Source organism: Akebia trifoliata, chromosome 16 (genome assembly GCF_017979445.1).
Source record: "Akebia trifoliata isolate Shusen 1 chromosome 16, ASM1797944v1, whole genome shotgun sequence".
Lineage (NCBI taxonomy): Eukaryota > Viridiplantae > Streptophyta > Magnoliopsida > Ranunculales > Lardizabalaceae > Akebia > Akebia trifoliata.
The window spans coordinates 116,360-188,448 of record NC_141390.1 but is presented as its reverse complement, the minus strand read 5'-3'; the positions used below and the strand labels follow the sequence as shown (position 1 = coordinate 188,448).

The 72,089-nt window shown below is 34.8% G+C and overlaps 3 protein-coding genes across 5 annotated transcripts in view; 1 reads left to right on the top strand and 2 right to left on the bottom strand.

Annotated features, from left to right (window-relative positions):
• Positions 1 to 14,225, top strand: part of LOC147382112 (Vps51/Vps67 family (components of vesicular transport) protein) — a 17,058-nt gene extending 2,833 nt beyond the window's left edge. The window contains exons 2-6 of the mRNA XM_086427345.1: positions 3,028 to 3,222; positions 5,997 to 6,277; positions 10,367 to 10,546; positions 11,478 to 11,655; positions 13,593 to 14,225. Coding sequence (XP_086283471.1) covers positions 3,028 to 3,222; positions 5,997 to 6,277; positions 10,367 to 10,546; positions 11,478 to 11,655; positions 13,593 to 13,766 — 1,008 coding nt within the window. The 3' untranslated portion in view covers positions 13,767 to 14,225. The remainder of the gene's footprint in view (positions 1 to 3,027; positions 3,223 to 5,996; positions 6,278 to 10,366; positions 10,547 to 11,477; positions 11,656 to 13,592) is intronic.
• Positions 14,226 to 21,537: 7,312 nt separating this feature from the next.
• On the bottom strand, positions 21,538 to 25,099 carry AS2 (Lateral organ boundaries (LOB) domain family protein). Of its 2 annotated transcripts, none has more exons than XM_086429138.1 (4): positions 24,735 to 25,099; positions 24,137 to 24,197; positions 22,772 to 23,521; positions 21,538 to 21,752 (listed from the first exon to the last, which is right to left on the bottom strand). In XM_086429138.1, the coding sequence occupies exon 3, from the start codon at positions 23,478 to 23,480 to the stop codon at positions 22,818 to 22,820; it is 663 nt and encodes a 220-aa protein (XP_086285264.1). In that variant the 5' UTR covers positions 23,481 to 23,521; positions 24,137 to 24,197; positions 24,735 to 25,099; the 3' UTR covers positions 21,538 to 21,752; positions 22,772 to 22,817. The 2 variants fall into 2 exon arrangements, with proteins under 2 accessions (XP_086285264.1, XP_086285265.1); XM_086429139.1 differs by lacking the exon at positions 24,735 to 25,099 and adding an exon at positions 24,418 to 24,503.
• A 16,024-nt stretch (positions 25,100 to 41,123) lies between these two features.
• On the bottom strand, positions 41,124 to 68,947 carry ITPK4 (inositol 1,3,4-trisphosphate 5/6-kinase 4). Of its 2 annotated transcripts, none has more exons than XM_086427565.1 (12): positions 68,586 to 68,947; positions 66,949 to 66,984; positions 62,626 to 62,824; positions 62,125 to 62,210; positions 59,789 to 59,857; positions 58,672 to 58,874; positions 49,957 to 50,110; positions 48,855 to 48,968; positions 48,407 to 48,469; positions 42,860 to 43,005; positions 42,608 to 42,761; positions 41,124 to 41,534 (listed from the first exon to the last, which is right to left on the bottom strand). In XM_086427565.1, the coding sequence occupies exons 1-12, from the start codon at positions 68,712 to 68,714 to the stop codon at positions 41,379 to 41,381; spliced, it is 1,509 nt and encodes a 502-aa protein (XP_086283691.1). In that variant the 5' UTR covers positions 68,715 to 68,947; the 3' UTR covers positions 41,124 to 41,378. The 2 variants fall into 2 exon arrangements, with proteins under 2 accessions (XP_086283691.1, XP_086283690.1); XM_086427564.1 differs by having other exon boundaries at positions 62,125 to 62,219; positions 68,586 to 68,946.
• Positions 68,948 to 72,089: the final 3,142 nt, after the last annotated feature.

Below are 72,089 nucleotides of genomic sequence, written 5' to 3'. Positions count from 1 at the left end.
TGTCAAGAAGCCAAAAACTTGGACAAATCTATATATATATTATAATATAAAATTTTAGGTATAATTTACTCAAAAGTTTCAAAAAATAAATAAAAGCAAGGAAAGAAATAGATCAAAGTAAAAGAAAACCTCTCCATACACCATAGATCTATCCAATGATGTAACATCAGTAGATATATAATATCAAGCAGCTTAATAAATTAATGTATGCAAGATGGAACACTCCAGGCTTCTTTTAAAATTTGTTTCTTTTTAATAAAGAAAATTATCTAATTTTTTCTTAAAAAAATATACCTGAATAAATTGCCTTGCGTGTGATGTTGTGTGCCACTATGTGTTGACACAGCTACACATGTCGATATCTGTCCAACACAACAACAAAACCTAAAAGTGCCATGTTTTTGTTACACATATTAAAGGGGAGGTCCATAGTTTATGTTATTTGCAGTTGATGCAATGTTGATTGACGAAATTAAAGTGGGTGTATATTCTAAACTGGATATATTGATAGATAGCTTAGAAAGTAAGGGTTTTATGATAAGTAGGACCAAATAGAATATATGTGGTGTAACTCTAGTAAGGATGATCCTAGCTCGGACATACCAGATATGATTCACAGACTAGAAATACCCCAAATAAACCATTTCAATTATTTAGATTAAAAAATCATTCATAGTGATAGAGAGCTGCTGTCATCCGTATAATTAATGCTGGGTGGATGAAGTGGCAACAATTTTGGAGTTTAGGTGATTAGTATATACCATTTTTTTTGGTCAATTCAATATGTACCATAATTTAACTTAAAGAATTTTTTTACTGGACAATGGTTAGTCCATTCATGCTTTAAGGAGCTGATTGTCAAGAATTATGTCCATAAAATGAGCTTTAGCAGATATGAGGACGTTGAGATGGATGAGTGATACTTTGGTTTTATAAGAAACTTAAACAATTAAGAGATTGATCAAGTGTAATTTTTGGTTAGTAATTTATCTCAGATGGTTCTAAATTTGGGGGTGGAAGACCAATGGAAGCGGAATGTGTCAAAGGATGGTTTTTTTTGGGTGAAAAGCTTTTTTACAAATTTTTGGTGCTTTTTCGGAGTAAGGCTGCCTTCTTTCCTTTTATCCTAGTTTGGGGCACCAAAGTGCCTTCCAAAATATCCTTATTTGTTTCATTGTTGGCATTGAGCAAACCCTTAATGATTGACAATGTCGTTAGGTTAGGGATTCCAATGCTTAACCATTGTGTAATGTGCAAATCTGATGCGGAATCGGTTAACCACCTCCTCATTCATTGGAAGGTGGCTTTAGAGGTTTGGTATCACCACCTTTCCCTCTTTGGTGTCGTGGGTGCTTGCCTAGGTCTATCGGGTCTCTTAGACAATTGACTGTTTTTGGGTAGGTCTTTTGTGGATGCTAAGAGAATCCTTTGGAACCTTATCCCCTTTGCTATCAAGACGGGGTATTTGGAAGGAAAGAAACTCATGTATCTTGGAGAATCGAGAGCAGTGTATCAGTAATATTGTTATTTTTATTCTTGGTTTGATCTTTTTTGGTGTAAATTCTTCAAATAATTTAAGGGCTTTTTCTTTGAAGATTGTCTGGGTAGTTGGGATTGGGTTGTAAAATTTCCATGGATTAGTCCTTATTTTGTAGAGGCTTTATGGTTTGTATAATTTGCGCTTGGTTGGTTTCCTCAACTGCCTTTTAATAAATTTTTTACTTATAAAAAAAAGTGGTAAGACTAGGAAAGATAAAATAAATAAAAGATGGAGACATTTGAGAAAATTTAGGAATGACACCAACTAGAGATAAAATGAAAAAAAGTCATTTGAGATAGTTCGATTATGTGTAAAGAAGACTGATAACAGCAACCATGAAAAGGATTGCTTGAGTACAATTCGAGAGATCTAAAGGGGTTAGAGGGAGATTAAAAAAATGACATGGATGGAGGAAGTAATATATGAAGATACTTGCTCTGATTGAAGATATGGTCCGAGATGGGTCATTATCGTCAAGGCCATAGCCAAAAAATTGTGACTGGCTGAATGAATCCTGTTCCTCCATTCAATTATGTCAAAAATGAGTGTAATGGAAAATAAGATTCGTGCCGCTGACAATTTTTGGGATAAGGCTTAGATGCTGATGTTTATGATATAGAGTGATAGGGTTAGGCACAATGGTTATTTTGGTGGTTGGTTATGGCCCAACGTGGAGTCATCGTCATCATCAAATGGAAGCAATATCCCTTCACCATTACTCTTACCTGAAAAGAGGTACCACATGAAGCATAAAAGAGGATCATACTCAAAGAAGGTAACATCAGTAACTGCTAGTCTCTTCTTGGATTGTGGGTGGTAACGTGACAACCCTTCGGAGAAGATGGCTATCTAAGGAAGTTACACTTAGTGCATTGGGATCAAGTTTTGGAACGAAGAGAGTTTTGTACATGCACATAACATACATAGTCGAAAATTTTAAGTGGGATAGAGAAAGGAGAACGATTTGAAGTTCAACACTCATGACTATAGTAAGATTTGATGCTGTAAGAAACAAACTCTGTTAAAAGTCTTGGGAACATTCATACCAAATGAGAGGGAACATTTGATATATGATTGCCAAAGATTTAGTTTTGAACCGATTAGCTCATCATTGTGTTTGGAACGTCTCACACCTAGAAGTCATTTCTCTTCCATTTCTAATAATGCGAAAATCAATAAAAAATATAACTGGCTAACATTGAATTCCAAATGATAGCATTACGTGAAAGTATTCTTGTGAATTTGTCATTCTTGATATGTTTCTTAATGTTCACTTTCTGTTGTTCTAGTTTCCATTTTGGTTTCCTTGAAAAAGGATCAGTATGTATCATAATTTGAGCTCACTGTTTCTAACCAATATATTTCACTTGTGAATTGAAATAAGAATGAATGGTTTAATGATTTATCATCCTCTTTTGCTTTCTGTATTAAATTTGTTTTTGTTTTCTAAGTGCATTCTACTGTAATATCTAGTGAATATTGTGCAGGGCTGGGAAGAAACTGTGATTAAACAAGAGCAGGCTGATGAAAAACCTCTGGAGATGAAAATTGCACTTCCTTCCATGCCTTCTCTTTACATCACGTCTTTTCTATTCCAAGCATGTGAAGAAATTCATAGAGTTGGAGGTCATATCCTTGACAAATTAATACTGCAAAAATTTGCATTGAGACTCTTAGAAAAGGTAATGGATTTGTGCAAGTTGGTTGATTTTATCTCATTCTTCTCTAAGGCCTTAAATTGCTATTATTCTTAAAGAGGACTGCTGTTGCATTTTAATCTTGCTTGGTATTGGTTTCTTTTGTTCTCTTTTAGCCCCAACCATAACTTGTATTTGTTCTTATGTAGTGTAAGGTCTTATATAAGTTCTCTGCTTTATATGTTGATGCTGTGTAATCATGGAATCAGTTGAAGAGATAGGACCTATAATCCATCAGAGTAGCTAGAGAAAACATGATTTTCTTGTTTGTTATTTATTGTGCAATTAAGGGATTTGACATTATTTTTAGTTTTTTACCCCAGCTGTCAACCTGATGCACCCCTCCCTTTTTACGGCTTGGAATCTTTAATGCAAGCCTACTGCTCACAAAGGTGTGTCGAGGATGTTATTTATTTTATAGGAGTTCCTTGTTTTCAGTTTTCTACGTAGTAATGAATGATAAGCATTGATGAACCGCCCTAATAGCATCATGGAATGAAGTAGCTGAGCAAAAAGTCAGGTAGTGGGAGCACCTAGAAGAGTATATCCACAATATCATATAAACAATTAAGTTATCCTTTATTTTCTTACCATTATTTATAATAATTAAGAAAGATTAGGTTACAAATACTTCCAACTTGGAATGTTTAGTAATGTAGTACATTATGTTACCCCAGGGAATGATCCATAAGTAGGGAATGCCCGAAGCAGATGTAGTTGATAAACTGTGGTGAAGTTTTGGGTTTGGTAGCGTGAGGAGATAGTGAATCCCCGGGTTCTTATAGGTCAATGGATTTTAAAAAGATGAAGGCAATGAAGCCTGGAATTCCTTTGGTACCAGGTTACAGCACTTGGTATGGGAATATGTTTTCATGTTGTTATTTATTCTTTATTGGTAATCGGCCTGGTGTGCTGGTGTTGATCGAGTTATCTTGCTTTCAGCTTTGTTATGCAGGGGGCAATTGTTTGCTTTTGGTTGTGATTTGTTTTGGGTCTTGCTAAGTCATTTTGACCTCAAAGAAAGTTGATTGTTGTTTTGCTTGTATCCATTCTTTTATCTATAAATAAAGCAATATACTTGCAAAAGAATTGCTTTCAGATTCTTTGTTCAACCAAGGCTGTAATTGTCGTTCAATAAACTTTTTTTTTTTTGATAACCAAACTTTTATTAAAGGAGAACAAGAAGTCCTCGAAGAACACAATGAAAGGAGTAAAAAAGACAAGAAGAAAGGAAAAAGCAACCACACCACAAACACCCCACAACCCACAACAATCACCCTCTAGCAATACACTCCCATCTAAACATGATATCCTCAAAACGGAAGCCCTTAAACTCGTGAAACTGCTTACACTAATAAAACAAAAAACCCACAATACTACAAATGATCTCTTGCGTCGAATGCTCCTTCCCTTCGAAGATGCGCCCATTTCTTTCCTTCCACAGATCCCAACAGATAGCCGGGGGTAAAAGATTCTGAAGAATCCTCTCCTTGCTTATAAACTCATTTTTATGCAAACTAGTTTGTGATTTCATGATTTGGAATAAGCCTGATGTGCTGGTGTAGTGTCAACTCACTTGCTTTTAGATCTTTTAATTGGTTTACTCTTGTAGATGTTGTAAAATATACCACCGTGTGGATGAGGTTACTGCCTGCCATGCTGCGCCGACCAGGCACCACCTTCCTGGCACATGGTTCCTACCGAGAGGCCCTTGTAGGTGCCATCTGCTCACTATGTGGCATTATTCCTTGCCACATAGCATAATAGGAGTGGAGATCGCTCAGTTGTAGGGGTCAAAATAAATAAGGCTTGGTGGCCATGAGAAGTGGATGCCGTCCCTTGGCACCTCCTCGATTAGCATTGAGACTATATTGCCAGAAGGTGTTCCATAGAGGTCGAGCCATCAGGCTTGTCAGGCCAGCCTGACTGCCAGAGTGTCAGTGCTAGACTGTTATGTAAACAACCTACAACGTGGCTGGTCTGATGGCATCGGGAGGTCTGAGCAAATTGGGACACCTTTGACCATTTGCAGTGCCAATGTCTATAAAGAAGCTGTCCTAGAAGGAGATAGCTCCCCTTCTCTCTCTCTCTCTCTCTTCAATACCCTCATCCTTTTGCTCCTTGATGCAGCGGTAACCAAATGACCATTACATTGGTTTAGGCAGAAGCCGGTGCTACCTCACTCCTCTTTAAAGCTGAATCACCCATAACATGCTTGGACAAACAAACAATATCTGATCTACACCCTTACAACTCTTTCGTAATTTGGTATGTTGCATCTAACTATGCAGTTTCGTTTGATGTGATGATGTGGTTCATGTTTGATTTCCTTTTTCTTGTCTTAAGCTGCTAATGGTCTATTTGGGTGATTAATCTGGTTTTGTAAATTTGCTCGTTCAACATTGTTAAAAATTCAAGAAGACTTACGAGTTGGGGTAAGATGAACATTTTAGTTTTCAGATTTCTCCCACAAATGACTAAAATATATTTTACTTTGGAAAACCCATTTGAGTTTAGTTTGTCTAGAAACAACAACATACACGCAATTAACTCCATAAATTAGGTTTCCTTTACATAGTGCAAACAGCTTGCTTTTTTTTTTTGGTCTAGACGTTTTTATTTTATTCAATTTATTTTCTCATTTAATCCTTCATCTCAATGCATTTGGTTCCTGGTATTGGAGAAAATCCATGCATAGTTATGATGGTGACTTTTTGGAGCAATTTTTAATGATGCTATCTTGTCTCTATGCATTGTAGGTGGTGAGTATTTATGGGGACTTCCTTTCTACCTTAGCAGCACGTAAACCTGAGGTAACTGAAAGAGGAGTTCTGCAAATTTTGTTAGACTTGAAATTCACTGTCGACGTTCTATCTGGGGGTGATTTGAACATTAATGAGGAGTTACCAAAGTATCCAAAGTCCAAGCTTGCTTTCAAACAAAACCGGGATCAAATCCAGCTCAACTCCGCCCATGGAAAGGTTGTCATGGGGTTGATAAACAGTCTTTCACAAAGGCTGGATCCCATAGATTGGGCTACGTAAGCTTTTTGAACCTGTAACTCTTTAGTACATGGAGTTCTTCTGAATTAGATTTTTGTTCTCATTAGGAATACTTGAGTCAGGATGAGAATAACATTCATTCTTCTGCCACATACAGTCCAAGCACCCGATTGGGTGATCAACCATTGTGACATAACTACCATGGAAGTTTGGGCCGGAAGTTCACTTGATCAAATAATCCTAACAATCTAATCTATTGTATTTCTAAGAAAAAATATGCTTATGTTCCAAAAAGTTTTCTCTGGTTTATCTGGTTGAGGTCATTTAGCTGTACTTGATTTTCGACAAAGATGATGTCCTTAATCGGATCAACCAACTAGTTGTCTCAACCATAGTACTAAAGTTGATATTTTCCACGAAATATACCAAAATATTTGCATTTCCGTAAATGCTCGAGAGAAAATTTAACCTGCAATTTCTATTATTGAAAAAATAGTACTTTAGGTAAAAAAATGCAAAATTTATGTGGAAATGTTTTGATAAATAGTAAATTCAAAATTTTTTTTCTAATGTATTGATCATTTTTTATTTATAAAAATAGCATTAAATATAAATTGCTCGTGGAAATTATTTTTACATTACGTGATAATCTTTTGATAAGTAAAAGGATTTTATTTTTTTGATAAATGAAAGCAATTTTATTAAGGGAATGCCGAGATGGACTCCCAAAAGAAAATAGAACCTACTTAGCCATTGTCTTTACAAACCAAATCCCATCCGAAGAGGTGAACCTCAAACACAATTCTTCTAAACTCCTTAAACAACTTATAACAACAAAACACAAAAAAATCAAGATGTAATTATAACCTCCTGCATAGATTGTTTATTCCCTTGAAAGATCCTCCCATTCCTCTCTTCCATATGCACTAACAAGCTGCACTGGGAATAAGATTCCATAAAATCTTCACCCTTTCCGCAATAACCATGAACCTCCAACTTTGGAAAAATTGAAAAACCAAGTTAGGAAAACACCAAGTAATTTGGAATAAGGAAAGAAAATGCATCCAAGCCTTATGGACAAAAGAGGAAAACAAACTAGGGGAAGCGAGGTGAGGAGACTTAAAAAAGTATCAACCTCTATAAAAGAAAGGAACAAAAAAATGTGACACAAGTATAACATTCCCTAGATACTCTCACGTAACATCCCCAAGGCATCCTGTCTAAAGATAAAATCCTATAATAAGATCCCTTTGAACTCCTATTGCATCTTGGATCAAGAAACAAAATTGCTTTAATGTTCATAATCAAAATACTCACTTTTGCATCCGTTTATAAATCCAAAAGCTGACCAACTGACAAATAGGCCCCAACAGAACAAGGAATAAGCCAATGCATGTGGAACAACATAAAGAAATGAGACTAGATAGAACTAATTCTATGACAATGATGAAGAAGGTGAACATTTTTCTCACTTACTATGTACATAACTTAGAAATCCACATTCTTTTGCGGGCAAGAAGATGATCAATAGGTAAGATTTAGCCATAGGAACTAACCAAATAAAATTACCACTTTGATAGATCTTTCATACGCCAAATGACAGTTCCTAAGGATGATTTAGTGAAAGAACGGGTGAGATATATGTAAAATAATTGACCAAAACTCTAGTAAAAGCATCCAACCTTGGAGCTTTATTTTCATTCATATCTCTAATGGCCTCCCACATATCTTCTTCCTCAAAAGGCTTCTCAAGCCACCTGAGCTATTTCAAACTAATGCAGTTGAAGTGAACTCCATTGAGACCTGGCCTATCAACATTACAATCAAAATATAGTTTAGTGTAGAAATCCATGATCTTGCTTCTAATACCTTAAAACATTCCTAGTTTGCTCTTTTATGAACATTGACAACCTTGTGGATGAATCTAGTGTTATTATCAACTCCTTTTGACAGCGGTCCTTAGCTTTCTTCTGATTTCCTCCAACGTAGAGATCCTTAAAAATTTCACCTTCGCATTCACCGTCCCCAACTTTTTCACATCTAATGTCAATTCCTCTTTACCTTCTAACTCCTTGATCTCATCTAGGACCTCTTTTTTCCTATGCCTAAAACATTCTCTGATTATACCCCTAGCTGAGGTTGCGAGTCAACACTCCCAACCTTCTCCACGAAGTTAGGGTCTTCAACCAGATATTCTGGAACCAAAGCAAAATAGGCTTGTAGATAGTTTCTTTGACCTCAAAGAGAAATCGAGACATGACTTGAGATAGGTCTTGGGATAGTTTTTTGCCTTAATAAATGAGAAATAATGTTCCTAGGTTCCCAAAATAAGAAACCTATACAATTATTATTATTATTATTTTTTTGGTTGGACAAGCAAGGGGTTAAGAGTTAGTGTGCAAGTGGATTCAAAGGTAAGAAATGTCACTTAGCTAAGTGGTAAGACTTGTGGAGGTTGTTCCCAGGTCCTAGGTTCAAACCCCTTGTATCCATACTTCTTATGGTAACTATTAACAATTAACAATATTCATGTACTTATGGTTTTAAAACTCGTTTTGATGTTTCGTCCGTGAGTGAGACCGAGTCGCCTCGGATGAATTTTCCGATACATTTGAGATGTCTCGTTCAACAATGAGAAAAATGAACGTGGGTTTTAAATCTTGTCCGATACATTGACTTGCCCATCCGTCTCGTAATTGGGCGATACTGAGACGACTCGGGTGATATGTCTCAGTCTCGGACGAGTTTTGAAACTATGCTGTACTAACCAAGCATTTACCTATCAAAAAGAAAAAAATTGGGCTCAAAGGTGTTTGAAACTAGGTCATGGGATCAACAATCCACACACTTTACCAACTTAGCTAACTTGGCACGTTCAGAAACCTATCAAACTCTCTAAGCATTAGATCATCTTGTTTATTTAACTGTGTACAATCCTCCCTTAGTAGGAACATCCATCAACACATACCTTCTAACAAATTCTCTGAACTCTTTCATACTCTTCTTGGTGCAGTTGTGACATTAAATCTCATCCTAAACACCAAGGAGCATCCCATAGACCTGCCATTGAACTCATCATAAAATTTTCTTTATAAACCCGATCACCGTGCACCCCTCTGAAGACCCACAGAACGTCTTTGCCAGTGCAGCAACATCGAGTTGAACTAGAAAATACCCCTAATGAATCTGCAACCGATGTTCTTCTTTTATTCCACATCATCACCATTCCTTCCATTGTTCTGAGCACCGGAAGAGCAAACCACCCCCCCTCTATGTTCCCTTAAAGGTCTCAAATTATATTTTTATCCACATGCCAACTTAGTCTCCAGAAGTACAATCATGTATGAACATCTTAACAAAATAATAGATCTCAACACATATTTCCTCCGTATGCTATCTACTAACCTCTTAAATTCCAATACGTAAGCTTCAATTTAACTTGATAATTTGATGTCTACACTCTATATCTTTCTCCACTCGATGCCTATGGGCTCCTACTAAGGCTTCTTTTAGAGCTCCCCACTTCCTTGTTTAATTTACAGATAGTATTCATTCATTTGTAGAATTAAATTTTGATTGGTTAGATATTTTATATCATCTAAGCATATGAGCATGCACATATTAGCACATCCATGAATTTTTGCAATATTAGAAGCATAGTAGCACATTCATATAAGCACACACGGACAATCAACCATGTTCTAATTAGTTGGGTTTATTAGCAATTTATTCATAGATATGATACTTAAAAGTTATTGATCTTCATTTTCAAACTCGATATGGTTGTTTATTGTAGTTTGATGGCTTGTGGATCTATTTTTTATGCTTGTTTTATTATTTCCTTTTCAATATTCAATCATTTTACTCCATGTCCATCATTTCCTTGAAACTTTTATTGGTTTTCACACTTGGATCAAAATATTTATATTCTAGACTGACTGAAATTAGCATTGAAACTGAAATTTAATTGCTCTGCCCCAACTTTCACCGTGGTTAGGAGTATTCCTCTTTTGTAAATAGTTGTTGCAGCATTTTGGGAATAGAAATATATAACTTTTCTTCTCTTTTAATCCATTTCTTGTTTCTGAATGTGACATGTTGATTTCATTTTATTTTGAACTGTGAAGGTATGAGTCTTACCTTTGGGAGAATGGAAAGCAAGCATACCTGCGACATGCCGTTCTCTTTGGATTCTTTGTACAACTTAATCGTATGCACACTGATACCTCTCAAAAGTTACCCTCTAATACCGAGTCAAATATAATGAGATGCTCTACGATTCCGCGTTTCAAATACCTCCCAATCAGGTTCGTGTTTGGATATATATATTTTTTAAAATAAATCTTAAATATGATAATTACACTATATATCATCTAATGCTTACAAAGATTTAGGCTTCACTCTGTTCTCCCCTGGCTGAACTCCAATATTCGAAAATGAGCAATTTCTTGTGTAATGGTGCAAAAGTTTGCCACAGATTTTAAGGAACGCATCAGGATGATAACTGCAGCATCTGAAATGATATTTGATTTCCATCTCTTATGTTTTATTATCCTTTATACTGCCATCAATTCACATGAGGCCGAGCAAGCTTGGATCAGCTAAGAATGAGAACCCTTCGCAGAGCCAAATCCACTTGTCAAGTCAAGCCCCAATTTTTGAAGCCAAGCCAAAGTACCAGTTAGCTATGAGCCAGTCCTGAAAAAAAATGTCGTACTCTGTCTGGTCCCTTCGTCCTTTCTAGAACAACAGGCCAAATTCCTCTACTTGGCCTGCCCTCTGAAAGATGGTTGCGGCTAGGATGTTTAATCGTGCTTGGCTCTTAGCTTCCATTCAAGAGAGATAAATAATCTTTATTTATTTACTTATTCTTAGTACACCCCCAATTCTGTTTTTTAGTACAATGTGATTAGAATCTTTAATCTCCAGACTTTCTCTTCCTCTTCTTCATTTTCTAATCCTAGATTCTTTTGATCTTTTCATTTCCTTCATCCTTTATCTCCTTTGCTCATGTTCTTCAAAGGGTCCTGACCTGCTCCTTACACATTTTGATAATCTTTCATCATTTTCTCTGACCATATTAGTCTTTCATATTGGATGTTTGGTGTTCAATATTCATAGTAGTTTTAGTATGCTGGCTTTAGAATTTTGAACAACAATTTGAATAGTGTTTTTTATTCGAAAAATATCAATGCTACTGCAAGGTTCTTACCATTTTACGTCATTGTTCTTATGCAGTGCTCCAGTATTGTCTTCAAAAGCGACTAACAAATCGGCTCTTTCAACTTCGTCAGAAGATATATCTTCTAGAACTTCTTGGAAAGCCTATTCAAATGGAGAACTCTCTCAAAAGCTTGATTTTGATGACACCTCTAGTTTTGGTGTTGCAACACCATTGTTAAAGTCTTTCATGCAGGTACGCCTTTTTCTGGTTCAATCTCTGTGTATTTTGTTCTCATTAGTAAGATTTACATCTTAAGATATTAAAATAAAAAAAATAAAAAATGTGAAGCATGGTTTTAAGCTCTCATTTTGATGAAACAGATCAGCAGTGATAAATGACATAAATTCAGACTTTTCAGTGGAAACTATTGAGATGCTCATTCTTGTATTTTTGAAATAAAAAGAAAAAAAACCTAAAATGTCCGACATTTATATCATGGTTGATATGCACGAAAACAAATATTAGACAAGATAAAGCACAGAAGATAAGCCCAAGTTTTGAGAATCTGTGTGCGCGTGCGCGTGCATGTGTGAACTCTCTCCCTTTAGGGTCCTGTGACTTTTAGGATACTTTGGTCACTGCTGTTACAGTCAACAAATACACCATTACTTCAAACATGCTTTGTAGTTATTGATATTTATATATGCATATGATATACATGTTTTAGTGTTCCTATCATTTTGAATTTTGAACCATCAAAAAATAAAAACTGTGTTTATTATGGCTCATGGTTTTCAAAAGGTTTGGGCAAGTCCCCCAGGCATATAGGCATTCTACTGGTGACCATTTCAACTTGTATAATGGGGATTCTGAATATTATTTCTTGTTATATTTATTATTTTCATAATTTATTAAATCAAGTGCAGTTTAGTTTTGTATAATACTAAACTAAAAACAAGTAAAAATTTCAGCTAGTAAATACTATCAATATAAAATATATTATAAGTAGTTCTTTTAGTTTTAACAATACAACCACCCGATTATTATGACACTTAGGTCATATAGTACATTCAATGAAGTTTGGAACGGTCTAAAGATACGTGAATAGTGAAGTGCTTGTACATTAGTGCTCCTCCAATGTGTAGGCCACACATCGAGCCAATTCCCGAGTCTGAAAGGAAAAAAACCCAAACTGGATACACCATTGATTGCTTGACTACATTAGTTTGATCTATGGATAGGCAAGGCTAGAGGGAATAGATAATGTACATACACCACTTTAGCTATGAATCAGCATCCTTTGCACTCCTAAGGGTCCGAGTGTATTTAAAAAAAAAAAAACTCCTTGTCATCCACATATCTCATCTGATGAGCTGTATTTTGTGATTCTCCAAGGACTCAGATAAGACAATAGGACCCCTTCCTTCTGAATCATCTCTAAGAAATGTGTGAAAAATCTTCAAAAGAAACAGCAATTTATGTTAGTGGAGTCTCTTCCCTCTGTGGGACCTGAAAAAATAAAACTTCAATTTTCTCTCTCCTTAATGATGGTCCCTATACTGTCCTGACTGGGTTGCAGTATGAGCAACAATCCAAGTAATTCTGTTTAAGAAATGGGAAGTATTATTGCTAGAGTTTTGATTGCATAATAACAAAGACGTTTAAAACTCGTAATTTAGGAGCAAAAGTTATTCTTGGCTAAAGATGGAAAATTGGAAAAAAGACAACTTTCTTTGAGAAGTTTGATTGCAGCAAAGCAAATTTTCCAAGTCATGCTAGAGAATCCGAATACTGGTTTTAATTAATAATGAAAATAGGAGTCAAACTTATAATTGTTATCGTTAATGGAATCAAGATCTTGGGCATGTCAACCCTGAAAAACCTGATAGGCTGACAGAATTGTTGAGTAATATGATATTTTATTGAAACAAAATTTTAATATACTGATACTTTTTCATTATGAAATAAATCACATAATCACGACATAGAAATAAACCAAAAGCCAATAATGAAATAATGTGTTGAAACAAAATTCTAATAAACTGTTACTTGTTTCTCTTTCCAGCTAAAGTTTGATATTTCTTCAATTCTTTAGTCATGAGAATTGTTGGGTTCTTCTCTAGTTGCCTATACGGTTTCTTTCATTTTTCTTCCTACAGAATGATGAATTTTCTTTTCCAATGTATCAGGTTGGCACAAGGTTTGGAGAGAGCACATTGAAACTAAGCTCCATGCTTACAGATGGGCAAGTTGGCAGGCTGAAAGACAAATCAGCAGCTGCCATGTCGTCTTTTGGTGACATGCTACCAGTCCAAGCTGCAGGTCTACTTTCTTCCCTTACGGCTGGCAGGTCAGAGTTTTGATTTCTGATTTCTGATTAGATATTTTGAAGAGGGAGGTCTGTAATTAGTGAAGAAAAGGAAGAGAGTTCGCTTCCTTCTTCATTAAATGGTAGAGATTGTGCACCTCCCACTCTTAGAACTTTATTAAAAAAGACAACCAGAATGGGTGGTGTGGAGAGAGAGAGAGAGAGGTAGGATGATAGTTGAGAGGGTTGAATGGGAAATGTCCCCTTTGTGTCTGTATCGGTTGATTATATTGATTGAAGATGTTGTGAGACTACTCTTGAAATAAGGTAGCATGGGAATGAGTCAGAAAGCTCAGTTCTCTATCTATATTTTTTTTTTGAAAAAATTAGAAGCTCTTGAAGTGGTCAAATGATACAGTGAAAATCAGAGCTGTCACAGATAAAAAATATACTCAATATCAGGCGAGGGTGTGAATATAATAGTAAAAATTCTATCTTTATGTGTTGGAGATGATGATGATGATGATGATGTTCACATATCCAATAATTAATCAGTATTTTAGCGGTCTTATTACACTTTTAGTTGATCTCTGAGTAGATTCTTTAATTGCAATTATCATTCGTTTATCCCTAACAAATTATTGGACTTGGAACCACCACAAATTAGGGCCCAACATGGGTAGGTTGGAGGGTAAACCTAGGCTCGACCCAAGTAGCAGAAGCCTCAACCCCAGCTCAACTCATCCCGACCATCGGGCCTAAGCTTGCTAACCCAAGTTTGATATTATAAAATCTAGTTGAGTTTGGGTTAGTCCAAGTTTGGATAATTTTTGGCGGTTTGGTTGGGTTGGGCTCGTTGAATAACCATAATTTCATTTTGATTAACAAATAAATTTAATATTTAAAAAAACAGATATAGATAATGAAAAACAAAATTACTAGTAAATAAAATTGTATACAACCTTCAAATCCATAATCGAGAGTATATTCGGACAAATCATACTAGATCAAAGTTCACATTAATGTTAACTAAAGATGGAATAAAAAAGTTAAATAATTTTTTTATAATTAGTATAAAAATATTTATATATTAGTATGTGGCATCGGGTTGAGTCTGGTTGCTCTTGTACCCTCAACCCAAATTGAAATCGGGTTGGGTTGAGATATTCTGATCAGGTTCAACTCATTTTCTACATAACTTGACCCAGGCTTACCCATCTATTGGAGTTAAGTTGGGGTCAGCCCGCCCAGGTTGCAGCCCAACGACAAGTATTGTATCCTAATTTTCTCCTCAAATTTCTCACTTGTGGAGTACCTATTAAAGATTTCTTGATGCAAGTTAGGCATCAGTCTAGTAGTTTGAACGACTAAATTATTCTCCCATTTAAAAAAAGAAAAATAGAATTTTTGTGTCTCCTATCTTTTAGCTAGCCTTGTTTTTTATTGACATTCCAAGTTAATTGACCTAATATTACAAAATTTTCTTGATTTTTTGGATTATTAATTAAACTCTCTCTATATTGGGACTGATAGTGAGTCTTTTTTTTTTTTCTCTTCTTGATAACTGATTTTCCATTTTAAATCTTCTAATGTATCTAACAATTAGATATATGGATTCATCTAATCCTTAATGGCAATTTTGTCTCCTACGATTCACTTTTTGTCTTGGCGTCTCTGTTCTCTCTGAAAGTTCAATCTTTCCATATCTCGAGGTGTTGTGTTCATGATGAGGGGGATACAATTACGATTCCCTTTTTCTACATCTGATTGTAGTCGACGAGTTTAAAAGGAATCAAAATTGGGGAAATAGGAACTGCACTTATGTCAATGTCATATAGTTATCTTCTAGGGATCCATATTATTTAGGTGAAAATTGAACTCAGGGTAGGTGTAGGTTGGTTTGTCTGAACTCTGAAACCTCATTTGGAGCCCAGTAAAAAAAATTTATCACTAAAAAATACAAGGCCCAAGCCCAACTAGGCTTTAAAACTTGCCGCACAATGTTGATTAAGCCCTAAGTTCTGAGTTGAACCAGTCCTACTTCAACCTAAGTTTGCTACAAATAATCATAAAATCATCAATATTTGCAGTCATGAACGTTTGCAGTGGTAATTATTTGTGTAGTTGGGAAACTCAATATAGAAAAAGGAGTGACTCCCTAGATGAGAAATTGCAAAACTAATAGGGTTTCAAGTTCTCCAGCAAAACCTTACCTCCACTTTAACCATCCAATTATGATTCTATGGGCTTCATCTTTCTCTGTCCACCCATTCTTGTGTAGTAGACCCAAGACAACTTTAATGATCAAACCATCAATTTTTATTGGAGATTAAGCTTCATTGGTGTCAGCATTAAGTTTATATACTACGTACTTGGTCTTGATTCTACTTATTATAAAGATCTCAGACTCCACACCACTTTCTATAATTATAGTTTTGTGTTGACTTATCTCTAGGCTTATCAACTAATAATATATCATCTACAAATAAATATTTTTTGAGTGAAAATAACATATCAAGGTGTGTATAGTCGATGATACATTATTATTGTTCTCATTTTCATCTGTCTTATTGTTATATTTGGTTAATGGGCTCCGAAAATGCCACGTTAATACATAGTTAAACCTGACTAATCTTGATTTTAACATTTTATATGGTTGTATATTATAATTTGATGATTTATGATTATATTTTCACATTTCTTTTATCATTTCTTATAGTTGTAACCAAAAAAAAAAAAACTCTAACATTTTTTATTTTTTATTTTTCATTTTATCATTTTCAGAAAAAAATTATATTAATTTCTATACTGATGGATATATTTTTATGAAATATTCTCATTTTTTCAGACACCTAAATCAAAATTTTATACCTTTCTTCACCTTAACATTTTAAACACTAATTCGAAACACAAGTCATTAGCTAGTATTTGGGACCTGTCAATCAAACGGTCAATCATTATCAATGGACCCTACCCAAGTGTCCTTAAAAATGCCACTCCATAGGTCTAGAATATAGCATTTGGTGCCCACCCCCCTACATGTTGGACTTTCGAGATTGATTGATTGATCATGAACCATCTAAAATCAGACATTTCTTTCCATTATAACTAGCAAAAAGATTTGTCACTCACCCTTTGACCAATCTACTTCAAAAGTGGCAGTTGAGAGGAGCTTGATGGGAAAAGTATCTTTTTTTTTTTTTGGGGTGTTTGTTTCTAGGAAAACATGGAGTAATGTGTGTAAGAACTTAACTGACTCTTTACCCAAACCCAACTACCATTTACATGAAACTCTCTTTTAAAGTATAAACAATTCTCTTTAAACCTTACCATTTAAACTTCGTTACAAACTCTCCTTTTACAAACATCATTTCTTTTTAAATGACATAATCCCCCCTTATTTATGCAATGGTTGAGTGTAAAGTATGAAATTAATAGATAATTATAGAATCCAATGATCTTGGACACAAAATTTTCAGTAATTGGATCATTAGAATGACATTAATTATTAGTATATTATAAACTTGAAAGTCATGTTGGGTTTTCTTAATCTTTCTTTCTTTAATTTTCTCATTATCTTGAACTATTTTCATAAATGTTTTACTCAAAAGTGTCAAAAGAAGGTTAGGAATTTTCCATGATTTTAGATTTTTTATTATTTACAAATGGCACAATCTTGACGGTGATGACATTTTTGTGTAAAATACCACTAGACACGGCCTATGTGAAGTTCTTAATCCTGATTTTATTTTGGTTGCTTTCCTGACTTGAATTGGGATTGATTACTTTTTGCCTCGTTAGTAGAGACCTATAATTATACTCTGACAATCTAATGAGTAGAAAATCTCACAGAGTAAGAGTTTAAAATAGATAAAATTGTGTATATTTACCTTCAAATAATTTGTTATTTATAAACTTAATATTTAATTGTATTCGAGGTTTTTCAGTCAATATTAAACTAACATATGCTAGCATGCGTTTGATTTAACACTTGTCGGCAACATCATACTGAATTCTACCCCATGCCTATTTGATGTGAGTATGTATCAGTATGTTAGTATGCATGTCATTCATAGGTTAACAACTCCATGTCCAAGTGATATTCAATTGTTAGTACACCAAATTGGGAAAGCCAACCACTCATGTCAACACACGAATGTGGGTCTATGAGTTGTCCAATTTTCTCGAGTCAAACTCATCGACACCCTTATGTTGAACTAATCTCAAGCTTCCGAAAGCGGGTTATCACCCATTGATGGTCTATAGGGCAATCTATCCTCACTAAGCTCGTCTCCCTCGGCCCCTTACCCATTCATTAAATAAAGTGGGTTCATCCTGTCTTAAGGTACAATGCAATATATTATGCGTACTCAGGCATAGGGATGTTTCAGATTTGGATAATGTAAAAATTTTCATACTCCCACTAATACCATAATTATCCTTTAAAAGAATGTGTACCTTATCTCATTGTAAATGAGAGGTATTTTGCATTCAACATCACATTTGAAAAATGATTTTGTTAAGGGAGAATTTGTAAGTAAGTGAATGGAGAAAAAGTAAGGTTTATTTAGGGGTGCAAATGTAACTAGTGCTTGGGTAAAAGATACTTTGAACCAATGGTTTTTATTAGAAAATTTGGTCGAACCAATGCTTGAATCCAGTTTTTAAAATATTGCTTTAAATAAAAAAGAATAAACACTGAAACATTAGAGAGGGTTTGGTGGGGGAGTTTTAAAGGAGTGAAGGGGATGGGACAAAAGGGATGTATTTAAAAAAAGAAAAAAAAGAAAAAAAAAAAAAAGAAAGAGAGGAAGATATGGGGACAAAAGGGATGTATTTAAAAAGGAGGGTATGTCATTGAAATGTTCTCTCTCTATCACTGCCAAACTTCAACAGGGAATAGAAGAAGGATAGTCAAGTTTGGAAACAGATGGATCCCTCTCCCACCCTTATTATTTTCTTACTATTACTATTCATTGTTGGTTGTTTGAAGAGAGAGAGAGAGAGAGAGAGTGAGTTGTCTGTGTTCTGAGTGTTCTCATGGTGTTGGCACTGTCTAATAAATGCAAACATTGAATGGTCCATAAGACAAAATTAACTTATTTGATTAGAGAGAGAGAGAGAGAGAGGGGGGTGGGCTCAGAGGGAGAGAGACACCCCGAAATAAATGCTACTTCTACTTTTTTTTTTTTTTCTACATTTGCTCCGGAAGGCGTGCTTCTGTCGGGATATCCTCTAACCCTAACTCATCTCCTTTCATTTCCTCTCTCCAAGCAATCAACATCAACCGTCCACAATCCCTCCCATCACCTAAGCCCTTTCTAACTACCTAATCCCTTTTTAACCTTTTAGAATTCATTATTATTATATTATATATATATATTAGTACATTTGAAAAAACAAGAAATCAACCTATTTTTAAGGTTTACGGTTTTAGTGGTCTAGGGTTTCTCTCAACTATTAGACAATTTTTTGTAATTTTGATTATATTAAATTTATGATTGATGGGTTTTAGTGATTCATGATAATTTAATTCATTTGAGTTTGCGTCACTTTTGATTTATAATAACAATGAATAAAATTTGAATCATTTAAAAGATGATGAGTTGCTAAGATCGATCACATCTCAAGAAGTAGAGGTTTTGAATTGATGTCTTTGCTTTTTGAAAAAAAAAAAAATCATCCTTTGAGCAAAACATTAAGGTGGTATTAGACTCACAATTACTAGTTTAATTCGGTGCAGTAGACCCATATAAACCGATTATTACGTTACTACTAAACGTAATCAGTTTGAGCAGTTAAAGCCAAACTCAAATTTTAACCCTAAGTCTAACCCTAGTTAAATAATGGTGGAATACATGTGAATGTGTGAGTGAGACAATATGCATGCATAACCCACATGTGACCCAAGTAAATAGTACATGACATGACATAAGAATGCATTTAAGGAAGGAGTCATGATTGCTCAAGTACGTCATCATTGTCATGCCATGCCATGTATTTGACTACGTTTGAAATGAAAACAATAACAATTGATTTTTTTTTTGTCTTTCTAATCTCTCTCTCTCTGAATGAATATATGTGTTTTGTTAAAAAAAAAAAAGCAAATATTTTGGTTATGGCATTAAATGCCTTTCCATGACATAATAATAATAATGATAAAACCTGGCAACTGGCAACTGCAACGCAACGGCCATTCATTTCATGCTTCTCTGTTGGGGGAGTTGGAATTTGAGGTCAAGTCTTTACGTCCCATCTCATCTCCTCTCATCTCCTCTCATCTATCGTTAAAGTTTATTTGTCTTCTTTGTTTGTCTTTCGCTCTTGTTTTAGAAATACTCTTATCTCCACAATCACCATCGGATTCAACTAAATCAGATAAAGTAATAATGCCACAGATATTGCGCGCGTGAGCAGATCAGACTAAGAGAGACAGAACTACAAAAAGAGACCAACACGTCTACATTTAAATTTGGATATTAACTTTCACAAAATTATATGTTGTTACTTGTACAAGGCCACTAAGGATAGAATCATACACTTGTGGTTAGGAGTTTGTGATCGAAATTGGATTCAATAAGAGAGAGGACATGAGGTTTGATTTTGAAAAATTGTATAAATATAGAAATCCAGCTATTTATTTATTTATTTTTCGTGTTGAAAGAATATTTTTCTTATGTTATAATTTTAAAACTCCTCCTAGACCTAGTTATCTCAACCCAAGTGATAATCTTAAACTTGTAGACAATCAAACAAGATGGTCAATGTGGTATCTCGTAATAACATTTTTAGATTTATCATAATTATGAAAATGCAATCATGCAAGCAAACAAATATATAAGAAGAATGCTGATGCCCAAGACTTGAACGAAATGCAATCTCCATATTCACATTTCTTTTATAAAGTCTTAAAAAAATTATTCATATTTTGTCTTTTAATATAAAAAGTAGGGGTATTGTTGTTATTGGTCAATGTATTTTTCTATATAACTATTGATATTTATCTAAAATACCATTAAATAATGACAAAGAAACTCTTTATTATTAGACAACAGAATGAAAGTTACTTGTGAAAGAAACATAATTTGTTGTGAAAGTTGCTAACAAGCTATTGAGTTCTTGGGGTTTTACAAATGAAAAGATTATTCCAACAAAAATCAATCATTGAGTCGTCTCCATATGGGTTCAATACCCATTTTGTGAACATAAGGGTTTTGGGATGGGGTGTCTTATCTGACCATTCAATTTCATGTTACACGATACGGAACATGGACCTTAACAAATACATGATTAAAAGTGTTTTTTGAGCAAGAGAAACTAGATAATCAATAGAAATAAATCCATATCGTTGATGATCCAATGATGGTTGATTCTTATTTCTCTTTCTCTAAACTTTTAATTGCCATCTTTATTGATTGAAAAGTTTAGTATCTCACCATAAAACAGACCTCTCATCAGATGATGTGGGAAAGAATTATAATCCTAATTTTTGTGTAAATTCAAATGATAACAATCTCTTTCTAGATCTTAGTTTTTTTTTGTTTTTTGTTTTCTTCTTCCTTTTGATTTTAAGACAACTCATTACCATAGTGAATTAATGAAGATTATAATTAAAAAGAAGGTGGTGAGCTAGCATTAATATAGTACCAATGTGGTAAAGCTAGAAGTAACTATGAAACTAAGGAGATCGATCTAGAAAAAAAAAATGCATGCATTTGATACCTTAACGAATCAAGTGGCTTACCAACATTTTAAGGTCCTTCATGGGCATTTGATTGAATCGTCCACGTACGTGACCTTATTTTTTTAAACAGTGTAAAAGAGTATTTAGAAAATTAAATGGGTAATTAAGAAGAAAAAGCAACTTGTTCACACCAGCAAAATATGAGGTACATAACATAACATAACTAGAGATAATAAACAAAATCTGTAAAAATGAAAGAAAAAAGACCCTATTTCTTTAATGGATTTGACCAAAAACAACCTCTCTTTCTCTTTCTCTCTCTCTCCCTAGACAAACTTCTCTCCTTCAAACCTGCAACTGAACCAGCAACTGTATAGTTAGTATAATTACCTGTATTGAGTGTGGAAAAAGAAATTAACAGAAGAAGATATAAGGAGTTCTCCTCCTACTTACTAGGATACTACATAGTGTTTTTGACTTTGAAGTTTGAAATTCTCAGTTTTTGGTCTCTTGGTCATCATGATGCATGATGGGTACTGTTCTGGTCAACTTAACTAGGCTGTTTTATATATATATATATTTGTTTTTTGTTTTTTTGATTTCGGTTTAATTGGATTATCAAGTAGTTTGGAAACTAGAATAACTTTCACTCTCTATAACCACAAAAAAAATCCTTGGTTGGAATCTATCAAATTCAACTATTGTAGGTTCCAATTTGATACCCTACTATTCATTTCTCATTGCCATTGTAGTTGACAACTTTAATAATTAATCTGGAGACAAACCTAACTCTATTATCTAAAAAACCCTATTTCTTCTCAAAGAAGCACAACAATAATAGAGACTTCCTATCATAAAAACATCAAATAATATTCAAAAGCAACGTTTTGAAATATTTACGAAAACGTGACCAAATTTTGACGAATTTACTATTCCGGCTCACTGTTCATTTTAATTGGTAACGATATGGGAGGTTTTAAGTGACAAACTCGCAGGTTTCAAGTGACTATCTTACAGATTTCACTACTTTTAGCGAGATTGTCACTTTGGGGGAAAAAACCCAACGAGTTTGTAACTTTAAACCTGCGTCTCGTCACTTGAAAATTTTCACAAGTTCACATTTTGGTAATTAAAATGAACAGTTAGCCGGAATAGTAAATTCAGCTCATGAAATGGTAATAATTTGTTATGCTTCATATTACGTTAAAAAAAAAAAAAAAATCTAAAACATGGTAACAACTGAAATAAAATTGAAAACCCATTATTATAACAACTAAAAATTTAAATTTTCTAAAATCATTATAAAATTTCACCCATACCCGAGTGAGTTACCATCTCAAATAGTATTGAAGTTTTAAGGAAAATAGAAGAATCACCTTCAATAGGTTTGGGTAAATATATGATCCATGCAGCTGAGTAATCTTAAGATGGTCCGATACGATCGTCACCTCCCGCAGTTCGAGGCTGATGGAACTGACCTAATGGTCCAATATTTGTGGATACATTCATGGCGGCGACAAGGCTTGCATCATAAGCACCATTGGCGTCGAACCCCCTAAGAGACTGGTGTTGATCTCTTGAGAAAAATTGATGGTGATGGTGGTGGGGATGGTCGTGACCAGTTAAGAGACCGATACCCATTTGTGGATGATTGTGGGTGTTGGAAGCAGCAGCAGCGGCAGCCGCAGCAGCAGCGATGAGTCCATGACCGGTAATACCGACATTCTGATACTTAGAAAGCTCTGATTTAGCACAACTAAGATCCATTTGGAGTTGTCGAAGTTGGTGTTGGAGAAGTGAAATTACGCCAACGCAACCGTAAACGGGGTCACGGAATCGCATATCGGCCTCATATGCTAATGAATTAACGGCGTCTTCGCGTTGGTGGGGATGAAGTTCATTGAGGAGTTTAGTCACATTGCTTGCACCGAAGACCTTGTGAACGTTAGCGAATTTTTGTGGTTGGTCTGGTGGGAAATATGGAGCGAATACGCACTCCGGTTGACACTTTCGGCGAAGAAACTTACATGCAGCACAAGGGGAATTGGTTGAAGAAGATGATGATGTTGATGATGATGATGCCATTAGCAGTGGCAATATTGTAATTTCTTCTTTTTCTGCAAAATCTGAAAAAGATGACAAATATAAAGGGGAACTCAGTGGGATTTTGGGAAGCAAAGTAGTGTTGTTTTTTTTTTTTTTTTGTTTCTTTTGCAAGAAAGCTGAGCAAAAGCTGTGAAATTTTATTTTGGTATTCAGTAACTCTCTAATTTGAGTTTTGCAATAAAATAAAGTACATGAATTGGGGGTAATTTTGTTTTTAAAGAAAAAAAATCTAACTTTCTTTTTATGATTTTAACATTTAAAAGAAAGAAATTAATCAAAATGAAGATAAAAAAAATTAGTACAAAATAAAGACTTATTATAACTTCGAAAAAAAAAATGTTTAATTGAGAGAGAGACAGAGAGAGTTACTGGAGGTTTCTGTATGTCGATGGTCGACAATACTAGTACTGGTGGGTGGTTGTTCAGGATATGAAAGAATGGCAATATTGTAATTTAATAGAGAAAATGATGGGAATGGGAGCTAAATTGAACTTTGAGAAGAAATATATATATATATATATATATATTTATGATTATGTTAGGTTAGGTCTCCTACAGCTAGCTATAGATTAGAGGAGAAGAAAAGATCAGATGGATATGTAGATAGAAAGAAATCCAAATTGAAAATTACTTACCTTTTCTGGATCTGAAATTGAAGATTTGGTATAAATTTCTTTCCTCTTCAGCTTCTGTAATCTGCAATCAAATAATAATAAGATCTTAAATTCCAAAACATATCTAACTATAGGTAGAGATTTAAATTATCACCATCTGAAAATCCTAATCTCTAAGATTTGACTCTATCTTTCTCTCAAGAGAGAGAGAGAGAGAGAGAGAGATTTAGGGTTTCGAGGAGGTATGTATGTGGAGCTAGTTTTTAAATCGGATCGCGTGAAGTGTAGCCTTTTTTTCTTACTTTTGATTCATTCCAGGAGTTGATCTTGCTTGAATTTCATAAAGGATTTCTTTTGTTTATTAATTTTTATGGAAAGATGAGAGACTTTTGAAGGAATAATTTTTTAAAATAAACTAAACAAAGAAAAGAAGAGAGAGAGAGAGAGAGAGACGTTTACAAAAATTTACAAACAAACGACGTATTTGTTAAGTTTCCTGTCTTTCTTTGTTTATTTCTGTAGCACATGATATTAGGTTTTTATTTCTTTTCCTCGATTTCTTCATTAGTTGAAGAAAAATGTACTTTTTTAGGTTTAAAATAAAAATAAAGAGTCTCACCTTTCTTTCTTTGTAATCTAATCTAACTGTGTTGGTATGCGATCTTCAACATATTTGCTTTGCTTTGGATCAGATATGATATCTTCTTCCTTCTTCAAATTTACTCACCAAAAATTTCTCCTTTTCCCACGTATTAGCCGCAAAACACAAAGCAGCAGAAGAGAGAGAGAGAGAGAGAGAGAATATGTAGAAACCCTGCAATGGACAAACATACAAAGATGATGATGTAGTGAGAGAGAGAGAGAGAGGAAGGACGCCGAGATTTAAGAAACGCAAGTGAGCAAGATATAGAGAGAGTATCATTTATATAGGAGAGAGAAAGAGAGAGAGAGAGAGTGTGTGTGTGTGTGTGGTGGGCGGGCCGGGGGAAATCCCCCCTGGGCCTGAGCCTAAGGATTCGCGGAAAGTAAGTGAGTGTGCTTGGTCGGTCGCTTCTCATATTGAGTTAGTAGATTCATTATAAAGCTTTAGATAGCATAGCATGTTTGTTGTCTCTTGTCTCTTGTGATAACTTTACATGACCAAAACCTCTTCTCCCATCCCTCCCCCCTTCCCCTAAGCTGCCAAATCTTTGTCTCTCTAAATTTAAGAAAATTGGCCCACCTTTTACTATACCCCCGTACTCAATTGGGCCCACTCACCCGACCCAAAAAAAAGGTTTGGTGCCTTCATCTTCACTCACAAATTAAGTTAGGATTGGGTTCTAGACTTCCAACCCATTTAATTTCGCCTAAGCTAAGGCCTAATAATTCCTTGTTTTACCTGACCAACCTCATCATTATATTATATGTGTATATATTCAAAGGTAGATTTATAGTGGGGGCAATGACCCCCACAAGAAATTTTAAAATCTATAAGAATATTTGAGTTATTGCGAGAAATAACAAAAGCGGATAAAAAAATTTGTCACTATTGCCCTCACCAAAAAAAATTTAGTCTTAGTCCCCCACTCCCTCAAAAAAAAAAATAAATAAATAAAATAATCCACTTTTAATTGCAAGGGAAAAAATCCTAGCTCCACCCCTAATATAGTATATATAGTTATATGTATTCCTTTATGACAAAAATAATAATTAAAGTGTGGAGGGAGAACTCCATGAGTTCAGAAACATCTCAAGCTGAAATACATACCAAGTACATAAAGAGTGGCACTTAATAACAAATTGCTTTCAGCATTTGTAGACACCCCAATTTAAACGGATTCAACTTGAAAAGGGCTAAAAAAGACATATTTTTGTCAAAACCTAAAGGTCAAAATATTCAAAATTCGACGTTTTATTCAAAATAAAGGCCTTAGGGCTTCCAAATAGTCCTATGGACCCCATTACAAGGCTTACCTAATTTTTAAAATCCACCATCATTTCTAATATAATCTCAAGTCCAAGTTCTCACCAAATTCAATCTCGACCCAACCCAATCCTATACATATCAAATCCAACCCAACCCCTAGACCAATTGGACCTAAACCAATCCTAAATGCAACCCAAGCTAAATCATTACCCAATCCTAAGCCCAAACCCCTACTCTAGTCCAAACTCATACTTATGTCCATGATTATAACCAATCAAGATTCATACAACTCTTGATCATCAAGGTAGACACATGACACCCTCACAACCAACCTCCCAAAAGAAATTATTCTCATCACTCCATCATTATTCCCACATGTCACCACTCAATTCCATCACATTCTCCTTAAAACACTCTGTAAGTCATCTATGTACCCACCACACCCCTTTTCCTTAATCAATTCACCTCCATATCTTTTTGCCATGTGTCATCATATCCTTCACCCGTTCAAAATCAAAATACATATCTCCCTTACATAACAATTCTTTCAACTAACACTTAACCCTTATGGGTCAAGTAATCCATTTCATTTAGCAAGGTTACCATTTTTTAACCTTAAATTCCCTACACTTCATTCACAAATCTCAAGTCATTTACTATCATTTTTTATTTTCACCTCATTTTACTCCTAAAAAGTTCTTAAAAAATCTAAAAAAACCCACTCCTCTCTCACAAATCGACCAAGATTTGAACCATATCTCAAGTCTCACTATTCTCACCTCACATGCTCTCAAGCCCTCTCAAAAGTCTAAAAACTGTCATCAATCTCACTCAACTTTCTCTATCTTCTCTTCACTAAATATCTAACAAAATACATCATTAAGAACAATTCCACCAAGAACTCAAGAAGAAGAAAAGAAGAAAAAGTACAAGCTTTAAGGTGGGGTGTAGTAGGACCATGTAATTCACCTCATCTATTTCATATTCATCTCCTTCTCCTATCTCTCCTCCTCATTTTTTTTTGGGTTTTGAAAATCTATTTCCATTAAAAAAATAAGCTTTTGTAGGCCTAGAATCATTAGGGTCCCTCTCATAATGAGGTGACCCCCATGATTTAGACTCAAAATAAAACCCCTATAAGTTTGAGGGTATAAATTTTCCTCCTATACTTTTCATCTCTCTTCTTTATTTTTATTTTTATATCAACTCTAAGATACAATGGTATCTTCACTTACACCCAGTAGATTGAGCTTCGGTTCGATCAATCGAAAGGGTAGGGGTTGAAAATCATTTTTAAAAATTCTTGCACTATTGCACTCACCACAAAACCATTTTCGAGACTAAGATATTAGACACATTTCTTATAAAAACGGGCCCTTAACTGACAAGCTTACATTTTCAAAAATGTTTCAAAAGTATGAATCATAGTAGAGCTCATTTCTTAATAAGGAAGCCCTCATTGGTTTAAGCCGAAATTGAAGTCTCTCGCACTTAAGGGCACAAAATTGAGTTTTATCGATTTTTTTAATTTATTTATGAAAAATGACTAATTCATAGGTTACTACTTAAGATGGAGAAAATATGGTGCTTAGTACCTTTTCAATTTTCTAAATGGACCTCATTACCTAGAATTTCAAAATTATTTTTCGGGTGTCCATTCACACCTTTTTCTAAAAAAGAAGGATGACGACTCCAAATTCAAGTAGAGATTGGGTTTTCAAGGAAAAATATCAAGTCTACAGTTTGACAACTCCATTGGGGAAACCATAGGCCCTGTCCTTCTTCGATGCTATTATTTTTTTTTTAAATTTATCTTTTTGGTTATGTTGTCATTAGTTTGTCTTTTTACTGTCTACTAATATTTTTATATTTTTGTTCATTTTAGTCATGTTGATGGGATGAATGATTGTAATATTTATTTAGTTTTATGTTTATTATTTTGTTATACTTAAATTATGGACACTTGCACTTGCACGTGCACATACGTTTCATATTTTAAAACATAATTACCCTCCATGTTTTCTTTTTAAATGGTTCAAAGAAACATAATCACCCTTCATTTTGTTATATTTAAATTGTTGTTAAATGGGTTTACCCAGGAAACTATAAGAAGGGTTCAAAATCGAAGTTCTACATATTTTATCATCTAAGAGACATGTAGAGAGCCCAACCCAAGCCATCAAACAAAGACTCGAGCCATTAATGGATTGACAAGATTTGAATATATGAAAAACCTAATCCTAGAGAAACAAAAGTCGATCTATGCATTAAACATCCATATGTTAGATATTTTTAAGATAAAAATATACATATTTTCTAAAAATTCAAGTCGAGAAGGTGCACCTTCCCTATTTTTTGTGATTGTGTGTTCAATAAACTTGATATCAACTTTAACCAGGTCCACAATTCAAGAATCAACCCGAGCTGAGTCCATAATTCAAGAATCGATTCGAATTGGATCCATTATCTATGATCAACCTGAATCGGGTCCACTATCTATATTAGATCTGAATTGGGTTCACAATCCATATTCGACCAGAACCGGGTCCACAATCAAAATTTCACTAAAATCGATTTACATCCATCATGTTGATCCTAATTGGGTCCATTATTCATTGATTTAAATTGAAACCATTACTCATAATGGACTCTACTATGGTCAATCATCATTTGATCGACCCCAATCGGGTCAATCATCATAAAGATATCTTGATGCAAGTTAGACATCAGTCTAATAGTTTGAACAACTACAATAGTTTAAACTATGCATTACTTTTTAACAAGAGCTTAAATTGCATATCGCTCCTCAATAAGAGTCTAAACTATATTTTGCTCATTTGCAAGAGTCTAAACTGCATCTCGCTCCTCAGTAAGAACCTAAATTGTATGTTATTCATTAACATGAGCTTAAACTGGATATGCTCATCAATAAGAGTTTAAACTACGTGTTGCTCATTAATAAGAGCCTAAATTACGTAATGCTCCTTAACAAGAGTTTAAATTGTCACTTTCCTTTAATGTAATCTACGTATATTAAGAAATTTGTGAAGTCCAAATTATCTAAAACTTTGTCATTCACCAATCTTTCTATTTTATCTCTAGAGATGTGCCCCAGACATTTATACCACAAGATGGTGAAATTTTCATTTATTAAATCACATTTCAAACCATTATTCTTAGTATATTTGGTTTGTTTTCCTTTAATGCAATCCACGCATATTGGAAAATTTATATAGTCTAAATAATTCAAAACCTTGTCTTTCACCAATCTCTTTATCCTAGTTTTGAAAATGTGCCCTAGACATTTATGTCACAAGATATAAGAATTTTCATTTATCAAGTCACGTTTCAAACCATTATTCGAATGAGTTCGTGAAACCAAAAAGAAAATTAAAATATAAAATTTGTGGGTTTTAATATCCCAAACAAAATCAAAATTTGAAATATATGGGTTTGAATAACCCAAAGTGAAATTTGAAATTTATGGGTATAGTATTAAAGATAAAATAGGAAATTTATGGGTATAGTATGCAAAACGAAATCTAAAATTTGTGGGTCGAGTGCCTAAAACAAAATATGAAATTTATGGGTTTAATGCCCAAAAACGAATTCTAAATTTTAAAGGTATAGTACCTAAAACGAAATTTGAAATTTACGAGTTTAATGCTCAAAACAAAATCTAAATTTTATGGGTATAATACCTAAAACAGTATATGAAATTTATGGGTTTAATGCCCAAAAAAATCTAAAATTTATAGGTTTAATACCTAAAACGAAATCTAAATTTTATAATCAAAACGACATCTGAATTTTATGGGAATAGTACCTAAAATGAAATCTAAATTTTATGAGTATGGTACGCAATGCGAAATTTGAAATTTATGAGTTTAATAATCATAAAATTTCAACAAGATTTTAAAAGGAATTTTGCCAATATGGCAACAATCATGCATGAATAAACTTTAATCCAAAATATAAAGATTCAACAACCTATGCTCTAATACCACATGTGAGATTTATAACATTCTAAATCTTTATTCATATAACAATAAATCTATAATTTACCAAGATAAAAAATCATTCATTTATCTCAAGAAACCTATTCATGTTCCTAAAGATCAAAAGTTTAGGGTACTTACCTTGTGCCCTAAGTTAAATCGATGATTCAAGATATAGTCGGAGATGTGTCTTTCGTAATCCATGTGCTAATGACCCGATGCATGCAAATTCCCAAGTCGTGAACCTTGATCCACATGTTCTTTAATTTTCTAGAGTCACCTTCTCATTATTTTCGATGTTGAATTGGTTAGGGTTCTAGTGGTTGATGGAGATCACAACAATTCAAGACCCAATCTTTTTTCATGTTTTATGCGTATAGCGTATGCCCTTATTCTATTATTGGGTGTCCATCCACTTAAATAGATGAAAATTAAGGGCTTAGAGATCATCTTTTAGTAGAATTTCTATCCATCAAGATTTCTCACTAAAACCTAAAGAGTGTTTCTAATTCTAATTTAATTGAAATTTATTCTTATTTATTGATGTCTCTACAATATAAAATACTTATGCAAGTTAAAAACCTAAAAACGTGTATGTCAATTGGGCTACACGGTTATTGGGTTCTAACACATTATCCTTAAATCTTTTTTAAACTTTATTATTTAACAAATTACTTGTTTAGCTATCAATGGTAAAAGATGCGAAGTTTTGATGATAGTAACCATAAGGTAAGTTTTGATAGTATAACATGTGTAGATGCAGAAAAAAAACTTATTCTACCTCGAGATTCGAAATTTCTAATGATGCTTCCTTGCTCCTCCAAAATCTCTTGTGTATGCATGTTCCACAGAGCCTCTGATGTCCAATTTGATTGACTTATCGATAAGAACGTCTATAATTGGCATGTTGTCAGTAACAAATCTTCGCCTATTGAATGGATTCCTAAAATATAGGACCTGGATCTCCCTCTCATGAGTGATGAGAGAGGCCAATCTCATGAATGACCTGGAGTCTTCTTGGCAGCAACCGGAGACTGACTCCAACGAGTCCAAACAAGAAATTGAGCTAGTCAGATCTAAACTCTTGTTGTAAAACCCCAGAGTTTCCTATGAAAAATGTAGAGAAATTTTATACATTTGGTTTTAATAAATGTGCCCTTTTATAGACAATGGGACAAAGATCTCCCTTTTTAGACATTTCTGATGATCCTTAAATATTTTTTATTTACACATAATTATCATAAGCATTATTAATAATCCAAACATTTTTTTTTATTTTAAGCTTATTATGCGACAATTCTTTTAATTGTAGGAAAATCTCAACAATAGAGCTTAATTTTGGAGACTATGAGCATAATGAAGCCTAATTTAGGAGTGTAAGTAATTGTTGGAGAGATCTCAAGATTTATCTATAGATTATAGGTTTCCTAGAGAAAGATAGAGGCCCATTTTTAAAAACTTCTTTAAATAGGCTAATAGAGGCCATTTAGTACTTTTTCACTATCTAATTGGAGATGGGCCACCCAAACCTACTTAAAAACCTTTTTTATATATTGAACCCACTCTCTTTCAAAAGCCACAAAGAATTCTTATATCTTTCTTGAGTACATTACTTTTATCAATGAAAAGAAAATGCATCTACACTATTGATCTTGAAGTTCTTATATGCTAAGATCTCACCACCTTGGAACATTCAAAATGAAGTAGAAAAAACAAATTAAAAGTAGTAAGACATGGAACCAATCCTTGCATTATGCATGCATGCAGATCCAAACCAACCACATTATTTCTCTCTTCTTTGGATTCCATGCATTTTCTTATTGGTTCTTTGATCCTTCTGTCATACACACATTCACCAAGAACCAATGCCTCTCATATTGAGCTTTTTTCTACCATCTCTTTAATACCCTTTCACCTACTTGTATCAAAATTATGATTTTTTTTTTTTTGACTTTGACTACTTCAAGACTACACCCTTTTCACATCACCATTGCTTCCCACTTATCCATAGGCCACATCACCATCCACCTTATCATTTCATTTTCCTTATTTAAATCATATCCTCTACCATTTTGCATCTTTGGTCTTTGTCTCATTTTATTTGAAATTAAAAGCTTTGGAGATCTCTCTCATTCTTTTTATTTATTATTATTATTATTAATTTTTTATGTCTTGCCTTATCTTTACCATGATAAGCTAAGACCCTTGCTAGGGCTAGAGAGGATGCCCATTCCTTCTTTTCTTTTGTCACTTAGAGAGTATTTCCATGTATTTTGGGGCTTATTGTTGGGATTTGTCTTCCGTCGCTTTTATGTCTTATTTTGTATCTTTCATGGTGTATGCAATGTATACTCCATTATTAGAGCATTTTTATGATAAATGAAGTAAAGAGGCATTATTCATTTTTTGTGAGTTTTCTTGTGTTGTTTTCTGATTTCTCATGTCAAACATGAGTAATGCTTAGGACACACTTGTATCACCCACATATTTAGTGCTTAAAGTATAAGAATATCTTGGTGAGGGAATATCTTATCTTTATAAGAATTATTTGATCATTTTCATTGTTATATCTTAAGTAGGAGAACAACTCATAGTTGTCTTTCCCTTTTCATTGGATTGCACTTACTACGAAGCAAAAGAGAAGGGATATGTTACTTTTGATGCCTTAGATTTTCTCTTCTTGATCTTACATCAATTTTGTCCTCCATTGGTGGTACAAACAACATTGCACACTAGTTAGTCATTTGAAACTATTTTTCATTTTTTTCTTTGAATTACAAACAACACTTCTTTTTCATCTTCTTTGTCTTTTATTTGTATTAATCCTAACCTTATCCACAATCCCAATCCTTGTGATCAACTTAGGGACTTCCTAGTTTTAGAATTTGTCTACAACCATGCCTAATTACACTCCACTTTGTTACTTTACACCTTGATGTCTAAGGATCTTTAGTTGCATACATTTTACACATATAAGGAATACATTCTTATATCTTCTTAACCATTTCGAGTGTGTATGTTAAGGACGTAATAATTTTTAATTCAATCATTATCTTAATTAAGCAATTCTAGTTTAATTAGGATCTTATCTCTTTTTAGAATTTTTTTTCCTTTTGTTATATTTTTAACAATAGAAAATTTTAACGCCACATACCTAACAAATAAGGATTTGGGGTAATCTGTGATGGCTCACCATTTGAAAAAATCTCCCCCGACCTTACACCTTGTGGTGTCGTATATAACTAATTGTCGAGCTACGAGAATGGTCAAAGCCATACTCAATCGAAAAGGATGTTATCCAAACGCATTTCAAGTAGTTGTAGAAAAACTTGGCCTGTTGTGACCCTATTGCTTTTCCAGCGATACTAACATATTTAAGTAATTGTCGCTTTGTCAGACCATAATGAAAACGCAATTTTTTTTTTCTTCGAAGCGGATATGATATTGAAATCTTTTTTTCAACACGATATTGGTTTCTAAGATCACTTCAAGCTCTGATCTGACCTTCCCATAGCTCAAAGCTCAATAGACTTACATTAGATCAATTTTTCATGCATCCCTATGAAACATGTGTCACCATCTTGGGGTATACTATAAGTATTAACCTTGGTGCTTTGTTGTTGATCTAAATAATATATAAGTACGATGTATAATTGATTCATAAATTATGTTTGTATAAAAGTTAGAAACTCATCTTTAGTAGCTTTGGTTAGAATTTTAGATATGGTTGAATATATGATGCGAATAATTGAAAATAAAAAAGTGATATTCCATAAGTAAGAATGCCATGAGCTCATTTTTTCAAGGATATAGTTGTTAATGACAGTTTATAGAATTTAGATTCTTATTTTTTTACTTCTCCTTTGATCTGATTGCATGAATAAGAGAAATACAAAAATACATTAAAAGTATATATTTATGAGAACTGCCTTACATTTTATTCGATAAGAAAGATTTGAGACGTGACTGAATGGCTCATATATATTAGGGGAGGGGAGGGAGGGAGGGAATCAACCACCATGTTGGCCTTAAAATAACCACGAGGGGTTGGCTCAATGGCAATTTTGAATCAATAAACGGTGAGTCTGTAGGTTGTTTGTTTGATACCCAATATAAGCCGTTGCTCCTCAAGGCCACCCACGAGGGCGTACCCTTACATACCTGGTGTGTGTGATGTGCGGGTGTTGCACATGCCCGGGGGAGAGACCCATATGCTTGGTTTAAAGCCCTAGTTGACCCAATCCAGTCAGACATAAGTTCAGATGCCCTTGCTAACACCCCCCCCCCCCCCCCCCCCCTTAAAAAAAAAAAAAACTCCTCAAGCCTCCATGTCCATGGTTTATATAGGTTTAAAAACTTCAATTTTTTAGGGTCAAAAGCTTCGAAAATAAATAGTCAATGAAGTTTGAAAAAAAAAATGCATTGATCAATGATGAAAAATATCATTCTTTGTACTTATGCCCGTGAATGGTCTATACAGATAGGTGGTTCTTTGGTCTATGAAATCCAATTTCTCTCTCTCTCTCTCTTTATATATATATATATATATATATATATATATGGGTCCTGTTCAATGGCTAACTTTTTGGCAAAACATTTTTCAAAACATGAGTTAGAAGTTTTGGAATGGGCTGATTTTTGGTGAGGATGATTTCTACGGTGAGGAGATCACCATCACCAAAAATCAGCCCATTTCAAAACTTCTAACCCCATAAAAAATGGATTACAAAAAATGGACGGTCCACAATTTTTCAACTTGTAAACTGGGGCTAGAAGTTTTGGAATGGGCTGATTTTTGGTGAGGATGATCTTTACACCGTAGAGATCATCCTCACCAAAAATCAGCCCATTCCAAAACCTCTAACCCATGTTTTGAAAAATGTTTTGCCAAAATGTTTGTTGCTGAACGGGACCCATTATATATATATATATATATATTATATATATATATATTATTGATGTATGTAGCTCAAGGAGTGGAGAGAGAAGAGTTTTGTGTTTCGAGCGGAGCAAGAAATGTATAACATACCAAATAACGGTATCTACTAAAAATATATGTTTGCTAGGGACAAATTTGTAGGTTAGGGGTGTGGGGGCAACACCCCCGCGGTATGATACATGGGTATTATTGGAATTTTTTAATACCTATTGTACGATTAGGGTTTATTATAAATTCTTATGATGTAACATTAATTTGACATATAGTGAAAATTCAACTTCTCGTTTTGGTGGATGTAGGGACATCGCTGAACCATGTTAAATCTGTGTGTGTTTTTTATTTCTTTCATATTTTTCTCTTTTACATTATTCATCATAATACACACACACACACACACACATATATATATATATATATATATATTATATATATATATATATATATGTATGTTGTGATACAAAATCCTAGATCTACCTCAAGGTACCAATCTATATATATATATATATGTTGTGATACAAAATCCTAGATCTACCTCAAGGTACCAAAGATTGGTTGATTTTCCTTTAAATTTGCTGCTCCTTGTAAGTTGTTCCCAAAAGCTCCTACACCATAGACCCTCTAATGACCAAACAATAATAAAACAATCCTATGGGGTTTTGGGGTTAGAGAGTGCATACATTTTATTATGTTCGATGCCCCAATTAAAGAGAATATGAAGGATCCTGGTTTGATTTGGTTTCCTGATTTGTTCTTATCCATATTAGTAAGTTTTCTTAATTAGAAGAATATCCATCCTTGGATCTTCCTTTTATGATATTATCTCATTCTCCTGTGTGGCATAGAAAGGAATCTACGATGTATTTCGTGTACTTGATTTTTTGAGATTTGGCCTAATCCACTATCTTGATGTAGTTTTGAGTTTTCAAGGTATAGCTATCATTAGAGATCCTGACTTCAAACTCTCCAAGTATGTCTCCCTAGGACACTTCCTCAGATTGTTTGTATTGTATTACCCGAATCTTGATCTCTAGATGGCACGTGGCATCCTCTTAAGACTTCGGGATTTTCATCTCCATACTTACAAAAATCTTGACCATTCCATTAGTCTTTGTTCTGTTCTTGGTTTGAAATGGGATTGATTGCTCCCTCCTTCATTGCTTGAGATTGCAATTGTCGATATGTAGAAAATAGGGCAAAATAAGTGCTTAGGATGAAAAATTATTTCTATTTTCTTTCAAATGAACTCTTATTTCTAGAATTTAAAATATCCATAGACATATGAGAAATTATATGGTTGATAACATACTCGATCTTAGAGGCTAACACTTGTTCGTTAGTATACATACGTGTCACCATGTTGAAATTGACAAAGTATCCCGAGAATCTAAAAATGATTGACCACGTCAATCACATTCTTTCGTAAGTGGGGATAACTTCCAATTTTATAGATAGGTTCCATTAGCTAATCTTAAGATTTGGGGAAATAATAACCCAAAATTCCCGTAATGAAAGTGATGATGTAGTTAGGATGATAGTTAAGGAAAGATGTTAACCTATAAATTAGAGGAAAAGTCAAGGAGAAAAGAACTTTTGGAAGGAGAACTATTTTTTAATTATTAATCTCTGCAACTAACCAAAATTTTGTTTTAAGTTGAGCATCGAAGAGTGTTTGGTAGATACCAAACTGATGATCCAATTTGACAGAAGAGAAGGATTCACCATTAAAGCTTCAGCTTGAATTATTAGAGGTAAGCTCAGATTTTAGCCCTACAAGCACAAAAAATTATCAAATCTAGTAACTTGAGAACACCAATCAAGATGACTGTATAAGAACATGAAAGCATCTTACAAGGTTAGTGGGCCCAATTAAATATTCCCATGTGTGCCCTTGGCATTGAAAAGAGGAGTAGTGATTAAATTTCATCTACTATTTAATGTGGAGATGGCAACCAGTTATGTAATTAATGTGGGCCCACACATTGACCTACGGAGCATTGGATACTTGAAAGTTGTGATTTGTCACAAATGTTTTGATTTTGATATACAATGCAAACTCATCTATACCTATAACCGTAATCAAGCCAGGGCATTTTGTTTTAAATTTGACTCACCTCCCTCAATAATAAGGTATATTGCACATGTCTCCACAACTTATAAAAAGATTAAGGTAATTCTTTGAGGCTTGTAAGTGTTCAAATCCTTTTACATATACAATACAAACTCATGAATATTTGCTCACTTCTTGCTACATTGCGTACCCACCAAACATCAAAATGATCGATTCGTGATTTATCAAAAGTTTGTTAATCATAACTATTAACTCACCAATGTGATTGTAATAAAGTAAGCTGTCCATAATGATAAAAATCACCTATTAGATTATTTTTTGTTCATAAGTCTACTATCTCCATGAGAACGAACCATGCTAACAAATGCACGAACAAGTACCAAACAAATCAGTTCATGATATAGTTTGTACTGGATTCGTAGAATACTATGAATCATGTACTAACCAATTTGTGAATCCTATAGTAGGGGGTAAGGTCTTGAGATTCTTCAACCCTTCCTCTACAATCTCCCAACTGATGCTTCAGCTGGAGGGTGTCATACGAAAACACTCTGATGATTAAGAGTATTAAAAATTGCATACATTTGTCTTGGTATGACCCCCAATTTTTCTTGATAACTTCATTTCGAAACTCAACTTCCTAACTACATGAGATTTGAAGTTATCTCTTGTCATATAGAGAAGAATCATTTTTAGTGTATCTTTAAGGTGTACAATGTCTTACTTTGATTTTTGAATGCAGATATGTGGTTACGCTAAACAATAGGTCTTACTTTGTTTAATTTATAATTTTTTTATCATTATGATTGTACTTCTCTGTATACCTTTATGAATCAACTTTGCTCTACAATTGATTAGTATTGTAAAATTCATAGTTTTTTTCATTTATTTTGAGGATAAGGTTTGAACTCAAGACCTCTTGAGTGTTTCTTGTAAAGAGTAGAAATTTCCTTATTTGGTGAAACATAAACTAAAAAGAGTTTTTTTCCTTTTTTCATTTTTTTCCTTTTTTGTCTAAGTTGGAAAGTCAAACATTCTCTTTTTTGCTTTTTGGTTATGATAGTTGTAAAGACAATTCTTCAAATATTTAGTCTTATATGGGATAAATACAAGAATAGTTTCCAACTTATTTATGATCCCTTTCTCACTATTGCTTGAGTGTGAAAAAAAAGAGACTAAGCCTCATACGCACATGGGGGCCCAAGGCACCGTGGGATTGCAGTAGCCCATTGTGTTTGGGACCAATCCGTCAAAAAATCTTAGTGCGTTTGTTCGCATACGATGCGCACAGAGGGGGGGGGGGGGTTTGCAAATCTCGAAATTTAAGCTTCAACCATTGATTTGCGCTATTACTTCTTTCTATTTTAACCATTGATTTGCGAGTTAATGTGTTGATCGTTTGGGTTTATTAAGGCCCAAACGATGTGTCTACATTGGGCCTACTAATTATAAAAATAGATCGTTTTATTTTTATAAAGACAAAGTTCGATCTAATCAAGTTCGTCGTAGATATGTTATTTTCGAGAGTGCACGGTTAGTAGACAGTGATTGTTGAATCTTGGAAACCAGACGTCTAAGATCAACTACACTAAATATTTAATCCTAAGGGGATGAAATTGGTTTCAAAGACATAGATTTTACCCTACCTCAGTTATCGATAAATTCTTTCAATTTCTTCGTGTTATTTACATTATACTATTGCTTAAAATCTATTATTTTTTCAACAAACTAAAATCAGAATTTCCAACAATTACTGGGATGGGATTAAAAGAGTATTTGACATGAAATAAAAAATTAGAGGGTTTCTTCTTAAATGAAGTTCAAATGCTCAAGGAAGCAACTCATCAAATTTATTAAAAATATAGGTGTATATTAATAATATTAGGGTTGGACCTTAGTTAAAAAAAAAAAAAAAAATGTTGCAATATTTCTAAACTGAAAAGTTTAGTACTAAACGTGAAGTATCCAATGACACATCTGAGATCGTATTTCGTTGGAGCGTAGTAAAAAAGTAATTTAAAATAATGTAAGTAAAAGTAAAGAAAAGACAGAGAAGAGAAGAGAAGGAACCGAGAGGGCCAAACGAACCACTGTTGTCGTTGAGCTTTAATGCCGCACGGGGGTTGGACCGTACAAAGACAAGTCAGCAGCTCTTAGCACTTAGCACTTAGCACTCAGTTCAGTAGTTGTGTGTACGTGTACCATTTTTGGTTTGGTTTGAAAAAAAACCGGGTTGGTTCATGAGTGGCTGTGGTCACTGGTCAGTAATGTAGGGTTGACTTTAACATCGATTTCTGTGTAATATAAAAGCAAGTCATGATGAAAATAATGAAATGGAGATGTGACGTTTCATATGAGAAAGGGTTCAGTGGTGACAACTTTGGGAAAAGTGCAGCTGGCTTTGCTGGCTGGCTGCCTCTCTTTCTTTTGTTTCTTTCTTTCTTTCCTTTCCTTTCCTTTCAAGCAACTCTCTCCTCTCCTCTCCTCTCCTCTCAACAATCTAAATACGTGTGTAGTGTGTACATGTGTTAGTGTGTGTGGGACCCGAGACGAATGGAGGGAAGTGGGGAGACAAAATGGAGGGAACAGCATATCTATGACTATCTCAGAGAGAAGAGGCCGAGGGGGACCAACAAAGAAAGAGAGAGAAATAATAATAATAATGTTCAGTTAACATTACTAGTACAAGTAGGTGTGTGTATTCATCTCATCCTTAGTCCAGTCCTGCATTTTTTTTTTACTTAAAATAAATAATAATAATTGAACTTATTATTATTATTTTTCAAAAATAAAAATTGAATGTAGATTTAATAATAGTAAAACAATTCAATTCAATTCAATTTGATCAAAACCAACATGAATTATTTAATATTCTCAAGATTTTGGTATTAAAATTTTTAATTTAAGAATAAGCTTGAAGCTCATACCCCCAACATAGAAAATTATAAAGATTTGAGTTTATTGGTGCTTGATCCGATAAGAAGATAGTAAAGATTGTTGATCCCAAATTCAGAAGTCTGCTATCGATCAAAATATACCAAAAGAAACAAACCCCTTACACCTTTAGAGTCTAACGAGTATCACTTTATAGTCTTTAATTTGGAATTCCAAATCATAATAAAGCCACGATAATACAAAATTGTGTGATACAACAATTTTGATGAGGATTCGATATTTGACCAACCTAGTCATTATATTATAAATGAAGTGCTTGGTGTGAGGAAGAAATTGGCATGGATTATGTAACTTGTAAAAATAAAATCGACTCTTAAGAGTCCATGGATGCAGTTAGACATCTTCAATAAACTCTTAAATATTTTAATTTTTATGAAACAGTAATGTATATGATTTCCTTATGAATCAAGTATATTTAGCAATTTCATACACATAATAAAAAAAATGGCTTGTGGCTGATCTAGTGATTTTAGTTCCCATTAACGTAAAACATACTTTTTAGTAGCAATATTGGGATACCTGAGCATTCAAATTGAACCTCTTGCCGAAAACCCTTGTTTTGTTTTTGTGTTTTTTTTTTTTTTTTTTCTATTTTTTCAAAAATCTTTCATGATCAACCTTAAATCTTTGATTTTTCCCCACAAAAAACCCTTTCATCAACCATGGTTTTTGGTGACAATATCTCACCCTTCTTTACACAAATTCAATTGCTACAATATGTTTCATCTATCTAGTAAATCAATAAGAAGAAAATATAGATCACAATAAATCATCTCCTTAAATACATAATAGTTAATTGATCATATTAATGGAATTTTTGAAAAAAGAACATGTCATATCCATGGGGAGTGTTGCTTGTTTACACGAATAAAAATGCTATATTTGATGTTTAACTAAGATTATGATCATGATCACGATCATACTCATCTAATATATTATAGAATAATTTTTAAACCCTGCCCAAGGCCTAAATCAAGCTGTTGTTTTCTACTCATAGACCTTGTGATGTCAGAAATCAAGCAATTGAAGATCACTTTGGTCCAGAATTTCTCATTCAAAACCATGCATGAGACTTTCATATTGACCACCTAAGCGTGGATTCCAATTTCCAAATTAAATCATACAGCAGCGAGTCTAACAGTCACCACCATCAGCCATCGATGTTTATAAAAAGATTTCTCTCAATAAACCCCATTAAATCAAGGGCCAGTGTTACAGAAAAAATTAAATAAAAAAACTTGATTTCACATAATATGCTGTTTTTGTGAGGTAATGAGGTAAATTTTATAAGCAGGACCAAGCATTTTGATCCTAATACACCCCCTGCTTCATTAATTATTGCTTCAATTTTCATGTTATTTAAATAGGAAAACTAAATAAAGAAAAAGATTCATTCAAGGGAAGGAAGTTACTAGTTTCGAATTTCTGGATTCGTATGAGCTCTTAATAGCCTCCCAAAATGCAGGTATGGCAACATCATCCGGAACTTCCTTGAACGAAGGGAAATAATTTACGTCCACAATAACATGGTCCCTGCTACCTTCTTGAATCTGACAATTTCCACATTAAATGAAAATACATTATCACGAGAAAGAAATGATGTTTGAGGCCCAAGAGTTACTAAAAGGATAGATGTCAAAGATCTAACTCATAATTTAACAATTACAAGAAATGATAAGCGGCACAAATAGAGAAAAAGAAAAAAAAAGATAGAAATGATTTGATATGCTACCTCATGTGGGGCTATCCATCAAAATAGATTAGAAAAAAGAAACTAATAAATACTAGCCATTAACAACATTGAATATCTTCTCATGTTTTCCATACTAATTTCAAGATGAATGGAAAAGATGCCCCATCCAAAACATTGATCCATCAATTTGATGGTCTTGATGAATACATGTGTGGGTGGTGGACCAACTTGAGTAATGGTAGCAGTACTACTATAGCATATCTTCTCTCGTTAAACCTCGCTACTGTTACAAGCAAAAGCTAGTAAGATTCCCAGTTTTCTTTTCACTTCAAAAGAGAGAAAAAGGTACAAAAAGTTCTCATATGTTGATAGTTACACATACACGAGGTTCAGTTCATTTTGGAACCCGCTCCAAGCAGGTAGTCAGTTATAGAAAAAAGGGGGGTCAGGAACAAGAGTTTTTGGTTCCAATTTTGGTTAAACGGGTACTCATAAACACCCCGTAATGGATACCGTTTGATGGGTCTAGCCTATGAAATCTCCTCATCCAATGGTCCACCCTATCTCACGATCCTATCCGTCTAACAACTACCCATCCAAAAAAAAAAAAAACTCACAATACATTATCTAGACGAGGTTAATATTTAGTATCGGAGATATCTTATGTGGACCCAAATCTCCTTCCTTGCATGGGATCAAGTATAGGCTGTTCTTTCTTCTAAGGGTCAGGAAGAAGTTTAGCCTAGATTTTCCTGTCACAATAAAGATGCTCTATTAGATCTAGATAGATGAAGGAAAATGTGTCTTTCTCATAACAAGGGTCTATAAAAAGGTACTTGAGCCTTTAGTGTTTAATTATTTCATGTTTCCACGAACGAAATACTGGATAAAGATAAAATTCAGTAATAGAAAATTAAATGATTCACATACGACTACATCGAAGCCGAAGATAGTAAGATCAAGCTTCCTCCTAAGCCAATTTGCAGCATCTGTTACTAATTCCAGATCAAGAGACGGTTTATCAGCCTTGGAGTGGAGTGAGTCTTCAGATCGCCGGTCTTTAGCGATGGGCAGAGATCTTAAGCTGCAGGACAAACATGGTTAAGAGTTTGAACACATATGATCATCAAACTTAAACATGGAAAGACAGATAAGAGGTAAAAAAAAAGATAAAAGAACTACCTGTCAAAGACAATAGGTTTGAGTCCATCTTTCTCATACGATGACAAAAAGACATCTGCATTGGGTGTAGACTTCTTAACAGCATGGAAGACTTTCCCACCCAAGACGTAAAATTTGAACAGTAGAGATGAATGATCCACGTATTCCTGCAGTACAAGTAATTTCAACCTTTCATTCAGGTAACCATAGGATAGATAACCGCAACTTCCTAAAATTACCAAAACAAAATCGTAGTACTTTGGTGAATTTTATTGCTCACAACCAAAAGTCTAGAACAGATTATAATAAGTATTTAAAAGCATTCCAATCCCTATTTCTTTTCTGCATTTGGGAGGTAGTTACATGAAAAATGATCACTCCATTTAAGGTTTCTCAAATAAGAAATGACTTTTAGGCATTGAAATCGAGATCAAGTGCTCCACCAGGTTACGTATTTTGAATTAAAATCCCATTTCTTCTAAAATCCGAGTTCGTCAATAATTGGAATAAATTCGTAGACTGGGTCGGCCCATTGATTTTTAAATATAATTGCTTAGGTAGAATCATTTCCATCACTAATTTCATGTTTCTCATTAAAATTACACTGGGAAAAGTATGTGCTGCTAGGATAGACTCCTTCAAATTGCAGACTCTTGCGCGTTTTAATTTTTAAAAATTAAATACTCGTATATTACATTTATATATATATAATATATATATATAATGGAATGCTAACGTTCAATACTTCATGGGGACGCTAGCATTGTCCAACACTTTCTTTTTCAATAATACCCCTCCTTTGTTTTTTAGTGAAAAAGACAAGGATGTATTAGTCTTTTATACAATAAATGCTTGTTTACATAACAAATGCAATGAGCATTTTAAGTATTTTGAATTAAATATCTTTTTTGTACTAAATGCTTTGGCAATTAATGCCAACATAATAAATGCATTTATTAATGACATAATAAATGTATTCATTGTGTACAAGACTAACATGCCCTTGTCTTTTTCACTAAAAGACAAAACGAAGAGGGGTATTATTGAAAAAAAAAAGTGTTGGACAATGCTAACATTCCCATGAGATCTTGGTTGTTAGCATTCCTCATATGTATATATACATTAGTGTTTCCCGTGCCTACTTGCACAATGGCATTCTTTTTGGAGTTAAGAGTACAAGAGGACAGGCAATAAAGTTGGAGGGTATTATTGGAAAATGGGTACTAGAGGACAAACGATAATGTTGGAGGGTTATTATTGAAAAGAAGGAAGAAGAAAGAAGAAAATAAAATTTGAGAGGCATTCAGGGTAGATGAGGAAAGGCAATAAAGGAAGTGGGGTCCACCCTTGTCTTTTATTATATATACAAGAGTTTGCACATGACGACGACATGGACATCCTCTTTGGAGTTAAGAGGGTATTATTGAAAAGGGGAAAAGAGAAAAGGTAATATATAAGTTGAAGGGGTATTTTTGGAAAGAGGATAAAAGAGGAAAGACAATAAAGTTATCTCGAGATACATCCTAAATGGGACAATCAATACAGTAGTTTCAATTCATATAAGAGAAAAAAAAAAAAGCAAAGACAAATCAAATGAACAAATGATAGACAACCCATATAAATCGATTATGCAAATAGAGGAACAAATTAATACATCGTTCTTCAATAACAAGCAATGCTTTCTCTAGAAAGCTTAGCCAACAGAGTGTAAGCAAGCTGAGTCCTAACACGACAAAAACTTCAATAACAAAATACATGGGCTCTAGAAAGAATTGAATGTAGGGATATGATTCACTTAGCCGACCCAAAACATTAGGTTAAGGCTTTGATGATGATGATACTTATAAGTGAAATGGCATGCTTAGGGAAATGTCTTCTTTTTTTCAAATTTCTCCAATTAAATTCGTTCTTCCTCAAAATGGTTGTTAAAGGAATTTATCTAAGAGGAAACCTATATTTTCTTTTCTTTTGATAAGCAAGTTAGCAGCATTTCATTAATAAAAGAAAGCAAGGTCAATTGAGGTGGCCCAACATGCTAAAATAGGTACAAAGGAATTAATTTCTCACAACACATCACACCCAATCCCACCTCCCAACAAAATCCACGAAAAAAAAACCCCCTCTAAGTTCCTTACAAGTTTTCGACCACAAAAACAAAAGACTAAGGATTGAGAAAATGATATTTGTGGGCTCCAATGACTTTCCTTCAAAATTTTGTTGTTGCGCTCCCTTCCATATACCCCAACAAATTGCGAAGTGTGTGAGACTCCAAAGCACCTTTTTACCCTAGAGTAGGAAAATCAAGATGCTAGCCAAGACTCAAAAAGAACCCAAAGGGATCTAGAAAGACACCCAGATATTCCAAACAAACCAAAGAAATGAGACCAAACCTCATTAGCCACCCTACAGTGCATCAAAATATGATCAGCCGACTCCGCATCACTCAAGAACAACACGCAACAGTTCACCCCGCAGAAACCCCTACACATCAACAAGTCCATAGTTTGGATTCTACCCAAAACAGCAGTCCAAATAAAGAAGAAGCCCACCTTAGAAGGTGCTCTAGGTCCCCAGATAGCAACCTCCAGAAATGTTCGTGGCCCATCACTAAGACGAGATCTGTAGAAAGAGCTCACTGAGAACATCCCATTCTAAATCTCCCCCCATAATTTTGAATCCTCCCTCTCCGCGTCAAAAGGATAAGAGCTACTGCAACTGATCAATCTTCCTACTGACTCGATTTCCCAATCATTGAAGGCCCTTCAAAAACCAAAGTCTCCGAACACGTCAACCCAACATCTGAGACTAGATATTGGAAGACCTTTCGTGGTAGATATGGTATACAACACTAGAGCCAATTAAGAAGCCTAGGCTATCCAAAGAACTTGAGGGTTTAAAGAAATCAATGGCTAAGTTTCCATTGAAAGGCTCGAAAAAAATGAGAGTTGGGAGAAGATCATATGATTCTCAATGTTAATTAAACTGTTTTCATGGAATGTCCATGGACTCAATAATAGATCATAGAGAGCAGTGATTAAAGATATGCTTCGTCAGAATAAGCCTCATTTGGTTGCCTTACAAGAATCTAAGTTGGAGCTTGTGGACAACAAGATTATTGCCGAGATTTGTAGTTCGCAAGATATTGGTTGGTCCTTTTTTCCTTTTATAGGAGCGTCGGGTGGCATTATCTTAATGTGGAACAAGCCTTTTGTCGAAGTGAAAGAAGAACTGAGTGTAGCCTTCTCACTTCCCACTCTTTGTAAGAAAGTTGAGGATGATTTTGAATGGGTCTTCACAACTGTTTATGATCCTACTAGAAATTTTGAGAGTGCTCAATTCTGGGAGGAACTAGATGATGTGAATGCTCGATGGGGGAGGCCTTGGTGCCTTGGGGGTGATTTCAACGTCATAAGGTTTTCTTTCAAAAAACTTGGGGGCTCAAGGGTGACTGCGAAGATGAGAAGATTTGGGGCCTCTATTAACAAGCACGAGTTGGTCGACATTCCTTTGTCGGGAGGATCTTTCATGTGGTCCAACCATCATCAAATTTGGTTTTAAATAGGCTGGATCGATTTCTAATTTCTACAGCTTGGGAGGAGCATTTTGGCAGGATCACTCAAGTGACTATTCCAAATCCGGCCTCAGATCATTGTCCTATCTCTTTAATGGCAAGCAAGTGAAGATAGAAGCCAATTCCTTTCAAATTTGAAAACATGTGGCTTCTACATCAAAACTTTAAAGAGTTGATCCATGAGTGGTGGAATGAGATTACCTAGATTGATTGATTGGGGGAGGAAGAATCGATTAATTGGGACCTCAGATTTAGGAGACACTTTAATGATTGAGAACTGGATGAGTTGGGGAGCTTATTGGGTTTCTTAGAAGGGTTTCATCATATTCCTCATGTTGAGGACAAGAGGCTTTAAGCAGCGTTTAAAGATGGACCTTTTCAGTTCGCTCATTTTATTCGATGAGGGTTCACTCTATGGAGACTTTTTTTTCAGTCATAGCTATTTGGGGCACTAAAGTTCCTACTAAGATCTCTATCTTTATTTGGCTAGCTACCTTGGGGAGTCTACCTACGATGGATCAAATCATTAAGAGAGGAATGATTACTCCAAATTTTTGTACCTTACGCAAAGCAAATGGCGAATCTTCAAATCATGTCTTTCTTCATTGCAAGTTTACTCAATAGATTTGGGATCACTTCTCTCGTTTTTTGGCATATATGGTTGCCTCCCTCACTTGGTTAGTACCTTGTTTGAGTTTTGGGCGCATTGGGACTTCCCTTTTCGCAAGGCAAAGAGGATCTTGTGGAGCATTACTTCTTTCGCAATTTGTTGGGCTGTTTGGAAGTAACGCAATAGAAGGATTTTTGAGGGGTAGAAACAGATGTAAATAATGAAGTACACTCGATGTTAGCTCTTTTGTTCTACTGGAGGAAGCTCTTTAAGGAATTTAAAGGGGTATTTTTTGAAGATTTTCTTGTAAGATGGGATAGGATTTGTAACTTAGAAGATTAGCCTGGTACATAAGGTTTTTTCTTTGTTTTTTGTTTTCTTTCTTCTCAGGCTAGATATCTTTTCCTCCCTTTCTACATTCTCTTTTCTTCTTTAATACATTCTCTTTACCTATCGAAAAAGACCACCAACTATCCTCCCAAAATCTTACCATGTCCCCTTTGCCCACCTTAAACCTCGTCTTCATCATGAAAACTGGGAGCACCTTAATGATAACTTTCCACACCCAACAATCGTAAGGACCTCTACCAGCTCCGCTCTCCCACCAAAAGGAATTTTTTTTTTAGAAAGTTTCATTTTTTTTTTCAAAATCTCACAATTTGTAATCCTTGAACTTAATTTAATGGATCAATTAGAAAGCTATCTCCAAGATCTTTCAAATGAGCTCTATTATTAATTATGTTATCTAAAAGAATTTTTTTTATGACACCCTTAATAATTTGATTTATCATGACCAAAATATGAAAATATAAAAAAAAAAGTCAATTTAGCATTTCTAAAGGGCAAATCGAATGTGCTTCTCGTCTTCATCCTGAAAACTGGGAGCACCTTCATGATACCTTTCCACACCCAAGAATCGTAAGGATCTCTACCAGCTCCACTCTCCCACCAAAAGGAATTTTTTTTTTAGAAAGTTTCATTTTTTTTTCAAAATCTCACAATTTGTAATCCTTAAACTTAATTTAATGGATCAATTAGAAAGCTATCTCCAAGGTCTTTCAAATGAGCTCTATTATTAATTATGTTATCTAAAAGATTTTTTTTTTATAACACCCTTAATAATTTGATTTATCATGACCAAAATATGAAATATAAAAAAAAAAAAGTCAATTTAGCATTTCTAAAGGGCAAATCGAATGTGCTTCTCACTAGTCTTGTGTGTGTATACCCCCCCACACACACACACAAACAAAACCCTATTCATAAAAAGAGTGACCAAGTCAAATAGGTTTGTATTGATAAAAAAAAAAAGTCAAATAGGTTTGCTAACAAGGCTGAAGCTAAAGCCCATGACAAAAGAAATTATCATAAAGTGTTTCTTGCTTACCTGAACAACGGCTGGAAGAGGAACACAAAGGTCCTTAAAATCTTCAGTTCTAAAGACAATAGCCTAAGAAGGAAAGATAAAAAATTCATGTCAACATTTAGAGAATAGCAAACTACATCCAAAGAGATACATGAGGACTAAAGGATAATAAGTGGCCCCCAGACCTTTGCCAATGGTTTAAATATTTGTAGCAAATGATCATACCAACTACTAGCCAATGCAATATGCATTTTTCAATGTGTGTACCAATCAATGCATGTTTAGTAAGTCGATTCACTTCAAACAAGTTGAAAATTTTAAATGGTGAACAACACTAAAAATGCTAGGAAAATAAAACAATACAACAATATATTATTTTTTAAGAGAAGGCAAATAATGTAAATTTAGGCAACCCCAATCTATGGATACAGGCAAAGCAAGCTACAATGATCAATAGGCCAAAGGGTACCATATTGTGGGCATCAGCTACCCCACAAGCAACTTGAGGTTTCACAATACTTGGAAGAAATAGTTTAACTTCAGACAGCCTTTCTGCCAAATTGGGCTCGTTAAAATTATCCACCTGCACATTTAAGTACCCAATAAAACTGAGATTCCAAAGTAAAATATGGGAGAAAATTGCAAATATATATTCTCTGGTCAAGTCCCAAAATGCAGTGAGATGAAACAATTACTTTGTAAAGAACAAGCAAAAAAAATTATCGATAAAATATGAACCACTCTATAATTCACTTAGAAGACTGCTTTTTGATTTGGAGAAGGACAAAAAAAATGGTGAACACAATGGTTAAAAATTTCATTGTGTTTCAGAATGTTTCAGTGGAGAATATTCTGGTTTCGGCTGAGGTAGAAATGAAACATTGACCTTTTCTCTTGACCAAAACATTGCCTCAATACAAGATTTTAAACCTTGGAGAACACGATCAAGTTGCCTTTCAAAGGATTTTAGTCATTTCCTACCGTGTTTTGAGTGTTTCAATGATAAGAATGAACCACATCTCAAATAAGAATACTAGATTTTCTCACTCAAGTGAGGAAATCATTTCCTATTCAAACTTGGGTGCATGTGCATAAGTGCATTATATTTATGTACTAGGAACTCCAATCATTTGTGCAAAGGATTGCTCTGACTGGGAATATAAACCAAAACTAAAAACCAATGTGAAATAATGCTACCATCCATAACTGTTTAATATGAAAAATCAGACTTGTGCACCTAAATATGTTCCGGTATACATGAGCCTTATCCAAGATATAATAGATGTCATGTGGACATAGATGTCGGTAGAAGAGATTATGGATCTTCATATCTCACGGAAGGGTATTAACTTTTTAACCAGATACATGATTCAAAAGCTTGTCACAAAAATCTCAACAGACTCTTTGAACATGATATTAGAATTATCTGTAATTCTACTGTTTGAAAACTACAATGTTAGAAAACAGAAAAATAGAATAATAGCAAATTCTCCAAGTTAATTATCAAGGTGTTTCCATTCATGTGCAATGCAAAAATAAGTAGCAATTTGATACAATTCTAACTAAAAGACCTTTAGAAAATGAGGAGCCCGGATTCTACAGCGACCTTCTTTGCTGAGATCCTCCAAACCAAGTAAAATCTGTTGGATTCTTAGACGATCCATTACAGGGTAAATTTTATCAAGTGGATCAATTACGCAACAATCAGGGGTGTCTTTGAAATACCTGTATAAGAACCAAACCCATTAGAAAGGAAGTTCAAGTTTTTTAGGTAGATTAGTTTTGCATATTTTATGACCTAGAAACAGAAAAGAATATCTTAAACATCTTTTAAATACATCTATCAACAGAGAGCTCGTGACATCTTGTTTATTTAAGGGATAACTTGGCTTATGTGTATTAGAAATAATGTAGTTTCGTAGTTTTCTATTATTTCAATGTAAGGGCATTCTTGTCCATTCACATTGGTTAATATATATACCTATATTTGCCAAGCTCTCATTATGAGACTTGACAATTTCTTCTTCTAAAATTCTGCTTGGTATCAAAGCCTCTAGAGAACCCATCGATTTTTTTTCTTTGGTTTTGGGCTCTTGAAGCTCCACCGGCGTCACCACCCTTCCTTCCTTCTCTTCTTCTCCCTCCTACTCTTTAGATCTTGTGACCAACCAAACCTAACAGTAATTTCGCATGGGTGTTTACCCTTCGGGTTTTTTTAATCTTTTTTTGATTAGTTTGGCCCTAGACACCCTAATCACATGTTGCGATAGGCTGTCTTCTACAAGAAACCTGCACTGTAGGGTTGTGTTAAGGCTGTTATGTGGCTGTTTCAACAGGGTGGCTTGCCATGATAAGGCTGTGTTGCCTGCGATCAAGTTGCTGCTGCGATAAGGTTGCTGGTTACAGCACTAGTGTCGGGGGTTGCAACTTGGTTGCTGCTGCAATAAGGCTGCTGGTTACAATGAGAATGTTGTGGGCTGCTCTGTGGTCGGTTGTTATGGAATAGTGTTGTTTTCTCTGCCCCCCTTAATGATTGCACATTGGATTGAGGTTTGTGCAAAACCTCCCTTCAAGCCAAATATTCAGCTTTATATCTTGTTCTTGGAGTTCAAGGAGAACTCCTTTTATGTGAGGTGGTTGTGAGTACCTCAATTTCCTTTTTTTTTTTCTCTCTTTTCTCCAGAATTCTCATGGAGTCTTCCTCCCTTTGCTTCTCCACAATGGAAGATTGACAATTGCACTATTCTTGGATGGTTGTTTAATTCCATGGAGCAGCGCATCTATACTATTTTCGTGTACCATAAGATTGTTTCATCTTTGTGGTCAACTCTCACTCAGACCTATGCTCATGCTAGGAATGATTCAAAGAATTATGAGCTCTATCGAGATATTACCCAGGCTACTCAGGGGACTTAGAGTGTGGCTGATTATTTTGGGTTTCTTCAATCTCGATGGGAGGAGCTCTCTCATTATGAGTCTATGGCTGAGTTGTCAACGGAGGCAGTCGGGTATGTGGTTAAGAGGATTTCTTACCATTAGACATATCAGTTTTTCATGGGCTTACATCTTGAGTTTGAGACACTACGAACTCAGATTCATAACATCTCTCCTTTGCCGCCTTTATTTGAAACCTTTGTGACTATTGATGGTGATGACTGTCGTCATCGTACAATTCCATCTCATACTCAAGTACCCAGCATTCTTTCTGCTCCAGCGACAGATCAAATGGCTCTAGCAGCCAATTCGGGTTTTTCTGACTCTCATACCCAAGGATCTGGGAGTTGTTGCTCTAGGGGGTCGAGGCCGTGGTCGAGGGAGTAACCCTATTTGCAGTCACTTTAGGAAGACTGGCCATGAGAAGGCCTGATGCTTTCAGCTTTATCCTCATTTGTTGCGAGCTATTGCCACTCCTTTGGGGCCTTCTGCTGCCCAAGCTACCGTTGTAGACTCGTCACCATTTCCCACCATTGACTCTCCCGCTACTCTTGGTACTATTGATTTGCAGCAGCTTCAGACTCAGATTGCCACTATTGTTTGTGATCAGATCCATGCCCAAACTCGATCATCTTGACTGTGACCTCAGTTACCACGCCTCCAGGTACATCTTTTGCATTCCATGTCACCCAATCGAATCCTGCTCCCTGACATGGGTTATTGATTTTGGTGCCTCTAATCACATGATCGATGAGTCTAACCACTCGACTTTATCTACTTTCCCTACTACTCATATGGAGGTTTGCCTTGCTAATGGGTCCTTTACACCTATACACAACAAAGGTATCATCCTATTATCTTCTGGTGTTTCCCTTGATTTTGGGCTTCATGTTCCTTACCTCTTAACCTTTTTTCTGTGAATAACAGTACTAAATCTCTAAATTGTTCAATGATTCTTTTTCCTACTCACTGTATTCTTTAGGACCTAACTTCGAAAGATTTTTAAAAAGGATATGAGCAGGATGAGCTATATTTGTTTGGATCTCCACATACTGCTAACCTCGTCTAAGAGTCACATTTTTTCTTCTTAGTCCTTAGATTTGTGACATGCTCACTTAGGGCATGCCAATGTTCAACACTTATGTTCTTTATTTCCTGTTTTAAAAAATTCTTGTAGTGGACACAAATTCAGAGCTCTGTGTGTGAGCTTTCTAAATACACGTACTTCTTCATTCTGATATGTGAGGGCTTTCTCTTATTGCTTTTACTGGTTATTGATATTATGTTACATTTATAGATGATTATTCTCGTTGTACATGGGTCTATTTGATGTGTTCTCGTTCTAAAGTACTTTTTATTTTTATTAATTTTCTTAAAATGAACCAGACTCAATACAATATCACTGTAAAATCCCTTCGTTCTAATAATGGAGGGGAATATATTTTTGATAAGATTCGTTCTCATCTTCATGAATATGGTATGCATCACCAGTTGGCTTGTAACTACACTTCTGAGCAGAATAAGGTGGCGGAACACAAGAATCGCCACATGATGAATATTATATGCTACCTTCTCCGAGGAATGCATGTTCCTAAGTTATATTAGAGCATAGCCGTTCTCACTATGGCCTTCCTTCTTAACCGTGTTCCAAGTCGCACCTTAGGGGGATAGGTGCCTCTTCATGTTCTTCGCCCTGATAACACCATCTTCCCTATTACACCCAAAGTCTTTGGGTGCACTTGTTTCGTTCAGGACTTAACCCCTCATTGCACGAAATTAGATGACAAAGTCCTTCGGTGTGTTTTATTGGGTTACTTCTCTATGTCAAAGGAGTATCAGTGTTATGATCCTATTTTTTATCGTGTCATACATTCCCTTGATGTCACTTTTTTTTAAAATGTCTTTTACTTTTCTGCTACTTCTTCTTTGTAAGACTCTTTTCCTTTGCAGGATCATTCTCCTATAATGTTGCCTTCTCCGATCTTCTCTCCATCTTCGCCTACGCTTCAAGTTTACTCTCATAGTGCTTGCCTCTCTCCAACCTTGCCAACCTCCTCCTTGGACTCAGGTATATTCTCTTCTACCCCTGCTCCTATCCCTTCTATTTCTGACTCTCTTACCTATCGCAAAGGTAAATGGGGATGTGATACTAATCATCTTATTGTCCAATTTGTTTCCTATTAGGGACTCTCTCCTTATTAAGCCTACTTTACTGCCACTGATTCTATTCGAATGACCCGATCTGTTCAGAGGCTTTACGAGATCCTTAGTGGACTGTAGCTATGACTGCTGAGATGAATGTTTTGTAGAAGAATCATACCTGAGAGTTTGTTCCCTTCCCTCTAAGAAGTGGATTGTTGGTTGTAGATGGGTTTTCACTGTCAAGTATCTCGTGAATGGCTTTGTTGATTGATACAAGGCTCGCTTAGTAGCTAAGGAATTTACGCAGACTCCAGGAAAGGATTTTGGTACTACATTTGCCCCTGTAACTAAAATTTATACTGTTCGCCTCCTTATCTCTTTAACTACATGTCATTCATGGCCTCTTCACCAACTCGATGTGAAGAATGTCTTTCTGAATGATGATTTGACTGAGGTTATCTATATGGACCCCCTCCTGGGTTTTGTCTTCAAGGAGTATTTTGGAAAAGTATGTCGCCTTCTCTAATCTCTATATAACCTAAAGTAGTTTCCGCGGGATTGGTTTCAACATTTTTCTAAGGTCATTTTATCTATGAAAAATTTTCAAATACCATTCAGATCATACATGATTTGTTCGTCGAGGTTTGGATGGTCGTTGTGCTATTGTTCTAATTTATATAGATGATATTATCCTAATTGAAGATGATGCCCAATGGATTGACAGAGTAAAGATGATATTAGGACGTGCCTTTGAGGTCAAGTACTTGGGTCCTCTTAAGTACTTCTTGGGGATAGAATTGGCTCGCTCTCACCATGGTATTTTGTTATCCCAGTGCAAATACACATTGAATCTTCTTCAGGACACTAATAGGTTTGGTTCTCGTCCTACTTCCTCTTATAGATCAAAAACATCGTCTTAATACCCAATCTAGCAAGCTATTATATGATCTCTGTTCTTATCAGAGACTTCTAGGCCGTTTGATTTATCTGATTAACACAAAACCAGATTTGACTTTTGCGATTAGTGTTATCAGTCAGTTCATGCATGTTCCACGCACTTCTCACCTTGATAGTATTTATTGTATTCTTCGCTATTTGAAGTCGTGCCCAGGTCTTGACCTTTTTTATTCATCCACTACTCAACATCATTTGTCTTACTTCACTTGGTTCTGTTACGGATAGGAGATCTACCTCTGATTTCTTTACTTTTCATGGTAATAACCTGATCTCGTGAAAAAGTAGGAAACAGAGTGGTTTCTCGCTCTTTTGCTGAAACTGAGTATCGAGCTATCATCCTTGGCACATGTGAGCTTATTTGGCTTTGATTTTCGCTAACGGAGCTGGGATTTCTCGTTTTTGATTCCTTCACATTGTTTTGCGATAACAAGTTTGTTATTATGCTTGCTTCTAACTCTATCCTTTACGAGAGAACCAAACATATAGAGCTCGATATTCACTTTCTCAGGGAGAAAGTTCGATTTGGTGTTATTCAGACAATGTTCATATCTTCTTCATATCAGTTGGCCAACATGCTTACGAAGTCTGTTGGTCCTTCTGTCACTAACTCTCATCTTGTCAAGCTGGGCTTAGTTGATATATTTCTCCTAGCTTAAGGGGGAGTATTGAAAATAATGTAGTTTCTTAATTTTCTATTATTTCTATATAAGGGCAGTATTGCCCATTCACACTGGTTAATATATATATATATGCCAAGCTCTCATTATAAGACTTGACAATTTCTTCTTCTACAATTATTCTAGGTGGACCCCCTACCTGACCTTAAAATCATAAATATTTACATTCGATATTCTTCACCACCACAAGCATCTTACTCGATAAGCTCAGTAAGATCATTGGAAAAAACATAAGGAATAAAAGAGATTTCATTAAAGGATGTACACTAGCCAGAAAATAAATCAGGAGGCCTTTTTGCCATCTAAAATCAAAGGGGAAAGAAATTGGTTCTTCAACTTTTCCATAAACCATAGGTACAACATGACACTCTAAGGTCAGTCAACAATGTGATTAATACAATCAGCTACTACTGTAGAATCGTTGAGAAAGTTAGCAAGTGGTAGACATGCATTGGGTGCTGCAGCATTCAATCAATAGTCCACATCAAAACAGCTCAATCAGATGGATCAGAATTTGTTTTCTACAGAATCCTTTACAGTGATTGTTAATGATTCTTCAGTGGGTTTCTTCATGAGCTCCAAAGGCTTGAAGAAGGAATGGTTCCAAGTTGGGAGAATAGTGTGGCAATCTCTCATTAGCAGTTAGTTGACCTACACGATTGTTTAACAGTGATGCCCGCCAGGATCGGCTGAAAAATCTTAAATGTTTTTGAGTGCTTCGACAGAGTTCCCAGCCTTCACATCAGCCTGAGCCAGAGTTAATTTTATGGGGCAGGGAAGCTTAGGGCTATGGAGTAGCACGCTATGTCAGGTCAGTCAAGTGACCTCATCATATTAAGGCCATCCTTTAGGTACTGCATATAGGAGGAAGACAAATCAGGCCTAGGTTGGCTTCGTGGATGAGGAGAAATCTTTCAAAGAGTGATAAATTGATCCTAATCAAAAGCACCCTCTCGAACTTGCATATGCATATATATGGGGAGCGTTCAAGAGCCAGACATTGAGCCAAACATTTTGAAACACATGGGTTAGAAATTTCAGAATGGACTGATTTTTTGGAGATCATCCTCACAAAAACTCAGCCCATTCTGAAACTTCTAACCACTTTACAAGTTGAAGAATCATGGATCGTCAATTATTTGTAAATCACTTTTGATGGGGTTAGAAGTTTCAGAATAAGCTGATTTTTTTGTGAGGATGATCTCCTCACCATAGAGATCATCCTCACAAAAAATCATTCCATTCTGAAACTTCTAAACCATACATCAATGGCCAGTCCCATTATGAATAGGATAGGGAATTTCTTTGCGGATATTAGGAAGGTTGAAAAGCGTCCCATTTTTGTTAAATGAACAAGATTTGCAAGCCAACTCTTTTTTTTTTTTTTTTTTTTTGGGGGGGCGGGGGGGGGGGGGGATAGTCTTGGATTAGGACTTGTGAAGGAGAAGATCGAATGATTGCCTTAGTAAGGTATGAGAGGAATGTGAAGAACTAACTGCTTTTCAAGAATGATACAGATGTATAGAGGGCTTGGGTATTTTTGTTAGATTTTGGGGAGACTTGTGGTGTGGGTATTACCCTATGAGGCCTGATTATCCTTCAATATTTTTCATTTAAGGGCGACAATGCCCTGATTAAAGTGCTTTTGAGCCAAGGCTTCGGGTATTAGGGTTTTAGAGGGACCTGAACAATTGGGAGACCATACCATGGCAGCCCTTCTTGATAGAATTAGTGGGTCCTCATATCTCAACTTCTGAACTAGATACAAGGGAGTGGGTTTGGTCATCGAATGACATGTCGGTTAGATCTTTCTATAAGGTCATTTCTTGTAAGGATATTTTTCTTTAGCAACATTAATGGTATGAAAGGCCTATGTACCATCAAAGAATTTTCTTTGTATGGACCAGTGTTTAAAGATGGTAAGGTGTGAGGTGATTCATTTCACTGAACAAAAGCTTGATGTGTAAGCCTATAAACACAAATAAACAAATAGAATAATTTTCAATATATGACAAAATTGGGAAAATCTCTAAAAGAAAATTATGAAAATTTACAACTTCACATTTCGAATTTCAATATCCAAATCCAAATGAGCAACTTATCAAGACCAAATTAAAATTGAACGTGTCCGCATTTTCATACTTCCAACTTTTCAAGTCAATGCCGACTGTCAGAATCAAACGAAGGTCGAAGGACCATTCGATTATCAAGACCAAATTATTTTCAGTTGTATTCCTTAAACTGAAAATAATAATCAAGCATATAAAAACCACCCTAACTGAAAAAGCATAACACCACTCTAAGATTAGAAAGAAGTCACGGAAAAGATTCAACATGGAGAGAGAAAATAGCAATAGGGAAGAAACAAAAAAAAAAATAGTCGAAGAAGACGGAAACCATAGATTGTTGGCATTGCAAATCAACTACGGCTTGTGAAGATTAGGCTAACAAAGATGCAACATATGTAGTTAAGATTTCTTTTTTTAAATTAAATGTTATAAGAGGGACAACCTGATAACTGTAAGGAGTATTCGATAGTGATATTACAGAAATTAGAGGAAACCAAGAAATAGGACACATTCCCATAAGGTGTATGCTTTAGTCAAAAGGAGCCATGCACCTTCACTATGGCGTAAGCCTTTTTCGATGCCTCTCTAAATGAAGTGTAAGACTTTGAGAGAAAATGGCCTTTCCCTAAAGCCTCAAGGCCCATTCTAACTCTTTGAAAGGGCATAGACACACAAAAACATAAATGGGCACCAATATAGTGGAAGCATAATTGCTAAACCTCTGCCCCTAGCACTGTAAATAGTAACTATCCTAAGATCGTCTGTAAGTACAAAGCAAGAAAAACCTCCATTAAAGGGTGTTTGAACGAAGGAAGAACAGATCCTGTCCATTACCATGGATATCAAGACTTCCACATTATTGTTTAAGGAGTGTAAGAGTTTGTTCTTTGTGTTCATTTGGAGGTTATCCATCTTGGTTCGAGCTTTATTTTCATATCTTAACCTTAGGCAGGTCGTTTTGACTTCCTTTTTCTGAATCCTTTTCTGAAGCACCATGTGATCAAAGTATACCAATCAAATTAAAAGAAAAATTTTATAAGAGGACAGAAACAACAACTATGCTTTATAGGCCTGAATGTTGGGCAGTCAAGAGTATCACATTAATAAATTGTGCATCACAAAGATGAGGATGATGGGATGGACGAGTGGAAAGACCAAAAAAGATAAAATTAGAAATGACCACATTCAAGTGGAATGGCCAATTACAACCATTCTGAGAAGAAACATTCAAGTTGATTGTTGGCATGGAGGAACGAAAAGAATGTGGACTTGAGATGGTGAAAGCAGATGTGGCTCTAGACAAAGTGGAATGGAGGAACGGGATTCACTTAGGGTGACCCTAAATCCTTGGGATAAGGTTTTGATGATGATGAATAAATCCCATCATATATCATTTTTTTTAAAAGGAGGAGAGTACCACATCATCTTGTTATCTTTTTCTGTTTAATATAATATACCACAATGGTAAACTGATGAGGTTTTATATCCTATTGACTTCAAAAATTACCTTTCCAATTCCTGCATGCCCTTGGAGTAAGAAATTCTGTTAGAAGGCCCCGAAGAACTGCCTAATTCAACAGTGATAATTTCATCGGTTGCTTTATGGAGAACTACATCAACTTCTTGCACTTGAGATGCTAAAGGGAGATCAAAATTGAGAGGAACAAACATCAACCCGTTTTGAGTAGGATACATAGGAAATGCACTTCTCTGTCAAAATCAAGTCAGGCAAGAGATACAATTTTCAGAAAGCAATTACAGCTTGAGAAATCTAAGTCTGGGCTATGTAGACTGTACGCACAGTTCGCGGACAGAATAAGACATGGGACACAAGCAGCAAAGCAGGTTCAACCAGTTGATCAGTCCAGTCATGGAATTCTCAAGCCAAAAATAGATTGTGACTAACATCTATAATTCTCAGGCTAGAAAGGCTATATATATATATATATATAATGAAAGAAGGCAGAGAAGAAAATTTGGATTCCAAAAATGCCCTTATCATAACATTTAAATCTAATATAATCAGGATCAAATAAATTGCAATCCCACGTCCTCAAAATCACGTTGGTTAGTTTTCAAAAGTACAAAAATATCCTTTCCACTATGTAATCTTCAAAACCACCATTTAATTAATGTTTATAAGCCCTTCAGATACATATGAGTTTGCACATGCCACCTTATAGCCAAAGTTTTTTTGTAAACCACTTTTGATGGGGTTAGAAGTTTCGGAATGGGCTGATTTTTGGTGAGGATGGTCTCTATGATGAGAACATCATCCTCACCAAAAATCAGCCCATTCCGAAACTTCTAACCCCATCAAAAGTGGTTTACAATTTAACACTAGAAATTGACGGTCCGTGATTCTTCAACTGGTAACCTGGGGTTAGAAGTTTCAGAATGCATTGATTTTTGGTGAGGATGATCTCCTCACCATAGAGATCATCCTCACCAAAAATCAGCCCATTCCGAAACTTCTAGCCCATATTTTACCAAAAACTTTGGCTATCTTGTTGTCCCTTGAACCCGGCCCTATATATATACACACAATTGGCCAATAATGTTCGGATCACAAATTAGCTATTTACAACTGGGTGGTTGCTTTAACTTTTATGTAGAGAACATACCTTGGCAAAATCTTCCTCTCGAGAAGGTTTCATAACATAACCAATTGTGACGACACTATCACCTGTTGCCTGTTTGTAATGGGACAAATAAAACACTTGTCATGTATATATTGGGACCTGCAACTTTATAGAATTACAGATATGAAAGTGAAATTTTTACAGCATCAAAGCTGTGTCACTTGGATCTAATACATCTAGGTGCCGATGCAACCCTGGTGTGTAAAGACTTCAACACAACCAGGGTTACCTAGACGCATGGCATGGGTGCCAAGCGTCAAAGTGTCGACATGTGTTTGGCACACCAACTTTTGAAAATTCGAGTCCACAGGAGCAGAGAACCCGTCGCTGTCTGGGCTATGCTACCAGAGGCTTTGGTCCCCCCGAGGGGGCTACAGGGGGTAATGGTCTATACGAGCTACTAAGAAGAAAGAGACAAGTTCAGGGTATATGCCCTTGGGAGAGTTTGAATTCTCCCCCCCCCCAAGGGGGCTGTAGGGAATTTTCGAGGACTTTAGGCCTCGAAAAACAACCATACAGGCCGTAGCAGTATACGAATTCTATTTAACATGGCCACAGAAAAAATAAGAATCTAATATCCTTTAAAAATAGAGAAGGCAAAATAGGAGAAGAAAAAATAATAATAATTACAAACTTATAGTAGAGCAACCCTAGAGGATGCTGCTGCCGCACAAAACAGAAACTCCTAACACTTTTGATATGCTAGATCTGGAGCATGCATTAATAAAGCAAAATTTGATGGAAATCTTGGAGAAATGATTGGAAAACCCACTTGACAAAAACACCATAAGTTTAGTTATGTCTGTCAGCACCTAATTACTCAATATCATGCAAATACTTATTAAGGATCCAAGCATTTTTATTTATGAGTCGTGACAGTTTCAGTGATTTTATATGGTTTTTTTCTAAGATGACACTTCATTTTACGGTGTCAAAATGAGGCATACTGTGATGATATCATGCGATATTTTATTGTACATGCCTAGAAGTGTCGTGGCATGTTGAGGAGTGTTAAGAGTGCCAACGAGTGTTGGCATGGCAAAAAACCAAAAGTAGAAGTGCCACAGGAAAACTGAAAATGACCAAACATGGCAACAACTCCACTTGATGGGAATATTCAATATCTCATTCAGGTAACTTTAAAAACAATCTACCAGAGACATTTTCATACACATGCACATGCAGAGGGGATGGAGGGGAGGAAGAGAGGACCACTAATCAATGGGTCTTGCACAAGAGACCTCATCTATCAAAATCAACCTGATTGGATGACCTCAAACACTTAATCTGTTGACCAATTTTCGTAAATGCTTATCGTTTTTCTTCACAACCATCTAATTGGACCCTCTTCTGGAGTACCAAATAATCTAGGTGGAAACATTGAATAGTCCAGGCTCCCTTGCAAGTAACCCAAGTGTTTGACAATGATTGGAAAACTATATTTGTAGTCCACCAAATGAGGACTATGAAATTCCCGGTACAATATGACAAACTAAAGAAACATATATGTGTGACGTGATTTGATGCCACGTGGGAGACATTTAGTACCACAAATCTCTTGCATGTTGTTCCCAACCTTTGTGAACCGGCACCCAAGAAAAGAAGCCTGATCACCGAACCCTAGCTGTTAAGGTTGAGTGTGTTTTCATCATGGGTTGGAGCCAATGCTTTTAATCTCAGGTTCTTTTTATAAAAAAATCTCTGGTCAATATGGCGTTCATGAAGCCCGTGAAGATGAAAAGCCCAAGTCCAATGCTTAGTTATCACAATCAAGCTAACTTTGGCATGTGTGTGTGTGTGTGGAGGGGGATTCATGGTAGACAACACATTCAAGGGATCAAGTGCCAGAATCTGTCATTTCTCACCAGAACAAGTTATGTGTAACAAAGTTACAATAAATGCACACGACTCTGAGAGCAAATGGAGATGAGTCAAGAGCTAAATTTTGTTAGGATGACCTTATCATCATTTTGACAAAACACATATTCCAACATTCTAGGCATTTGAAGAAGTGAGTTATGAGCTCAACATTAAGTTGAGCTCCAGATTCAATAGGGTTAGAAGTTTCAGGAAGGGCTGAAATTTTGCGAAGATTATCTTCAATAAGAAAACCATACTAACCGAAATTAGAGCATAGATATGTATGCATCTGGGTCTGTGTTTGTCTGGCAATATGGATATACCATTTAGTTTAGATAATACTAGTGCCACCTAAATGAGTAAAAATATTTCCGTAGACATGGGAAATTTGTAAATAGTGAAGTTTCCTTGGAACATAATTCAAAAGCTATATGAAAATTAGAATCTCTTTCAGCAACCTGTCTGTTGAAACGGCAAATAGAGAAAGGCAACTCTTCCAGCTTGTTAATAAACAGAAGTTTCGAACTCTCCATGGAACCATCATCTTGGGCACCTAGAGAGTAACAAAATGAGTAACTTGAATAGGTAAATTGTAAACAGCATAGCATACATAAATGCAGGGTAATGGCACCCCACATGTGATGGCTCCCCACCTAGGATATCTTATACTCCAAATAATAATAATAAGCGCCAATTAGATGGTTGAACCATTAATGCTTTTGGATAGACAAATTGAGCCTGAGAAATGGTCCAGAATAATTCTATAGATTGAAAGGATAATATCATCCGACCAGGTTCAGTTTTTTTTAACAGATCACCTGAGGGGACCATCAAATGTTGGCTGCCATGCATATTGATTGTTGATTCAATCAATGAGATTCAGTCCATAGATTCCCAAAGTGAACCCCAGAAACACTATGAATTTTATTTCCTGAAAGAAACAATGAAGTTCTACTCACTTTTAACAACAGTCAGCCAGCCATGGTCAATGAGTTTAAGAAAGATGTCTTCGTCTTTACTAGAAGCCACATACAAACATCTCCCTCCAATGTTACCCCAAGCTAGCAAGATCTCATTAAGAGACGCATCAATAGAAGATGTGTTCAGCATGAAGCAATCTAACGAGTATAGCATTGACATCCTTTTAAGAAATGTCACCTATAACAAGCAGATACAGTTGACAGTAACTAAGCACAAAGTATCTCAGAAATGTTCAGGTAAGGAAAAATACAAGCAAGATCAGTAATCACACGGCAGGCTTTATCCATTTTTTTTTATAAAATAAGGTATATTAGAAGGTGCTTAGTCATAAATTCAATTTTTATTTATATAAAAATATAAAATTGATAGGACTGTAACTTGACCTAGTACATCTTTTAATCATTTGATTAAACATTATTTATATCTTGGATGTGCTGATCATGTTCATGGGTAATTAATATATGATCTCAAGATTCATTAGCATTAGGTTAAGTCATCCTGCATCACTCTGATCTCCATAGTCAGCCCAGTAACCATCATTTATATATAAATGTAACTTTGGTGTGCAGAAATCATTTTTCTGTAGTGCTTTTTGTTGCTCAACTCCTTTGGTGAGAGTTTTTTTTCTCAGTCCTTGTGTTGAACCTCTAGCTTTGTAGTGTTTTATCCTTATCTTTTCCTCGAATCTCTTAATTAGCAGTTAGAAGGTAAATTGTCTTTGTATTGTATTGACCAAAATTTACGGTGACATAGAGCATCATTAACAGTTCTCTACTATAGTGTTTGGCTAATTTCTTAATTAGCAGTTAGAAGGTAGTATGGAGGGGATCCAACATCTCATTGAAATAAGGACTACCCTTTGTTTCTTTGTCTTAATGACAGTACGTACTCTTAAGTCTTAACTTCCCTTCAAATCTCTTCCTCACATTTTTTTTTTTTTGAGGGGATGCAACAGGAACGCCATGAAGGAACTTGTGGAGGAATTAGAAAAATTGACGAGTACCTATTATATTTTGCACAAGAAGTCCTTTTTATCTTCAGATAAATTGTGCAACCTTAATAACCCATGTAAAACTTTTTCATAAAACTTGTGCAACCTTTTCATTTAACTCGTGCAGCCTTGCCACATTATCAGCATTTACATATTCTTGTGCAACAATTTTATATCTGTGTGCAACCTTATCACACCAATGTGCAGCCCATTTACCCTATTATTGTGCAACCTTTTCGTTAAAATTGTGCAACCTTTACATATTATTGTGCAACTTTACCAAATTCATGTGCAATCTTTTCATTAATCTGGGCAACATTTTTGTTAAATTGTGCAACCTTACCACATACCCGTGCTCGATGCCACGTGGTGTCATGTGGTTAGCTGGCTACATCTTGATGTGCAACCTTTTTTAAACAGTGCAACCATACCCTATTCATTAAACTGTGCAACCTTACCATATAGTCATGCAAGATTTTAATATTATTGAGCAACCTTGTCCAATCCTCTTCTTCCTATTCTTTTTCTTCTCCACCTCCACCCTCTGCCTCTGCCCTATGCTCTCCATCCTTCATCCTGACTCCGCCCCCACCCCCACCCCCTACCTTTATCGTCACCCATTCACCATTGTTGCCACCTCCCTCCTCCTCTCTTCTCCATTTTCAATTGATTTTAGGTGTTTAAGCTTCCAAAGTAAATACCTAAAAATAAATCCAAACTTATGAATTGTACGCCTTCTCTCCTCCACTCTTCAACATTAATCATCATCTCCCAACAATTCCTAGAAGACCAAACTAAAATGAAATCTTATTCTTAATTTTTAATGCTAGAGACATCATTTAACATCTACGATCTGCACTTTGGATCCTCATAATTTTCCATCTTGTAAGTCTTTCTCTTCCCTTCTTCCTCTTTTTTTTTTAATTTTTTGTCCACATTATTTTCCAGACACAATCAATCACTAAATTTGTAATTTTCCATGGATTTCAAATTTCTATGCAATCAAACAGAACCTAATTTGATTTTAGATTTGGAAGATTTCTAAAGTGATCAAACACCTTACAAGCTAGATAGACTACTCTCAAGAAAAGAGCCAAATAAGCAAAAAACATTTATTTTGTAAATTTTCTTTTATTCATTGTGGGACATCTTTGACTGCATGGGTACTAAATAAATTTTTTCTAACAAGCACTTCCCTCAATGATAAGTTTAAAAAATGATTTCCCCTTAATCTAAATGGCAGGGTATCATGGAAGTTGTTGAGTTATTAGCATCATTTATTCTCTCCTTCACATCTTTAGACATCACTAATATCCCATCAACAGTTTCAATGTAGACTGAATAGACAAACCTCTTATCATGGGCAGGACCCAGCTTTTTCTCAACTCTGCACAAATTTTTTTTAGTTGAACTTGCAAAGTTGAAAAAGAGGTGGGTCCTGCCCACAATAAAAGATTTATCTATCTAGTCCACATTGAAATTGTTGATGGGATATTAGTGACGTCTGAAGACGTAAAGCCGATAGTGAATGATACAAAGAAGTTAGCAACTTCCATGATACTTCGTCATTTAGATTAAAGGGAAATCACTTTTTTAACTTATCATAGTAGGAAAGTGCTTTATTTGAGAATATCTCTTTAGTACCCATGTAGTCAAAGATGTCCCACAATAAATCAAAGAAAATTTGCAAAACACATGTTATTGACTTATAAGACTCATTGCTTGAGAGTAGTTTGTCTAGCTTGTAAGGTGTTAGATCACTTCAGAAATCTTTCAAATCTAAAATCATCTAAGCACCCGACCAGCCACTATCCTGAAATTTAGGAAAGTCTTCTTAATCTTAAGCTACTTCAAAAAACTTACTTTCTACGTAACTTAGAATCAAGAAGACATTAATGAATTCCAGTCTTCAATGGTGACATTAGTTATAAGCTACCGTAGAAAGTTAGTTAATGTTGAGTGAACTCAACATAATCTTACTTTTTACAAAAACTTAGTATAAAAAAGTTCATGAATTTCAATCTCCAAACCATGGTCTTACTAAAACATCATCACTGTCTACAATATTCTCAAGATTCATTTAGTGAGCTTTCTAAGTAGATTTCTAACTCCAAAATCCTAGAGAAGTTCATAAACAAGTTCTCTTTGTGAACTTTATAAACCCTAAACCTAATAAGCAGCTTTGATACCAGTCCCACATGTCGTCAATTTCGATCTACCGAAAGACACAGATAACTATGTTCACCGTATAGGACGTGCGGGCCAAGTTGGTAAATCCAGACTAGCTAATGTTTTTTTCAACTAAGGGAACCAGCCCCTTGCGAAGGCACTTGCTGAACTCATGCAAAAAAGTAAACCAAGAAGTCCCCCTTGGCTTAGTCGATATGCCAAAAAATCCTCTTACATTGAAGGGAAGACTCATACTTGCACCAGAAGAAAAATCTTTGATTTTTTTTCCACACCTATTAATTTATGTAGTTACTTCTATCCTTTCATATATAATTTTCTGTTATTGGATTTTTTTGTTTGATATTTTGAGAACCTAATTAATCATAACTATGTGCTTAACAGCAAAACCCGATTTTAAGTATTCAGAGTCTTATGAGTGCATATTGACTTTACCTCCTAGTGCGGTGTTTAAAAAAATAGTGGGCCCTATTACTAGAAGTATCACTTATCAAAGAAACTTTAATGTTTGAAAGCCTATAAAAAATTGCATGAATTGAAGATTTCTGATGATCATGTTCTTCATTTAAAGGAAGAATTTTTTTTTCCTGTAGCCTTCATTCATTCCCTAATACAATTTAAACTTGTTAAGAAAAAAGAAGTGTTGAAAATGATGCACTAAGATAATTGTGCAATGTCAGTCTATTAATTGGGTAATCTAAGGAAAGAATTCACATAGACTTAATTTTAAAAGAGTCATAATAAATTACACACATTTTACTCTCATTTACACCCAGTGTTGGGGCTTACATGGAGATCATGTTGACCAATCTAACCACACAAGTTATCCATTCAGAGGAAACCAACCTCACAAAAAATTAATTTGTTCCAACATCGTGAAAAGTTGACTTGAAGTTGATATCTGGACCGCCAATTAAAGAGAATATTCTTGTCAAACATTTTTTTTGGCAATGATGATCAACATGGAAAGGAAAATCCATTGTATAAGTTGGACTGTCCATCATGATCTCCATGTGGGCACAAGGACTAAGAGGAAAAAAGAGGGAGGGAGTAGGAAATAGTTATTTTAAAATAGGAAAGTCATTGAAATGCAAATATAACAATGAAAAGGAGGAAAATGTACCTTTTGAGGTGAAACAGCCATTCCATAAGAAATTCCCTGCAATGAAGGTACAATATACACATCAGAAACCCTATGCTTCAAGGTACTGCATTACTTACTTTTTTCAAGAATGAGGGTCTAAGTCAACAACAAAAGAGGCATCCCAAAATACGAATATTGTTGTAGTAGATTTATCTATCTTGAAAATCTATAACTTTTAAATATCTTTTTTTATTAATTTAAGGCTTTCCCCTTGTATGGGCCAAGGCTTACAACTCGCTACAAGTAGGAAAAAAGCTGAGTACGTGCCTTGGAGGTTTTAAAGCCTGAGCTTTTTTTGTTTTGTTTGGTGGGGTTAGTGGTTAACAGTTAGCATTTAGTATAAGAAGGGGTTAGAACCTAAGACCTTAGGAACAACCTCCACAAGGTCTTACCACTTGGCTAAGTGGTCCTTTTAAAGGCTGAGCTTATTTGCTTATCATATTTCTAATTTATTTTATGCATCAAACATTATTTAAATCAAGAATAATGCTGGAGTACCTCATGATTGACATCAATTCACACTTTGCTGATGTGGAGGTGTGTACGGAACCATAGATGCTTTTCACTCGTATCAAAAGCATCTATGATTCTGTGCACACCTCCACATCAGCAAAGTGTGAACTGAGATCACTCCAGCACGACTCTTAAATCAATGTAACAGCACATATCTTTGCATGTCAAACAATATCATGATTTTTCCAAGAAATGATAATGGCTTGTGCAATAAGACTCGTCTTTTTCAGGTTATTTACACACTTGAATTGTAACAATATTTAGACCATGACTAAGTGGTGTGGAAGCTAATACTTATAATAAAATCTAAATGATTGAGAAACAGATCCCTAGACTAGTCCCCTATCTCACTCATAATGAACCTACGAAAACCCAAAAATAGTATTAGGTTAGGATTGTCTAGGGAATAGGCCTATATATATATATATGGGAATAATAGGATCTCGCCGGGGAAAGGAGGGAGTTATTTTGTATGTTCCTCTCTGCCACTTGAGTGAAGATCTGAACACTATGCTCTAAATTCCATCCAAAAGGAAGCTTCTTGTTTTTTTTTTTTTTTTTTTCTTTTGTTCTTTTTGGAAGCCGTTCTTGATAAATACCCATTTTTTTATCATGTGATTAGTAGACAAAAGACAATGCCCAAAAGTTGCATCCTTTCTACAAACATAAACATTTCACAAACAATTATCATGGGTATTTTATTTTATTTTATTTTTAATCCCACAAGGATTGGTAAATAAAAAAGAAACCCCTTTTCTTCATGAATCACACATCCAAGCTTTTGGAAAAAAAAAACTTAATCAAAGATATTTTTACATTTCCCAGACAATAAGATGGAACCATTGTATTCTCCTCAAATGCATCTACAAGCTTATACAACTAACATATATCTCCAACGAGAACATGCAAATTCTTTATTTTCCCCTTCTGGGTGGGTATGAGAAACAATGCAAAATAGAAGTAAATTTACAGACAATTTGGAGGGAAAAATAAACAGACCCATTTCCTCAAATGAATGTAAGTGTAAAACATATGCAATGAATCATAGATTACAAACAAACAAACCAAAAAAAAAAAAGATAATAGGTCTGGAATATTTTTACCGTGCGAAGCTTGGAATACTGAAGTCTACAAAGCAAAGCCTCTGCTCCAGATTGAAAAAACGTATTTCGTTGGTTGTCTTCAGCAAAGAGAACAGACTCATCCAATAGAACACCTCGTATGGCACTCATGTTTGTATACACACACACAAATAGAACACCAGAGCAGAGTACAACAATTGAGTCTTCGCCTTGCTATCTTCTTAACTCTAAAGCGGATCCAGATTCCAGAAAAGACCACCAAACGCGTCTAAACTAAGCTCTTCAGAATTCACATGTGTAGCACACACTTTGAAGAGTTAACTTGCCTCCTTTTCCCCTCCTCACCTTACAAATCGTTTGTCCCTCGTGAATTAAAATTAAAATAAATTAAGTTTGCTCTCCTTTCTTGTGAAACTCTAAAGTGAAAATTACTTAAAAGCACCCTGGTAGAGAGATTTTTTCCTAGATAGTCCTAAAATTATTTAGTAAAACTTTGTTTTCTTAATGGTCTCTCATTATTGGCGAACTCGCCACTCTTTATGGGGGTGCACTTAGATCGGGCAAATCCGAGAATCAAATCAATCCGAAGCCTTTTGAATTGGATTAGTTCAAATTGAGCATGGTTTGATTCGGGTACAGATTGTAAAAAAAATTTAATTGATTTGATTCGGTTCCGGATTTAGGTATAATAGAACTGAACTAATTCAAGAACCAAACCAATTTTTATATTTATTACAATATATACATATTTGAAAATAAAATATAATCTTAAAAGACAAAAAGTTAAAAACATTCAAACAATACTCAAAGTCTCAAAATATAATGTTAAAATTGGCTTTCTTATTTTATTTTCTAATTTCTTTATGATTTTTATTTTTAATGTGCTATGTGTGATGCTTTGTTTATGCGTGTTATGTGTTATGCTTGATGCTTTGTTTAATATTTATTTTGCTTAGTTTTTAAGTTTTAATTATCTTAATTTTATTATTAAAAATAATAAATATAAGAACCAAGAATCGATCCAAACCAAGGTTGGTTTGGTTTCAAATTTTTAGAATCAATCATGTTTGGTTCGGTTCCGATTTTGCCAGAAATCCAAACGAACTTTTTATTTATTGTCAAACTCAACACTTTTATTGTTAAATTCAAAAAAAATTTTAAAAATGTTGAACTCGACATTGGTAAAATCCACTTATCTTTGTTTTTCGAGATTTTCTTACTAAAATAAATGAAAAAAATCGACTAAAAACTTGAGATAACAACTTGTCTAGATGGCTTCAAACCAAAAGAACTATCATTAATCGATTTTCATAAAAATAAAAAAATAAAAAAAACTTAAAAGATTAATAAATTTAAAATAAAATTAAAAAACTTTTGTTTTTTTTATTTATAGATATCTTCAAAAAACTTGAAAAAACTCTTGAAAATGATTTTTTCTTCCTTCTTAAATCCTTTCCAACATAATAACACAAAACATGAAAAAAAAAATTGTGACTTGATTTACCCAACCCCAAGAAATCCGAAGTTGGATAGAGGTTCAAGATTGTCATTAGATGAGCCACATCATCGAAATGTAAGATATCAAATGTTAAAACAAGTAATATCATATAAAATATCAATTAATAACCTTAACGGTAAACAATTTAATAGAACTAACAATAGTAATAATGATATGGGAAATGCAAACAATATTTATAATAAAAAAATTCAAACTTTTGTCAAAGCTACAACAATTTTTTAAGGGTAAAATATGATACATCTATGGATTTTGTATGCTTATGTATAATAAATAAATAAATAAACTTTTACATGATAATTTTGATAATTATAATATTAAAAATAAATAAAAAAATTTAAAGATACTAAAGATGGAGAAACTATTCCCCCTAATCTAGCATTTGCTTCAATTATGGATCCCAATTATAAAATGAGGGTTTAGAAATAATTTTACATTTAACTTAGGACTTTTAGCATAAAAATTTCATAGGTTTATGTCAATGACAAAGGGGCCATTTTTTTAATACTCAAAATTGGATCATTTGCTAAAGTAACTCATATTTTTTAACAAAAATGCCCCCATCATAAAATTTCTTTAGCGATCCCTTAGAAAATATTTTTTTTTAATTGTAACTTCTGCCCCCATTGAAATAGAAAGAGAGATCTTCATGCTCTCTACCAAAACCCATCAAATAGTCATTGTTGCTCACTAATGGGGTTCTAATTTTGATGAACGATAGTGAATTTTGTAGATCTATCCACTCTCATTTTTAATTCATGATTTATTGGAGCTTTCCATCATATGTTATCACTCTATTCTTCTTTCTTTCATTTGTTTTAAAATTATTAGATATATAGATATTTTATATATGTGCCATAAGAGTATATGTGTTTTTTTCATTTATTTTCTATATATATATTTTCTTTCATAATGAGTGAGTCAAGTTTGACTCCTCCCAATTTCTCCATTTTTTTCTTCTCTAAGCCCTAATCTGATCTTCTACATGGTATCAAAGCTTTTTTCTCTCTTGATATAAACCAGATTTTTCTTATCTAATTTATACGTGATGGTTAAAATCCTCTATTTGGAGGATTTTATCTTTGTGGTCGGAAAATATCAATAATATGATCATAAATCAAGGGATTTTCGTCAGTTATTAATAGTTGGTTGTGATGTGATGTGGTGATTAGGTTTTAGATTGTGTTTTTGGCTTTCGAGGTACCCTGCAACTTTATCTTGAAAGGTATTGGAGATCTGTATATTATCTGGAAACGATTTTGGAGCCTGGCAATTTTATTTGGAGGAGTTTTAGAACCTTGCAACTTCATTGAGTAAGATTTCTCTTTATTTTTAGAAGATTTTTTTTTTTTTTTTACATATCTTGATTATAAGGAATTTGTTGTTATTTTCATGATGTAAGATTAAAGAAAAAAAACAGAAAACAATGTGAAATAAAATAATAAAATAAATTATAAATACCGGAAGATACTATCTTACTATTGAAATGAGTGAGGCTTGTATTGGACACAATAGCCTTAAGACAGATTTCGCCCCTACAATGTGCTAGCAATCTTTGGACATTTATCTCTCATGATATAACGCTCCACATGTGTACAAGACAGCACTCCAAGTGTACACGTACAATTGAACTTGTACTATGAATTATACTCTCAAGGACACACACAAAAAAATCTCTTGAAAACAAAATGACACGATGCAAATAAGAACTCGAAAATTGAATGAATGCAAAAAAGGGAACAAATGAGAATTTATAGAATTAGAAGTGTCTCTCTGGACAATCACCAAGACTATTGAAAAGTGTGTTTGGGTTGTGACTTTTCGAATAAACTGCTGAAAAGTGTGCTTGAGTTGTGACTTTTCGAACAAACATACATGTCTATAGAGTTGTAACACCATTTGTGTCTCTTAGAACAGTCACAAGTTAATTATACTTAAGTCTCTTAAATAGTCACGACTTGTAATTCATTGAGTTCAACTCGATCCAATAAAGTTTTAACAAAAGTAAG

Excerpts from the sequence above, each read along its gene's own strand:
- AS2 (XM_086429138.1), bottom strand. The coding sequence starts at position 23,480 with ATGGCATCATCATCATCAACATCATCATCTTCTTCAACCAATTCCCCT.
- ITPK4 (XM_086427564.1), bottom strand. The coding sequence starts at position 68,714 with ATGAGTGCCATACGAGGTGTTCTATTGGATGAGTCTGTTCTCTTTGCT. Across the intron at positions 62,220-62,625 it reads CTGGCTGACTGTTGTTAAAA|GTGCCCAAGATGATGGTTCC; the intron begins GTGAGTAGAACT and ends GTTACTCTCTAG. Across the intron at positions 41,535-42,607 it reads TCTTCGGCTTCGATGTAGTC|ATTCAAGAAGGTAGCAGGGA; the intron begins GTATGTGAATCA and ends GGAAATTGTCAG.